Here is a 67,576-nt window from a genome sequence, read left to right as displayed (position 1 = left end):
CAGAATCTCTCCACAGCTCTCATTTCAAAAATGACACCATGAGATCTCACATATGAGGTACCTTACTGGAAAGGGTGTTGGAAAATATAAAATGTTATGCAATGTGGTAATGTGTCATAAGCTTGTTATTTTCAATATGCTTCTTTGCAGAGACTGAACTACATTTCTGAATTTTGGATTTGGTGTTTTTCAGCTAAGGAGTTAAACTCTGGCAAAGAATAAATGTTGATGATACATACCAGTGAAGGAAAATGTATGTAAATAAATGTCTCATGCCATAAAAGAGTAGTACTTGCAGTCAAGATTCCCACAGTAGAAATACATTTATTTGCTGGATGTGTGATGTTAATGAATAGAAACTATTGTCCTGCTTAAATGATTTATTTGCACTGAGTGTTAAGTATGTTGAAATGAGTGTGAGAATTGGTAAAAGTTATAAATTCAAATATTCAGCTTAGAGGATTGATGTTTTATACATAATACATCTTTCCAAGTGCCTATTAAGGAAATTATTTTGCTCAATTTCTTACTCTTTGTTATGTTAGATAAAATTATTTTTGGAATTACAATCTTTCAACTATGGAATGCCCATCTGGAAAATCTAATTTTGAAACATTTATTCTTTTTCATATGCTTTCAGTAGCTTTCATGGCCATATAAGATATATAGTTTTCTTTTTCTAATTTTCATTCTACTCTCTTACCCAAGTAAATATGTATTTTGCTTAAAATAAGTTCTGACAGTCAAGCATTGAATAAGAAATTAGGAAATTTGCACACTGTTCATGGGAAGAATAATGTTCAGCTGTATCTTGAACCAATCATCTAATCTTCCTATCGTTTTGGGGCTGATTCTCTTGATTTCTTGAAACTTATTCCTAAATCTCTGAGTAGTTAAAATGAATCATCATGAATTATTAGAAATTCTAAAAATGTAAGGCTAATCAATTTACTCTAATCTATTAAATCTATTAAATTAACATAATAGCAATTTACTATATATATATTGTATAGAGAAGAATCCATTCAGGTGGTTGTTACAAATTCAGTGTGTGTGAATGTATATGATATGCTAATAGCTAATTAAAACAAGGTATAAAATCGCTTTCAGTTTCTCACCTGAGTTAACACCAGGACTAGTAGTAGGAGAAGTTATGGTTATGTTAAGGGTTAGAAAACAAGCTCCCAGGAGGCCTATGAGCAGTCCATCCCCTGAATCTTGGATGAGGTAGCTCACTTTTCCTGAAAAAGTATAAAACTCCTAGGGTTGACTCACACTTAACACTACTAATTATTTTTAAGTTAGGGAAGAATAGGAGAACACCCATGAAAACAGAAGGATATTTTTCTTATGAAGAGCAATTAATCTGTATCTTAAATTAAGGTATTACGTAAGGGCTACTGTGCATAAATGCTGTACTGCCCCTCTTTTGGATCCTCTTCTGAAGGAGGTCTTTATGATTCGGCTCATGCCCCATCTTCTGCTGTCCCCGGCTTTTAAAGCTGAAGCCATATCGGAGTTCTGCAAACAACCTTGCTCTATTCCTTTGCATTCCAAGCCTTTGCCTCAGCTCTTGCCTCTGCATAGATTGAATACTCTTATTTTCCTCACGTGTACCCCAAAACACATACAGCCACACACACATATGTGCATGCACACTCCTACTTTAGATATCATACATCATGTCATTTCTTCAAGGGAAGTCATTCCTTTCTCTTCAGGCCATGGGCTCCTTCTTTGTCCTGAGATAGGAATCATAAGAAGCAGTTCATCTTGTGAGATTCTGAGGGGAGATGTATTTCAAGCAGAGGGAACAAACAGTAAGTGCAAAGGAACAGAAGTTGGATCAGGCAAAAATTATAAAGTGTTCTGGTTTGAGTGAGCAAGATAGGGTCAGAGAAGTAAATAAGGGACAGACATTGTAGGGCCTTGTAGGCCATCTTGATGAGTTTGAATTTTACTGATAAGCATCAGATTAGTACTTGTTACTGTGAAAAGTTCTCTGAATTTTGGATTCAGTTTAACTAAATGATAGGACCTCAATCATGACCGACCCTGTCAGAATGTGGCTAATATAACTGCTTGCTTCAATAAATATTGAATACCTATTTGTATAAATAATCATGAACGTTAGGGGCTTAAGGATACAAAGTTGAAAAGGACTTGATTCCTGTGATTGCTAATAAGAGTGGGATGAGATAATGTCATGTGGACCAGAAACCCAAGATTATGTAAATTCTACCTGAGATTAACTGCCCCTTACTGAAAAGATCTCACAGGAAATACATACTAAAAGAAAAAAACAAACAATAATGTCACCAAGTAGAGCATCATCTTCGGCCCCAGTATGGAATACAAATGAACCAGGCTACACTGGGGAATCATTTATTTCACATTCCTTTAGCCTAGAGCACTCATATCAAGCAGTTCTATTTATGAGAGCTCTTGAGTAACAGAGAGTGTCTGAGATGATGAAAGAGAAAAATAGGGACCCATCCCAGAACATACCTTACCACTTACTCTTAGGAGGAAAAACAGCCATGAGGGAGTTTGTCCAAATGGGATAAAGACAATGCCATGCCATCGTGAACCTTCAGCTGAGCCCAAGAAACTATCAGCAACATTCCTCCTGTTTGTGTATGTATCTGAGGTAGGAGCAGGGGAGGAAGAAGGAGGAGGGCATGAAAGGGTACTAACATGCACCTCTATTCTCCCCTCAAGCAATTTTTACTTAGGTGGAGTTGGTGAAATACAGGTGACATTAGTAATAGTGGTGCATCGTGTCCTAAGTAGTGGTAATAATAGTGAAGTACTGGCTGACGTTTATTGAGGGTGTGCTATTGCCAGGCATTGTTCTAGATGCTTTGTATTAACTCACAGTTTAGTCCTCACAATAGTCCCATGAAGGTGGGTGCTATCATAATTTTATAGATAAAAAAACTAAAGCACAGACAGACTAAGTGATTTGCTCAGGGTCATTTAGCAAGTGGCAGAGAACCTAAAATAAAAAATAAGAAGTGATGAAGGATTGTGGAAAGCGTTTGAGCTATACTTTCCTCAAGTTGAGGGCGTGAGGAAGTACAAGGGAGAGCGATGTTTGAGCGCAGGGAGCGTGCATGCCAGGAAGGTGCCTGGGCTGGCCAGATTGCTGCCTGATTGGCCCCCTTAGCAGGTCATGGGGAACCAGGAAGCCATGCAGTCAGAAACTGCTGGAATATTGTGAAAGTTTTGAATATGTGGCACAAAAATATCTCTTTATGCTTATGGCAAGCTACACTTTTAAATCGTGTTGAATTATAGGATAAAGTTATTATGCAGAAATGTTTTGTTTCCCTTGAAAGCTAGAAAACAAGGGATGGCTCTCCCTGCATCTGTAAATAGGCTGCTCTTTTTCTTTCTTTTTGTAGTTGTAAAGAATCATTCATGCCAGCGTAGTTAATGAGCTTCCGCAGCTGTTAAATGAAATTATATATTCTGTTCAACTAGGGCCTTCTAATGCTGCCATTGTCTCCTGGCCATCTTGGTGTCTTCTCTAGCACCAGGATACTTCTAAATCACAATGGCCTGAGTTGTTCTTAGTCCAGGAGATTCTGAGGCCTGGGTCAGATAAGCCTGCAGAAAGAGAGGCTATTTTAGCAAAGGTAGTCATAATAGGATGTTATTTTTCTATATCACAGCTGCCCTCTTCAATAAGGACTGTGAGGAATGCTAGAAGGGAACTATTCACAATTGTCTAAAAAAGATTTTTAAAGCAAAATTCTTATCCATCAAATTATACACAGACACTAACTTTCGGTCTTCCAAGTAGGGCACTTAACCAACTGCATAGATAGCTCTGGCTGAGGGATTTGACTGTGACTTGCTTCTTCTCTTCCTTCATGATGTTTCTTTGTTCCACACTTGTCAGAAGTGGAGCTTCCTGGTCAGGTCTTTTAGTATATGTTTGAAGATTTTCCAATCCCCCAGACTATTATTGCTCTAAATTTAGACTTTCACATCTAGTCTTCCTCAACTGTTTCTCTGAAATGCTCACTTTCCTCTTATGCACTCAAAAAATAATGTCACCTCCCCATGTGCCACCAGGAAGTCATTCCTCATTCTCATGCCACTGGGCTCCACTCTGGATCTCTGATATGCAGCCTGCTGACCTCTTCTGGACTGTGCTCAGTGGGGGTCTTCGCCCTGCTGTGGTAGTGGGACTGGTTGTTCCAGATTGCGGCTAACTGTACAAGTTTCTCACACTGTGTGGGATTTACAAAACTCCATTGCTTCTTCACAAATGCCCCTTTTTTCCAAACACCTAATTCTCTCTCCTTCTCCATTGAAAGATGTTTGGATTTCTTTCCACAATATATGGAATATATATATTTCTTTCCAAAATATATGGTATTATTGTACCATATATTTACCACTGGAAAAAATTATTTGCTAGCCAGTATTTGACCATCTACTGCATGAAAAACCTAGTCTATGGCTTCTGGGTTAGCATAAATAACTAGTTAAAAGTTAATCCTGGTGAAATATTAATTTAACCAATTAAATGATACCTAAGAGTTGAGCAAAGGAGAACCAGTGAATGAGCATAGGAAACAAAGATGCATATGAATAGATGCATGCAGACATATGGCAGCTACATATACTTTCCATTTCTTTGCCTTCCTGACTCTTATAAGGCCATTCCCTAGGTGGTCAGCCGTTTGTTATTTACTCATTTGCGCTGTTTGCATAATAGGTGCCATTAATCTCATTGCGTTAATCTGATCATCAATTATATCCATCTGCTCCTAACACCACAGCAATATGTACATTCTCTTATAAGCTCTTGTGCATGTCTTCACTTTTATTGAAGAGGAAATTTATTTCAATTAAAAGTGACGAAAATATTTTCGAAGAGGAAAAACATTGATTAATAAAAAGAGAAAGCCATGAGAGCTTTTCATGCCTTAGTCTCTATTTATATTACTAAGGAGATGTTAAAAATATAGTCTGGAGCCTAGCATATATTCTGTTACTGGAGCATAACTGCCACTTCTGAAATATTGCTTAATAACATGTTTTCAAATAATCTGATGCCATCTCTGCCAAATTAATCTCTGAACTAATGAGAGTCCTTTCTGGGCTTTACAGATCTGCCTAGAGATATGTAATAAAAGGTTTATACTCTAGGAATGCTACAGTGATAGTATTTATGTGCCTTGGCTAGAAATAGTCGCTCTCTTAACATGGTGGGTGTTTAAGATGAAGACTGTCCCTGGCATTGTACAGCACAGTAAGAACATTGGCCTGCTGACTAAACAAATATGATTGCCAAAGTGAATTATTAAATTCCAACTGTCCTCACTTGCTAGAGAATTTCACTCCTTTTTCTCCCACACAGCTTCCTACTTTTTATTAGATGAATAGTTTTCAGCTCTTGCAAATAATTGCTGTATTTTGCTAGTCATTACTGCAGCAGTTTCCCACTGTTTATATTTTGAAACTTGCACTTGGAAGAGTCCCGTTGAAGCAGAACAAATAAATATGTGTGTGCATCTGTGCAAATATTTATCTAAAATTTCATTATTAAAAGTCCCAGTGAACTTTCAGTCTAACCACTGTGCCTTCTATCACTTTTGAGACAGTCACATCATCAGGCTACTGTTACTTTACTAAACATGGGTGACTTCATTCCAGTGTTTCCTTTAGAGGACTATTTGGGAGACTCCCTTCCAATAGAGGAAGTGGGTTGATGAGGGCCAGTGTTCTCATTCCAGATCCTTCACATCTCTGAAAAGCTGCATCCTTTGTAGAAAATAGATCTGTATGTGTGCCAAAGTGTAACCCTGATGTTCATCAGGGGAGGGAGAGGAGGTCACATATTCCTTGTCTGTTTCAGCAGTAATCCTCCCATTTGGCAAGAGTTTGAGAGGAAGTATTTAACAATGGGATTTTATAAAATTCAATGTAGTAAAGAATGTTTTTATATTTGAATAGATCTAAGGAAGTTTTCTTTTTCTCCCCCCTGATAAGTGGAGGGTATTTAAGGGTAATGGTATCTGTGGATTTGTTGAGAGGATTTGGCTCTTTTATTGAACTTTGTGGAATAATTATTTTTCCATTTTATCATTTCCATGAAAGGTAATCCTCAGAATAAAAAGCTGTAGTCTCTTCATACTGATCTTAAATATTTTGCTTAAGGGGAATTAGTGAGGAAATAACAGTCTCTCAGGAAGGTTTAAAACTGTGATTTTATTCAGCAACCAGAGCTCTTTTAATGTCTCCCACCATGCTAGAAACTATGAAGTTATTTTCTTTTGCACACTCAAAAGTATTTTTAAAGTCTTAAACCCAAATAGCTTTATGTTAAAAATAAAAAGTTGCACAAAGTAGAGGAAACGATGCTCTTGTCATCATCCCCTGTTTGCTTCCAACCATGTGAGGACTTAAAAAGGCTGAAGGCACGTTTTCTAGGTCTAGGGTGCCTATCAGATAGGGTCAAATGGTTAGTTAGCAGTTACAGTCGAAAGAGGCCATCTGCTGAGGAATAAAGATAGACCTCTTTCCTCTAAGATGCACTAGGTTTATAATCTAGGATAAAAAAATTGGTGTAGGTCTTCATTAGCCAGTAACCCATGTCACCATAATACAGAGCAATAGTTACCCAAAAGTGTTTCAGTGTCTGCTACCAAAAAAAAAAAAAAAAAAGGAAGGCAAAATAATCACTAATGCACATTTTAATTTATTATACAGTCTATTTAGACTTTGTTAATATCTAGTCTTTAAAGTAATTTTAAGCAGATATATTTGGCACAAGATCATCAGAACATCACAAACCCTTCCTCTTATTAGGGACGTTAAGTTACTTGGTCCACATCCCTGTCAAATGGCAACTCCATCAATTGGTCATTCAGACAATATTTCATTATCTCCTGATCTCCTATTTTGCACATAAAAAATTCATCCATTCATTTGATAGGTGTTTACTGAGCCCTTCACAAAGAGATATGGCAAAGAACAATGCAGCTTCATTTCAAGGAGTTGGTGACTTAAAAGGAGATAAAAACATGAGAATTATTGATTGCATGAGAGAACCTGTGGTGGAAGTCGTGTTGAGAGTTTTAAGAGGAGGGGTGTACAGAGAAGGTCTATTTAACTTAGTGTGAGAATCAGGAAACAGTTCACAAAACTTTTTGAACATATTGAAGGACAAGCAGACCCTAGGTGAGTGGATGAGTTGAGCAGATACACCAGAAAGGTAAAGAGCACTTACAAAGGGTGGAGGTGTGGAGAGCAGAGCCTACTTAGGAAGAGCAACTGGTGGATCATGCTGCCCAAGTAAGTGTGAGAGGAAGACCGTGGACATAGCTGAGGAATATGACATTTAAAGATGAGCAGCAAAAGATGCCAGGAAAAGAGCCAGGAGAGGAGGAGGAAAATGAGGCCATAGGTATAGAGGGAGTAGAGAATTCAAGAAGGGAGAAGTCCAGAGTATCAACAGCTTCACAAAGATGAAAGAATGTTAGCCTTGAAGAGGAGAGGCGTCTTTCCTGTAAATAAGAAAAGATGAGTGGACATAGAACAGACTTGAGCTGGGACACAGTAATATACTTTATGACAGAATGAACCAGATGAAGTAAGGAGTGAGGTAAGTCACGCCTGAGAGGGATGAAAATAGGGAGGAGGAGCAGGTTTGAAGAAGCTGCTGTGAGCATAGAAAAGTTGACAGAGGAAGCTATTCTGTGCTTCACTGAGGGTCAGCTGAGATTAGAGGCCATAAATTTGGAGAGACATGTATCCACTTGTTGGTGTCACTTTTTCCAGACTTAAATTCAAAATCCAAATATAGGCACAAAGGATGGGAGAGTATTATGCATTGGAAATCCCACCTGAGAAGGAACTGTGCCACTGGTTTGGGGAACCATCACTGTCACTATAAGGGGAACATGATGTTGTATGCAACTTTGGGCTATTTTGATAAATTATATATTTGGCTTATCTAGAAGCAGCTGTTGTAACCCCCTGTCCTCCTGTCAGCACTCAAGAGTCTTTGGTTGTGCCATGACCTCAAAGTGCCAAGAGTCCACAGATCTGGCTTGGCTCAGTAGAGTTTGGAGTGGAATGTGACATTTCTGTGACTTCTCATATTTATTTCCCTCTCTTCTCAAGCATTACAGGCTGACCTGTATACTTCAGTGCTTCACCGTGTACAGTAGTATCTGATTTATTTGACCCTATTCAGGAATTAACTGATCTGCATAATTTCTAGATAAGTGAATTATCTCCCATTTAAAACTAAAACAATTATTTCCCATTTAAAACTAAAACTAAAGACAATTTCTAAGATGTATTAACATCGGTCTCTATAAAGAGAGTAATGGACCTTATTTATAGCAGTTTCTTGATGACTTTGGGCCATGGCTATAAATATCAATTAGTGGACCATGTATGCCTGTTGAGTGCATTCAAGCCTCTGGGTTTTGTTTGTTTGTTTGTTTTCAGTTTTGGTTTTGGGTGTTTAAGAGTTTTGAGAGGTCATTTCCTTGATAATTAGTCTGCCAAATCACATATCTTACATTGTTTTCTGACTGCTAATCTTCTGAGTAGCAAGGATTCCATGCCTGATACTTCTGTATCCCACATAGCACCTAGAACAATGCAAATGGAAGCTCCATAAATACTTGGATAATTTCTAAAGACAGCACAGTTCTCTTAATATCGACAAAATCACATTAGCTTTTTGGGGAGCAGTCATCAGTATTATCCAGGTTGGGCTTAACGTCGATTAAAACTCATTCTTTTTTTTGCATGAATTGCTCTTTTGCCCCAGTTGGTACTTGTTTGGCTCAATCCCTGAATTTAAATAGGTATTTACATTTATCCATAAGACAACCCAAGAGCAGCAGTTATGTCACCTTCACTGCATAAGAAATATCTTAGAAATGTTACCTAATTGTTAAGTTAGATTCAGCCTGTTGCACTAACCTGTCAAAGTCCTTTTGGATTCTGGTCCAACAGAATTTTATGTCTGATTGGGAAAGCCTTCATTCTCTAGTTTAACTAAAGATACTGATAAAGATTAAAATTGTTGCATACGAAATGTCCATAATCCTGGCTCTCAGGGCTCTCCTCCAGGTTGATCTCTTGCAGTCCTCAGTTCCTTTGGGGTACAGTTGTTGAGCAGTGAATCTTCCTGATTGTATTAGGATCCAGATTAAATTTCTCCATAAGTACATGAAAGACTTGGTCAAATACACTTTGCCCAACATATTTTCTCTGTCTGCCTGTTCAGTAATCCTATCAAAAATGGAAGAAATAAAAATCAACACCCCTATTGTACTAATAATACCTGCCTGCCTTCTCTCCCGGGTCCTTCTCAGAAAAGATAAAAGATAATTTTGGATCCCAAAGGATTTCAGACATTGGTGTATTCATTTAATAAACATATATTAAGCAGTTATTCTGAACTGGACTCTTGTGCTAAGAGTTTAGGATACAGCTGAACAAGTCAGACATTGTCTCTGCCCTCCCCAGAAATGTCCATTATTGCCTGGCTGCTCTCAAAGAAGCTGACGGGTGGGGCTTGAGTGTAAAGCAGCTGTTCTGAGTAGTAGACAGACCAAAGCTGGGAAGTAGCATGTGCAGAAGTGGAAGTTTTTCAAGTTACTGAAATTATAACATAAAATATGGTGCCAAGGTCTGGAGAGATTGGGAAACTGGCTGAACTATGAAACAAATAAACCCTAAGAAATTGAAATTTGGAGCAGCTTGTTTTCTAAAACATTTGGTGTTAATAGACTTCACTCTAGTAATTCAAGTGCATACTACGGATAACTTTCACACACACTGGTTAACATGCTATAAAAATGCCACTGTCATCTGAAGTAAATGTCTTTTGAACTTAGAACTGCCATGTAAGAATTTCGATTCTTTTGCCACAGAGGGAAAAAAGACCTAGCAGAACAATGAATCAATTTTTTACTACATTGCCTAAATCTAATGTTCTTCAGAGAGTTTTCAGAGAATTACTTTCGCAACATCCATCTCTCCCACTGTTTCTCCAAAGGCCTCGTATTAATCATTTCCTGAAAGTCCTTCTTTGTTTAGGTGTGTGCTACACCTGGGCTGACTCTTACACAGACTTCAAAGTTAATCATACCCCATGCTAGGACCTCAAAAGGATCATAGGTGGAGAAACATACGATAAACGGCCCAAGACCCCTTACCCTAGCTCCATTCCTTTTCCCATTTGCCAGTGCAACTTATTCCTGAGTCTAAGTTTAGTAGCCCCACTAGAAAAGACTGCATGAAAACAATGTTCATTCTTCCTTTGGAGCCCACTCCTTTCAGGAGCCTATGTGTCCAGCTTCCCTTCAACCCTTAAGAGATCCCATAGGCCAGGGTGTTTGTGCTCAAACCCAGAAGTTACATGTAAGACAGAAGGGAAAGAAATGTTTTCTTTTCCTCTTACTTTGTATATGTCCTGCTAGCCTCTACTTCCCTTTCATGAAAAATCCTTGTTTCTCTATATAGTAGCTTCTGGCACAAATGGATGTAACACTCAGATGTGGAAACTTACCTAAATGAAATTGGGCAAATATGTGACACCAGATATAAACACGACTCACTCCCTTGCTTCATTTAGTCTTGCTTCTTTTAGTTTCAGTAAGAAAGGCCTTACCTGACCCCCACCTCATTTAAATAGCACTCCCTTTCTACTGATCACTTAACCAGCTATACTTCCCTTGAAGCGTTTATCACATCCGTCAGATTATATGTTAATTTCTTAACTGACTTTGGCTCTTCACGGATACCCCGAGATCAGGGACTCACTGCTATATCCCTATAGTCTAGAAGAGTGCCTGGTACATAGTAAACCCTTAAAATTTTTAAAGGAAAAACGCCTATTAAATTTTGACAATTAAGGGGCGCCTGGGTGGCTCAGTCGGTTAGGTATCCTACTCTTGATCTCGGCTCAGGCCATGATCTCACAGTTTTGTGAGTCCAAACCCCACATTGGGCTCTGTGCTGACAACGTGGAGCCTGCCTGCTTTGGAGTCTCTCTCTCCTGTCTCTCTACCCCTCCCCAACTCGTGCTGTGCCCCCCCCCAAATAAATAAACATTAAAAAAAACCTTTTTTTAATTTTGACAATTAAGAACATTGAGGTTCATCTTAATAAGGGAGGTGCTGTTATCATTATCTGTTTTAAAACTTAGTATATTGAAGTTAAGAGCTTTTCCAAGGTCACACAAGTGGTAAATGGAACCAACATCCAAACTCAGACCTGCTGACTCTGTTTATTCATATGACCCTATAAAATGTCTCAAAATAGAGATAAGTTAATTTTATAAATATTTATTGACTTGTCTTTATAGGAAAACCATAGTAAGCATAAAGGGCAGTGCATTAAACTTTATTTATCACAAGCGACTGCTTATCATATGTCAATGTCTTATCAGAATGAATAAGGCCAGAATATCAATTATAATTAATCTGAAGTTTACACATCAAGCGCTCCAGTTTTTCTCCAGCAGCTCTTAACATGGAATATTTATGAAAAAGAAATGGCCAATTCAATTTCACTTTTCATTTCTTTTGTCTAATTCTAAGGTAACTAACTTTTCATTCTTTGACCTTTAATTCGTGTTGCGGTATTTTCCTCCCCTTGGATAGAGAGGTGAGAGAGTGGGGAAACACATCTTTCATGTTTATAAAGTACGCTGCTTCCAAACCCGCAGATGTCTCTTGCTTCCCTAGAGACACTCGGGCGCTGGTGGTTAAGCAACTAGATTTGGAACCACTCAGATTTTTTTTAGGCATCTGAACTTTTTCTTGCTTCCCTTGCAAACTCCCCAGTCTTTAGATGAGTTGGAAAGGTTATGTACAGTTCTCAAGTGAATTTTCAGATGATAGAGTTTCATTTTTTCTTCACAGATTTTCTTGGGGGGAGGAGACAGTAAACTGGGCCAAAAGTTTTGATTTCGCAAAGGTAACAAGATAACATATTCTTTTATCGTAAGACCTTTTTTTTACTGAATTACAACTGACATACAATATTGTGTTAATTTTAGGGATACAAGATAGTGCTCTATTTTTATGCATTATGAAATGATCATCATAACAGGTCTAGTTACTATTACCATGCAAAGTTATTACGATACTACTGGTTATATTCCCCGTGTTATACATTACATCCCATCACTTTCATAAGACTTTTTATCATAGTTTATTTTTTTCATCTGAAACATACTTTCAATTTTAATATAATGGAAAAAATGAAGATCTGTGATTAATCTATGTGTGTAAACACAATTAGACATAGAGATTAAGTACCATTGTAACAAAGTCACAAAATATTTTACTACTATTTGCTTTTAAAAATTAAGCACATTTTCTTCTTTGCTTGATTCTACTGGGTTCTGTTTTGTATCAAAAGAAGACATTCTGTCACGTCAATATACAATAGCAGCAAAAAACTGCACAAGGATACCACCCTCGGTGCTACTGAAAAGAAATCATTTTCAAAAGTTTTCTTAAAATATATGGAGTCACCTATTCAAGTTTCATTGAATATAATCAGCCACCTGAGAACTTTTTATATTTTTGCTACTATTTTAAAACCACAGTCAATTACTGTGTGGTGAGCAAACATCTTTTATTTGAATGACCTAAAAAGAGTATTACGTCATTTATCTAAATTTCATCATTGTGAGGCTAGGTGCTCTTATGTCCTTCTTTGTTTTCTTAAAAAATTGTTGAAACACTGAGGAAATATTAACCAAAATGTTCCCAAATAAAAATGATTATGATATTATTCATACCCAAATATTTTAGTTTTTGCCTATTAATTTATGGTGTCTCCCATTTTGTGCAGATGCAATCATGTGGTATATTGAAAGTAGATTATGCCTTTAAAAAATATTATACTTAAATATATTAATCACTTAAATGACTATATCATGTTTCTATACCACATTGTACCAAATTACTGTACTGTTAAAATTGTTTTCATTTTGATGAAAATATAGTTTCATCAACTCAAAATATATATCAAAATACAGATTTTTATTTCCATATAGTTTTTGATTCTATCACTTCAGTTTTTTCTATCACTTTATTTTTTATGGGAGACTAAATTAGGCAATTTCACCAAGTCCAAAACAGATTTTTTCACTACACATGAATATAACAGATTTGCTGGGGGCCACGCCTGTGCTGTGTATATGTTTAAATGTTGCTAATTTGGTAGTTGCAACATGCTAACTCCAAAAATTCATTTACTTGAATTTCTTAGTTACAAAAAATTCTAGTGATTTCTATTTTATTATTTGTACTTATTCTTTTGGTAGTTATGTACTGATATGTGGAAGCAGGCATTTCTTGACTTCATTATTGCATACTGAAACATTGATAGGCAAGGAATAATAAAGACATTGCATGATTCCCCAGAGAATTAACTTGATATTTTATATAGTACCCCATGAAGTTATAAGAGACTATAAAGTATCCAGATACATCTGATCCTCTTGTACTTTAATAGACATAAAGCTTTTAGAACCAGAGTATACTTCTGTTCTTTCATACTTCCTCTGCTTAGGATGTGCGTGTTTACGTAGATGCTGAGAGAAGTAAATCTGAGTTTAGATCTTAACTTTTGTGTGATTTTGAGCAAGTTTAAACCTCAGTTTCCTCATCTGTGTGGGTTTATTTACAACACTATGTTAATTTGCATTTGGCATGTGGCTTGGAATGTGAAAAGCACTCAGAAGTGTTAGCTATTACTATTAATGTCTAATCAAACATGATAACCCTAAACTGTTATGTGGCTTATTCAGATAATTCAGAGGAATTAACTTTTTAAAGTTTATTTATTTATTTTGAGAGAGGGAGGGAGAGGGAGGGGCAGAGAAAGAGGGAGGGGTGGGGAGAGAATCCCAAGCAGGCTCCACGATGCCAGCACAGAGCCCAACAAGGGGCTCTATCTCACAAACCACAGTATCATGACCTGAGCCAAGATCAAGAGTCAGACGCTTAATTGACTGAGCCACCCAGGCACCCCTGGAATTAATTTTAATAAATGTATTTTCTTTTTCTATTTGGGAAATTAATAACATTCAACATTAACAGTAATTGATGGCATTAGACCCTCAAACATGCTGTACTAGATGTGTTTCCTAAAGCAAATCTAAGTGATGAAGGCATGCTCTCATCATCATGAAGTGCATGTAATGCTTCTGCCTATCAACAGGGAGGATTGTGCACCAGGTAGTATACTGTAATAAACATAAGGGTTGCCCATTATGACTTTATAACCTAAAAGACAACACAGTGACAATAATAGAGACTGTTGCTCTTTCATAAGTTGATATAAATAAATTGTAACAGACTTCATTTAATAAGAGACAAACTGTAACAATGGGTAATAAGCTGAACAAATTAAAGTCTATGCAAAAGGAAATATAGGAGCCGTAGTGGACCACAGGACAAACAGTAATCAAGAACTCAGGCATCCTGCTGAATAGTAGGAGTGTGAGCTGTAAAGTCAGGCAGACCCAAATCTGAACTTCTCCATCACTTACAAGCTCTGTGACTCTGGATAACCTCACTGAATCTCAGAAGAAGGGGAAAAAAACTGTTCATTTAAGTGCACCATTTGTTGCCCAATAGACACATAGTAAATAATTCTTTGATTCTTATCTTCCTCCGTTATTCACAAAAGTAATGTGACATACATACCAACCATAATATATTTGAAAACTGGCCAATGACTCCTTCAACATCTTCATCTAGCAGTATATAAGAGAACTGGAGTTACTAAATTTGGAAGTCCATTTAAAAGAAATGAATGTTCTTCTTTTCTAATGTAAGCATTTCTAATATAAGCATATACATTTCCCTCTAAACATATCTTAACCGCTTCTCACAATTTTGATGTTATATTTTCATTTTCATTCAGTTCAAGATAATTTCTTATTCCCCTTGTAATTTCTCTAATGACTCATGGCTTATTTACACAAATATTGTTTAATGTCCAAATATTTGGGGATTTTATAAATATCTTTTTTTTATTTTTAGTAAGGGAACATATTCTGTATAAATGCATTCCTTTTCACTGTATTGGGATTTGTTTTATGGTTCAACACATAGTCTATTTTGATTAATGTTCTGTATGTACTTGAAAAGAATATGTGTTCTGCTGTTGTTTGGTGGAGTGCTCTATAAATATCAATCAAACTGGTTTGTTTCGTAGTTTTGTACAACTCTATCATCACTAATTTTCTGTCTATGTGTTCTACCTATTACTGAAAGAAGCATTATTTAAGTCATCAACTATAATAATAATTGTCTATTTTTTCTTTGAAGTCGGATAGTTTTTTGCTTCATGTATTTTTGAGTTCTATTATTAGATATACATATACTTATTGTTATAAATCCCTGCTGTATTGATTCTCTTATCAATATGAAATGTCTTTCACTCACATAATACTTCTTGAAGTCTATTTTATCTGTTCTTGTTGTAGCCAGTGAAACTTACTTATGCATACTGTATATCTTCCCAACCTTTTACTTTCAAGCTGTTTGTGTTTTTATATTTAAAGTGTATCTCTTACAGATAGCATATAGTTGAGTCTGGCTTTTTTATACAGCTTGACCCAATAATATGTACCTTTTGATTAGAGTATTTAGTACATTTACATTTAATGTAAATAGTGATATAGTTGAATTTGGGTCTGCCCCTTTGCTCTTTGTTTTCTATTTGTGTCATGTATTTATTGTTCCTTTCCTGCCTTCTTTCATGTTAAACAAATATTTTCTAGTATGTCGTTTTAATTATGTTGGCATTTATAGCCATATTTCTTTGGTTACAATAAAGATTATAATATGCTTCTTTATTACAATCAACTTAAAATTATTGAATTAACTTTGGAGATTATATACCTATGTAGGTATGTATGTATACATATATGTATATATATACGTATATATATATATACGTATATATATACATATATATATAACCTATAACTCTATAGTTTCATTTAGGTCCCCTCAATCCTTTGTGCTGTTGCCACATATATTACATATATATTTTTTAAAACCCAAAATACAGTGTTATACATTTTGCTTTAAGCAATCATGTGTCTTCAACAAATTAAGAGATGAGAATTATAAAAGTAATATTAAAATTCCTGGGTAGTTATTAAAATAAATTATGTATCTAAAATAAATCTTATAATTCATAATTATAATATTAATTTTGAGAATTTCCAATTGTTGTTTCTTATTACTTTAAAAAGTGTCCCAAATATCCAGTAAAGAACAAGAAAAGTACTAGGCAATCAACCAGACTCACGTGTTCTCTGATAAAATCTTAGTCAAACCATACATGATTATTATCATGGACTTCAGGTTTGCCTCCCAAAAGGCAAAACTGAAAATATGAAATATTTGACCTCCAAAGATCTATTTATTGTATTTTAGGTCATTTAACGTGCATTGTCATTAATTGTAATTTTCTAACAGTGAAGGCTTAAGGTGATCCATTTTAATTTAGTTTAATTTAATAACTATAGTTTAGTAACTATGAAAAATATAAACTACTGACATGGAAAGCCTTGTAAGATAGTACTTGTTTGTTTGTAATGTACATTTCTTTCCAACTGAGTAGAGAACCAACATTGCTTTAGGTTACAGTGACACCTGGTGGTACTGTTTTTTAGAATATTTTCTGAGTTCATCTGTTTTGTCTGGGGACTTTCTTTAAGTAATCATTTCATCAGCTAGGATGTGCCTTAAGAGGACTCTCTCTTCCTGGCCCTACATTCTTTTCTGTGGCAGGGATACTTGAGCCAGAAGCACTACTGACAAGAGCAGCCAGTATCCCTTACATTTCCCACCTTGGGCAAAAAAAGAATAAAAGAGATCTGTGACCTTGAACAGGAGAAAACTAAGGCAGAAAGAATAAAGACATTGTTACATGTTAAAATTGGAACTATTAAGACTAATAGCATGTTATGAAGTATTTATACAGATATATATTTATTGAGAGTGAACTTGGCATACCCCATGAGATACATCTGTATTATTTTATCATTTTATAGATGGAAAACCTGAGGCTCAGAGAGAGTTTTAGAGAGTACCCAAAGTCACAGAGTACCAATTTGGTTAAATCTGTAGAGAGGTGAGAACTCCACTTGAACCCTCTTTCTAATTTTGTGAGACAGAATCTTCATTTTAATTTAAAAATTAAATCTGTGTATATAGATATAATTTTATATAATGTGTATAATATATATTATTTAGATAGTGAGTACATTCTCTTTTTTAAAAAACCAGTTTATTGCCAATAAAGTTGAAATTTTTTTCGATAACCAGCCCTAGTTCCTTCTTCCTTTCCCCATAGGTCACTACTGCTGTCATTTTGGTGTGTAGCTTTCCAGAAACATGCCCCCCAACACACACATACACATCCTTTGTATTAAATGTAGGGATGGGTTGTGTGTTTGGTACATAAAAGAATTTGGCCAAAGAAACTTTATGCTGGTAAAACCTCTTCAGTGGAGAGATTAACCTCATCAAAATATGAAGTCGTGCCACTAAGTATTATAACATTTTGATACTCTACAGCACTGGCAGTTATTTCTAAAGTTACTTCAGATGTCTGTAGTAAATATTTAAGATTTAACTTAAATATTGGCAGGACCACCATTTGAGTTTTCTAATGAACGTTCCAGTGGAAACACTGCCAGAATAACTTCTCTTCTGTTACAGTATGACACTCCCATTACTATGGCTGGAGCCAAAATTAGAAGACTTTTAAACACAGGACCCACAATTATTTATTGCAGCTGAAGTTATCAGGATAACAAGTGGTTTCTGTGAGTAAAACTGTGCTCACAGAATATATGGGAAGAGGACTCCAAAAATTGCCTTTAAAAAATGTTTTTGAGCCCAGTTTTTCTACCACTTTCATTGAAAATTTGCATACTTAACAGGAAACTATACTGATAGGCAGTTAAAATTATTAATTCACCCACATTTTCTTATCTGGGTACAATAGCTTAAATGAAATAGTAAGTGTAAAGGGTAAAAAAGTTAAAGGAATTAAGAACCCAAAAATTTTTAAGGAAAGCATAATTGAATAGGTTACATCACACTGACAGGTCTCCTAACTCTCTTTGAATCTACTTATAGCATTCTACACAAAGATGACACAAACTATTGGCTATTCCCTCACAACTATAGAATTTATTAGATTTTAGATTTAAGCTATAGTGACAGCTTGAGACAGAAACACTTCAGGCACAGATTTAAGGGATAGGACTTTGGGGAGCAGGGAGAAGAGCTTTTTCTCCAGGATAAACATGAGAAGGTTAATTAAAGAAGGAATGGACTTTCTAGAGCAAATGATTTGAAAATAAAACCATGGAATTTTTGCATTGGATAAATCTCCAACTCATAAAATGTCTTAATTTTATGAAGATATTCTGCACCTATATCTATTTTAAAGTCAAAATATTATTAATTATCCATGTATTGTAACATGGTAAAAAAGTAGTCTACACTTGTAGTTTTCCTTTAGGATCTCTGATAAATGCAAACTAGAATAAGTTAGAGTAGAGTTACTATAAGTAAAAGAAGCTGAAAATAGAGTGCATATCACAACATTTTAATTATGATTGTCTGATAGTTGTTTCCTGGAAATTTCTGTATAGTCCATTATTCATTGAGAGTATGTTGGTCACATTGTGGGAGGTTTGGATTTAGTTTTCAACTGAAGGAGAAAGGTGATGGCTTCCTATTAAATTTTCATCTCAGAATGCGCAAAATGAAAGGAGAATGGAAGGTGAAATGGCAAGTATATGGCCCAGACTAGAGAAGAGAGCAGGTGGCAAAGTAGCTTGTGGAGATAGGCAGGTAGAATAAGATGCAAGCAGGCATCCTCACCAGGGAATTTGCAACAGCTTAAAATGCAACAATGATAGGATATCTGGAGCTTGACTAAGAATTAATAGGGCAATGATAGGGCAAGACATGAAGAGTTGAAAATCCTGAGTACACAAGATACATTAAGCATTGAAAGTAGTAATAATGATTTTTCTCCAGTCAGTCATCCATGGTACTATGGAACTCCTACATTTTGACCTAAAAAGTGAGATTTGGAGAAGGCTACTGTGTATCCTGAAAGCTGATGGGTACTATTGCAGATTTTATTTTAAATCAGATAATAGATTAAAAGATTTTTAATATAAAATGTACCAAATGTAATCAGATATAATATACACTTGAAATAAATTTATCTTTTCATTTAGCGCTCAAAGGGACCAAATTACTAGTTCATCAGAGATCGGTTCTGTGTGACTAAAATGACTGTTAAATCAGAAGCCCTACTTGAAAAGAGTAGATTTCTTGTTACGACAGGACCTTCTCTGACTTGTCTTTGAGTGGTTAAAATAATCATTTTATGTAGCTAAAATTGTTTTAATGACTGTATTTAGTTAGGGTGTGGTTCTTCCCAGTTAGAACATTGTAAACTCTTAAATGATTATTCAATAGTCAGAACCAACTATTAGGGTCATTTCCTTTCTTTCTTGTCCATTTATAAACTGTTTACATGCACTTCTCCTCCGCACTGTTTGTACCCTGATTTTTCTTCATTTGGAATCCATCACAAAAAAAATTAAATGAAACTTCCATCATGAAAAGTTAACTTTCCAAAAGGTTTTGCTGTCATTTAAGAAAAGATTGCTTGTGATGCAGTAATTTATCTTCTTAGGTATAAGTTCCTTGGAAAAAGTAATGGAGCCTAACCTTGAATTATTTGGGAGTTTAAAAATAAATTTTCAGGAACTGGTTAAGTACTCGTTATTTATTTAAAACCCAAATAATCATCTTCAAATTGTTAACAAATTGCCAGGTGGCACATGGCATCATACATTTACTCATTCATTCATTCAGCACACATTTACTGGGAACCTCCTATGGTGCCAAACAAACATGTTGTAAAAATATTTCAATTAAATGAAATGAAGTGAAATGAAACATAGTGTTTTATAGAGAGATAGGCAAGCAAATAATTGCAATAAAGCTCAAGTGCTGTGATGGAGGAATATTCAGAGTACCCTGATGGTCAAAAGGAGGAATAAACAGTTCCTCCCCAGGCAGGTGGAAAGGCACTGATATTAGGGCTGGCAGTGGCCAGAGGAGGCTTCAGAAGAGAGAAGACTGGATTTGGGGTTTGAAGACTGTGTGAGCATTCGCCACCTGGAGGGTAAGTGGAGGTGCAGAAGCAGGAGAAAAAAGAACAGGCTTATATGATTCAGTCCTTCAAAATGTCTTCATCCCTTCAGTTATAACAGAATCAAATATTCCTTAAATGTGAACTTATGAAATTCCCAGCCCGGATCCACTCAAGGTATCATTGGTATTCTTCTGAGCTCTTTCCTTTACCACCCCTCTTCATATCCATTCCCTCCTGTGAGAAAGGCCTTGTCACCCAAACCAGACTTGGGAATTACCCAGACTTCTCCATCTCCTCAAGCAGTCATTCACTGAATTCTGTTCTTTTTCTAATTTCCCATATTTATTTTCTGTGGGTCCTTACTACTACTTCCCTAATTTAAGACTCTCATCCTCTCCTCTATGCAATTAAACCTTATTTTCCTTATCTGCAGCCTTACGTTAAAGTACAGGCATGGTCATGCCACTTGCCTGCTTATAATCTTTCACTGGCCTCTATGGTCTGGAGATAATGCCCACATTTCTTAGCCTGGCATATAAGGACCCCCATCATTTCCCACTCTGATCTACCCCCTAGCCTCCCCTTAAAAAACCTTAATTCTTGAAGGTCTCAGCATACATCATCTTTGTCTTTCTCCAGCTTTGTAACTGTTTTTTCTGGTACGTTTAAAACTACACTATCCCCTTTCCTGCCCACCCCTTCCAAACCCATATTAGCACCATCTCAACCTAGCCAACCTTATTCAATCTTCAAGATTTGGCTTAGGTTTCAGCCAATTCAGTAGTGTCATTCTGACCCACCACAGCACTTGTCACTCTTATAACAATGGTTATGTGTCTGTATGGAATATTAGGCCATGTTTTTCTCCAGGGCAAGGATGATACCATTCATTTCCCATCACTCAGAATTTAAAACATGGTTGATAAATGACAGGCACTAACAAATGTTTGATAAATGAATGATGAACAATGTCCAGTAATAGTTTGAAATGAGGTGCCACTTTGGTTTACAATGTGATGTGGAAGGTTGTTTTGTGATATATAGTATTGATGGTTTTCTTTTTCACCAAGTGTTTAGTGCATCATAGATCAATATAACAAATGAGGTCCAAGCACCAGTTGAATAAATCATTTTTAGAAAAGAACTTTAGATATTGACTAACTCTGTTTATGTATATGCCTCTAATTACAGATTTACTTCCAAATAATTAGATTTTTTTTTAATTTCAGCATTTTGTTGTCAATTTACAATACACCATTTTATGCCTATAACTTGTGTCCTAGCATATTTACATTTTCCCATTTGATTGAACTTATGACTACGTAACCCGTAATTAAAATAACTTTCAGTAATTACACTGATGGATGGTCTTCTTGTCTGCAAGCACAGTTCAGCCATTGTTCTCAGTTACATGCAGGAGTGAGCCTGAACATAGTTGTATAGCTCAGAGAGTGAGAGGCTGGATTTCACATCTTCCCACATACAGAAAGGAAAGGGGCGCCATTTAAGGGATGGGTAAATCACTTGAGACCATTTTGGGAAATCATGGAATATTGAAAATCCAAAAATAACACAATCCATGAGTGTGCAAGGCCAAAACTGTAGACCCCAGGAAAATCCTAGGATGTGCAGAGCAAGAAGACAAAAATTCAGCAGGCAGCGAGAAAGTAGTGTCATGTGGCCTCCCACCCACCCTTCCAGCCCAGTCCTAAAAGAGCCATAATTTACTTCCAAGTATACTTTTCTGATCTTTTCCTGTAACACATTATGGTATCTTGAAATGATGCTGGGTTTCCTGAGGCTTGTGCTGCTGACCGCCAACCCCACCCTGAGCGACAGATACTGTAAACATCCTACACTCTCAGCTGTGGAAAGTAAGAAAGCTGGGAGAAGGCTGTTTACTCTCTCTGCCTTGGAAATCAACTAAAGAGAAACGGATTTGGAGTATTTTTATATGTGTCTTGTAATTAATCCTATCCAGTATTTATTTATGAGGTCAACTCCAGAAGGAAAAAAAGTAAATTGACTGAGTCATACTAACAAATATACAATAATTTGTACGACCAGTTCTCCTTGATCTGTCTAATGCTGTTGGGGGGAAAAAAAATTTACCAACTACCCAAGAGATGAAAGTTCTGGTAACTTGGACGAGGCTGAGGCTATATTTTGTGAGTTGTTGTAGCCTGGTCTGTGAAAGCAACAATACATTAAATGCCTGCACATTAAGCTGAACAATTCTCCATTAACCTGAATAGCATTTCTATGCTGAGCATAGCTTATTTTAAAGCAGGACTTCTGGTGTCCTGGGACTTGTTATCTTATCAAGGATCAGATACAACCTGGAGACCCAGGCTTAGGCGGTAATGATGAACAGTATGAATGAGGTCTGCTGTTTATTTTTTTTATTTTTTTAATATATCATTTATTGTCAAATTGGTTTCCATACAACACCCAGTACTCATCCCAACAGGTGCCCTCCTCAATGCCCATCACCCACTTTCCCCTCTCCCCCACCCCCCATCGACCCTCAGTTTGTTCTCAGTATTTAAAGAGTCTCTTATGGTTTGCCTCCTTCCCTCTCTGTAACTTTTTTTCCCCCTTCCTCTCCCCCCTGGTCTTCTGTTAAGTTTCTCAGGATCCACATATGAGTGAAAACATATGGTATCTGTCTTTCTCTGCCTGACTTATTTCACTTAGCATAACACTCTCCAGTTGCATCCCCGTTACTACAAATGACCAGAATTCATTCTTTCATTGCTAAGTAGTATTCCATCGTATGTATAAACAACATCTCTTTATCCATTCATCAGTTGATGGACATTTGGGCTCTTTCCATAATTTGGCTATTGTTGAAAGTGCTGTTATAAACATTGGGGTACAAGTGCCCCTATGCATCAGCACTCCTGTATCCTTTGGGTAAATTCCTAGCAGTGCTATTGCTGGGTCATAAGGTAGACCTATTTTTAATTTTTGGAGGAACCTCCACACTGTTTTTCAGAGTGGCTGCACCAGTTTTCATTCCCACCAACAGGGCAAGAAGGTTCCCATTTCTCCACATCCTCGCCAGCATCTACAGTCTCCTGATTTGTTCATTTTAGCCACTCTGACTGGCGTGAGGTGATACCTGAGTGTGGTTTTGATTTGTAGTTCCCTGATGAGGAGTGACGTTGTGCATGTTTTCATGTGTGAGCCCTGCTGTTTAAAGCCAGCATATAGTTACACATCTTGGGGAAAGGTAGGACTGGGGTGGGGGGAGAGATGCAAGGTAGGATGCAGGAGAATGTTAAGAAAAATTTACACAACTAACTCTTACGTCAAGCCTTAACCAGAAAAACCATAACTCTTCATTTTTTATTCTATGTAAATAATTTAAAGATTTACTGAATGTGACTTACCCTGAATCTGTTGTTTTTTGCTAATCCATATTAAATGGGTTTTCTTTTTATAGAGCATATTTAAATAATAAGGTATATTCTATTACAACAAGCACTTAAAAAGGTTAAAAAATTAACTCAATGTTTGTTTTGAATATAAAATGAACCTGGGCACAATTACTTAAATATATTGTCTTGATGTGTCAACAAATGCCAGTCATTTAAACTGAAAGACACTCGACTGCTTTAGAAGTATTATAGAAACTTTTGGGGCGCCTGGGTGGCGCAGTCGGTTAAGCGTCCGACTTCAGCCAGGTCACGATCTCGCGGTCCGTGAGTTCGAGCCCCGCGTCAGGCTCTGGGCTGATGGCTCGGAGCCTGGAGCCTGTTTCCGATTCTGTGTCTCCCTCTCTCTCTGCCCCTCCCCCGTTCATGCTCTGTCTCTCTCTGTCCCAAAAATAAATAAAAAATGTTGAAAAAAAAAATTAAAAAAAAAAAAAAGAAGTATTATAGAAACTTTTAATTTCACCTCCTTGCCGATTTGCAGAATCTAAGACAATAGGAGCAATTGTTTTATGTACATGTAACAAAAAAAAAATGTGTATAAATACAATTACCTTAGCATGTGATTTCGAGGAAGTATTTGAACAAGCTGGCCTTGCAGCTGAGGCAGACACTGTTGAAATGCTTGCTGAGCAACTCCAGCTTGGGTGAGTCATTAACCTTTTTAGACTTTGCCTGCAGGCTTGAGGAGGACCTCATTGGAACAATGCTCTACAGTCTTCTCAAAGAAATCATTATTGTGGATGTTGGAAATTTTACTTTATGCTAGGAGGTGCAGATCATATGGTTAAATGTAAAAGCCACTCAGAGTAGGAAAGGAATGACCTAGATACTTTTTCATAGCGTGTTAGTTATTCTGTTTAAATCAGAAGTGGAAACATTTAGATATTCCAGATGTAATTTGATTTTTTCTCTTAGTCATAAATGTACATTAGGGATATAGCAGTGAACAGAAACAACATCCCTACTCTCATGAACCTATAAATAAATATATAACATGTCAGGATACAAACATCTTCTTTATTTTATGTATCTAAAATATCCAATTTTATTCAATGGTATTATTGTCTTTTCCATTCTTTAAAAACTAAATGAATTTAAATATTCTGAAAATGTATGTCATTGTCTATGAAAAACCTCTAATTATAAATCTATTTAATGTTTTTAGCCTTTATATTTAGCATTATTCTTCCAAATATGTTCTCATTGTTACTAACTAGCCAGTTTTATGACATAGGTAAGTAGTATTAATAGACATGCTTGAGAGGTCATTGTTATTTATAGACATTTACTGAGAAGATATTGCTAAGCAGTTATGTAATACAAGGGTTAAATGTATGTGTGTTTTTACATATGTGTGTATGTATATATGTATAAACAGAGTAAGGTCCAAGTTAATAAAATTCACTTGTCCTGTATACAATGATAATTTGAATATATAAATATGTATATGCATGTATTCAAATATATACAATATATTATATATTCAAATTATGGTATATTGTATGTATGGTATATGTTCTATTTTATCAACTTAGACCTAACTTTGTCAAATATATAGTTCTCCAGATACTGATAAGTATGATTTATCTTTACACTGTATATGTATATTTATTATTTGCTAAGCAAATACTATAAATACTTTAAAAGAGTAAACTATTTTAAATGTAAACTTCCATTTATATTTGAAAAAACCTAAGCTTCAACTGACCATTCTTTGCAATCCTGTGTCATAAAAACTCAACAGAAATAAGTCTAATATATACTGTATTAGATTATGAATTCATAGTCTTCTTGTCCTCATTTGTTTAAATTAGTAAGTCTTTATAATATAAATATTTTTAGGCCAAGTGATGATCTATTTCTATAAAATTCTCTTGCTTAGATTTCTCTGGATCTAAATATAGTTCATTTCTCCATTTTAAACTGCTGAGAGCAAGTTATCAATCACAACAGTGGTTCTTGGGTGTTCTTTTTGTTAACTCTGTCATTGAAAAGTTATGTGGATAATATCCAAACTTCAATTTTATTCCTTAAATTAGCAACAAACAAAAATGAAATTTTAAAAATACCATTTATAGTAGCAACAAAAACTATCAAATACCCCCAAGGATAAATCTAACAAAAGACATGTAAGACCTCGACACTGGAAATTAAAAATTATTGAGAGAAATTAAAGAAGATTTGAATAAAATGGAATGATATACTATGGTCATGGAGAACAAGACTCAAATGGTAAAGTGGCTAGTTCTTTTGATCAAATACATTCAATATAGTCCCAAACAAAATCTGAGCGTGTGTGTGTGTGTGTGTGTGTGTGTGTGTGTGTGTGTGTGTTTGGAAATTGAGAAATTCTAAAACTTATAATTTAAATGGCAAAAGGATAGCCAAGGTAGTCCTGCAGAAAAGATGGAGAAATTACCCTACCACAAATCAAGATCTATCATAAAGTCATAGTAACTAAAGTAGTGTGCTATTTGTGTAGCAACAAATACAGACAATGGATGGACAAACAGCAGAGAGACACCATAATGAGAAAATGATATAGATTACATTAGGGAAAAGATGGTCTTTTTTAATAAGCATTATTGGGTTAATTTAATACCCTTATTGAAAAATATGAATTTTTAGCCTCTACCTCACACCATGCATAAAAATCAATTCCAGATGGATTGTAGATCTCAATATGAAAGATAAGACAATTAAGCTTCTAGGGGAAAAAACATCTTTATGACCTTGGAGTGGGCAAAATTCCTTTAAAAACTCACAAGACAACACTAGTGGAAAGAAAAAAATAATATCAAGAATTTCTATTCATCAAAAATCATCAAGAAAATGAAAAGATAGGGACACCTGGGTGCCTCAGTCAGTTAAGTATCCAACTTCGGCTCAGGTCAAGATCCCATGGTTCATGAGTTCGAGCCCCATGTCAGGCTCTATGCTGACAACTCAGAGCCTGGAGCCTGCTTCAGATTCTGTGTCTCTCTCTGTCCCTCCCCTGCTCCAGCTCTGTCTTTCTCTAAAATAAAAATAAACCTTAAAAAAATTTTTAAAGAAAAGAAAATGAAAATATAATGTATAGAGAATATATTTGCAACAAAAATACCAAACAACTTGTATCCACCCAGAATATATAAAGAATTCCTACAAATTAATATAGCAGACAACCTACCAGAAAAAATGGGCTAAGACTTGAACAAAAAGAGGATATGCAAATGAGAAATTAACATAAAAAGTTGCCCAGCCTCATTAGTTATCAAGTAAATGCACATTGAGATCACAGCTCAGTGCCAAGACACAACTACTAATATGGGTAAAATTAAAAAGAAAAAAGTGTTGGCAAGGATGTGGATAAACACTACAAATGGAAGCATTCGCTGGGACCCAACCACTTAGAAGACTGGTGGTATCTACTAAAGCTAGATATATCCATATTCTATGTCCCAGCTCTTGTCTTCTATCCCACAGAAATCTGTAGAATGCTCTCCAAAAGAAATGACCTAGGAATGCTCATAGCAGTATAATTTGTAATAGCCCAACTGGGAACTACACGGATACCCACTAACAGTAGGATTTATAAATTATACATTCATACAACCAAATACCACACAGCACTGAGAATGAACAATGTACAATTCACATGAAATTATCACTGAATTTCAAAACATAAAACTGAATGAAATAAGCCAGACACAGAAAAAGGGTATACTTTATGTTTCTATTTATATTAATTTCAAACACAGGCAAATCTGATCTATATATATGATGGTAGAAGGCCGAATATGGTTACCTTGCAGGGTGGGAAACCAGTGACTGTAGTTGGGCATGAAGGACAGGACTTCTGGGATGCTGGTAATATGTTGATTCTTGGTCTAAGTACTGGTTACACAAGTGTGTCACTTCATGAAATGTCTTCAAACTGAAATTTATCTTTGCAATATTCTGATTATGTATTATACTTTAATAAGTTTTTTAACTAAATTTTTAAAATTAAGGCTTTATCATCTGATCTTGAATTAGACAGGTAGAACTCTTAGTCAAGCAGTCACTAAGAGAAATTCTTCCTCCCAGAGAATCTTTCTCTCAAAACACAGTAACAGCATACATCTTGAGGAACATCCTCTGAAACTGGCACAAACTGTTCAACCATCCATAAGTTCACACAGCAAACTGACTTTTAAACAAACATCCTATTTTCTTTAAGATACTGTCCTATTTCACAAAACACCATTCTTCTCAAAAATCTCACTGTACTGGGCGCCAGGATGGCTCAGGTGGTTAAGCATCCAACTTCGGCTCAGGTCATGACTTCACCATCCGTGAGTTTGAACCCTACATCACACTCTGTGCTGACAGCTCAGAGCCTGGAGCCTGCTTTGGATTCTGTGTCCCCCTCTCTCTCTGCCCCTCCCCTGCTTGCTCTCTCTCTCTCTCTCTTTCTCAAAAATAAACAAACATTAAAAAAAATTTTTTTTAAATCTTACCATACCAACTCAGTCTAGTCACCAAATTACTGAAAGATCAGAGTGAAATGGCTAATGTTGAGAAGCATTCATTCCGCTCTTGCTATGTTGCTACACCACTTCAGATACATGTTTCAGGGAAGGACAAGGAATCAAAAAGTTAACTGACTTGCACACGGTTACACAGGTGTCAGCAGCCACTCAAGAACTGAAGGAGACATAGCCAGCTGGACTCTGCAATGCCTTAAAGAATTTCCACAGCCAAGTAATACAGGATTGGGTTAGAAACATAAGCCCTCTACCACTCAGAGTCAAAAATGTAAACAAGTAGTAAATTTAGCATTCTTACTTTTCGGGTTGAGAATGGTTATTGTGATTGAATTTGTGTCTTTTCTTTCAACAAAAGAATGTTTTGTGGTTGTTAAAATTGTCTTTTAAAATTTAGTTTTTAAGAAATGACTTCAACTTCAAAACCAGTTTAAGGATGCTTTTATATTCAGCCAAAACTAAAAAACCTTGACTCCTTCAGATATCAAGACACATGTACCAACAAGCTCCATTTAATGATTCTCATCTGGGAACAGTGCAGCCCCATAAGGGTGTTTGGAAATGGTTGTAGGCACTTTGGGTTGTCACAATAACTTGGAAATGACACATATAAGGCTTGGGATAGTCCCAAACAACAAAAAATAATAATGTTGGCTTCAGTAAAGTAGTTCCCTTTCCCCGAAAATAAATTCACAAATTCTTACAGATAATTTACTTTTGAATTTTATTTTTGAATGATACACTTTAGAACCTCCAGTTTAACACACCTCTGTAGTATACTACCTAGGAGCCTGCATGTCTGAAAGAGAGAAATATGATGATCTGGATGATCTTAAAAATAATCATAATTAAAGCATAAAAATTGCCTCCAGACTGACCAGAAAAATACCCTATGATCTTAGAGTGACTGCCAAACATTCTGTAATGTTGAGTTCATCAAAATATTTGTCACCAAAACACCAAGTATGGCCTTAACGTGCTTCTTTTTTGACTCAAAGAGAAAAATGCATCCTATTTTAACCTCCAAGTCTCAGGGTAAGTTATTTCTGCGGTTTGGTAATGCCCATTACTTGAGAATCTGCCAGCCTCCAGGACTTCACTGTGTAATTCAGTCACTTGGAAAGCTTTGAATTTCTAGATGCTTTCAACACCTAGGTTTAGTAAATCCAAAAAAAGGGGGGGGGGCAACATGTCTTTAAAACCACCTTTAAATTTTAAAATAAACTGGTTTTAGTGCTGCTAGCCTAGTCATGTGAGTTTGCTGAAGAGGCCAAGTCTCCACCTTACTTCCTGTGTGCTCTGATTACACATTGTTTGTACTGTGCAGTCACTGCAGTTATGCTGGGCCACTTCCATCTCATCCCACTCCACAAATACTCATTCGGCTCTAGCATAAGCTAGTGCAGCGATGGCACTGCACAACAGTGGGCAGCAATTAGATATTCCCACCTTCAAGAAACTTCTAGTTTTGTGGGGACTCACCTGCTGCACGTGCTGCAAAGTCTTATGCTTTAGTGAACCTTTTTTAGGTTCTACAGAATCCAATCCAGTGCACTCAGTAGATTCTGATTAGATTTTTATTGACTTTTCTTTTTGTATGCACAGCTATAATAAGACAGTGCTGCGCCAGTTCTGGTGATAATTATCATCATGATAACCACCAATCCTCAGTAAAGATTCTCTGTGTTCCAGAAGCCATGTTAGGGGACAAAAGTAAATACCTAGTGTCCTTATTATGCACCAGGCACTGTTTTAAACCTTTTGCTCATATTAACTGATTTAATTTTCACAATTAAATAATAGGCATGAATATTATTTTTCAAATGAGGAATCTGAAGTGAGAGAAATGAAGAAAAGTGCCCAAGTTGTGCTAACAACCCTTAGGACTGAGATTCCAACCTAAGCAGCATGGCGCCAGAGATCTGCTCCTGCACATTTCGTGATATGCACAAGTACCTTCTACTATGTTAAGTATTATTGTCTCATTTTTTCCCAGGGGAGGAAAATGAGGTTGAAGGAGTTAAGAAAATGTGGGGTTGTTGACAAATATTTCAGTTCTCCTCCTCTTCTGGCATATTAAGAAGCTTGCACTTCTCCATATCTTCTTAGTTTAGGCGTGACCTGCTTTGGTCAGTGAAATGTGAACATATTTGTATACAATTTGCTATGTTCCTTTCCCCATGTGTTAGTGAAACCCTTGTCAAAATGGAACTTTTGTCACCTGAATCCTTGAGTGACTATGCTCGACAGTGGCCCTCTGCTGGACGAGCATTGGACATACAAAGGAAATTTTTGTCCTGGCAAGCTCTTGAGATTCAGGTTGAGGATAGAGAAGGAGGTTGTTTGTAGCCATAATATAATTTATCCTAAACTTAATAGTTTACCTAATAACTTGCTCAAACTCCTATAGCCTGTTGGTGCCAGATATATGTCTCAAACCCAGGTCTCTCTGACCCAATAGGTCATTTTTTTTTCATTTATTATGTCTCTTGGTATTCCATGACCTGCAGAAAACTAAACTTAGTTTCTTGGTTTGCCTTTTAGTTTTGTAATAGTAATGAAAGCACTTAAGAAGTACAATCTTGATGTCTATGATTAATCCAAGATTAATAGTATGTGGAAGAAGAGTTCCTGTCATTCTCTGGTCCATGCATTTGGTCTGCAACTTAAAATATCATGAGCTCATGGCCTCTTTTCTACCTTCCTTAATTCTGAGATTCATACTATGCCAACAGACTGTTAACAATAATGTTAGCTAAAGAATGCTAATTTGTCCTGAGTGTTAGTTAATTTCTGACTGTCCTTATAGTATTCATGGTGTAAGTTGGTATATGATTTCACCTTTTTTAAGGTTAATTGTCCCTCAGACACTATGACTCTGTAAAGTCACTCCATCATCCATGTATACTTTGCTCTCTCTGTATATGCAATCACCAAATTTTCCAGGTTCTCATGTTTAAATTCAGTTGTGGGAATTTCCAAATCCACCAGCCAAGTACACTAAACAATTTAGCTGTGTAGCACTGACTACCATGACAATGAACATGAGAGATTCTGAAGTTCTTTCCTGAGGATCACCCTCCTGAAACCTAAGTAAACACAAGATCCTAGGACCCATTGTGTAAGTTTTTGAATGACTAACGGGGCAATAGGTGTTCCTACAAGATGAAAAAGACAAGGAAATTTCATCCCTTAAACTAGCAGAGTTACCTTTTTAAAGACTTGAGGTTTTCACTATTACTTGCCAAAAAATGACTGTTAGGTTGCTTTAACTTTGTAAGGTTACTTTATTCATTTAGTCCCCAAATCCCTAGCCCTTCATTCAATAGTTTTTTTTTTTTTTTTGGAAACATTTTAAGTTTATTTGTTTATAATCCTGCTTCATTACAGAAATGATCAGAGGCAATCACTATGTGTATGTTTAACCTTGGCAAATAGTTGTTAAATGATACTGAGCTAACTTGTAAAATGATCTAGATGATTGTGGTAGGTTGTATAGTTGTTTTCTAACTTTCTATTTTGAAATAAGTGTAGGTTTTTAGGAAGTTGCAAAAATACTATGGAGTGATCCGATGTACATCCAGTTTCCCCCCAATAGCTACATCCTTCAAAGTTATAGTACCCTATCAAAACTAGAAAACAATGTATGTGTGTAGTTCTGTACCACTTTATTAGATGTATAGATTCATGTAAGCACCACTGCAATTAAAATAGAGACTATTACATCATCACAAAGATCTCACTCTTTATTGTCTTACTCCCCCCCTCTTCTCTCCACCATCTCTAATTCCTGACAGTCACTAGTCTGCTCATTATAATTGTGTCATTTCAAAAACATTCTATAAAGTATTATTTTTTTAAACTGATGAACATTTTAAAAGTTATTTCTCGGGGCACCTGGGTGGCTCAGTTGGTTGAGTAGCTGAATTTTGATTTTGACTCAGGTCATGATCCCCCAGTCGTGGAATCAAGCCCCGTTTTGGGCTCTGCACTGAGCATGGAGCCTGCTTAAGATTGTCTCTGTCTTTCTCTCTCTCACTCTCTCCTCCACTTACACACTCTGTCTCTCCCTCTAAAATAAAAAGTAAGTACATAAATAAAAGTCATATCTCATTTGTTAATTAAAACACTCAAAATCTGGGATATCTCAAACATACCAAGATTTTTGTTCATATTAAACAATGATGATTAGTATACAAATTTGTTTTGGGATACCATTTTCAATCATTTTTTGTTTAATCTACATATGTGTTAAATTTTTAAGGTATCTTAAAGGATGAAGACTTTCTTGATGAACAGCATCAGCATTTTCTGTTGATAATAGCAACTGGCAAATAAAGACTATAATGACACTGCTGTGCAGTGTGACTCTTCCAGTAGGCCCTGGATTTGGTCTAAGACTTGCTTAATTATGGTGAGCTTTTTGATTGTTTCATTCTGGGAGTTGGGATTTGATATAAATACAGATGTGGCCAACTTTCATTTAAAAATCCTTGAACTTCCATGTAGAACAACATGGTCATTCACTGTATTAAGCTTATATGGGTGTGCATTATGTAGGAGAATTTTACAGAAGATAAATTCCTATAAGATATATTCATTGCTGAATAGACATTGTCCAAAGAAGACATGCAGATGGCTGATAGACACATGAAAAGATGCTCAACATCACTAATCATCAAGGAAATGTAAATTAAAGCCACAATGAGATCTTATCTTACACTTGTCAGAATGGCTAAAATCAAAAACACAAGAAATGACAAATATTGGTGAGGATGTGGAGAAAAAGGAACCTCTTCATGCACTGTTGGTGGGAATGCAAATTGATACAACCACTGTGGAAAACAGTATGGAGATTCCTCAAAGAATTAAAAACAGAATTACTATATGATTCAGTAATTCCACTACTGAGTATTTATACCTAAAGACAATGAAAACACTAATTCAAAAAGATGTCTGCACCCCTTTGTTTATCACAGCATTGTTTACAATAGCCAAGATATTTAAACAATCCAAGTGTTCATCCATAGATGAATGGATAAAAGAGATGTGAGATATACATACAATGGAATATTACTCAGTTACAAAAAGGGAATGAAATGTTGCCATTTGCAACAACATGGATGTTCCTAGAGAGTATAATATTAAGTGAAAGAAGTCAATCAGAAAAAGATAAATACCATATTATTTCACTCGTATATGGAATTTAAGAAACAAAACATACAAAAATACAAAAAAAACAAAACAAAACAGACTCTTAAATACATGGAACAAACTGGTGGTTGCCAGAGGGGAGGTAGGAGGGAGGAATGGGTGAGATAAATAAAGGGGACTAAGAGTACACTTACCTTGATGAGCACTCAGAAATGTATAGAATTATTGAATCATTATACTGTACACCTGAAGCTAATATAACACTGTATTTTAATTATACTTCAGCAAAATATATATTGATTGCTATCTTAATTAGAAATAATCTTTTTATGCTCATCTTATGTGATGATTCCTCCTTGTTCAGTCTATCAGGTCACAATCTATGTAAGGAGCACATAGGCAACCAGTTGTCCAATGGAATGTCATTCAGCATAACAAGGAGGAAAAAAACACTAAGGTAAAAGAAAAGTGCCAATACATGCTTATAAAGAGCTAATAGAAAGTGTGTGATGTTACCTACACTGGTGATACCAAAAGAAACAATGGTAACTATTATAAAAAATAACATGTGTAAATTTTATTCTTTGATTAACCATACTAGGGTAGGGGGTAGAAAGACAGGGAATGAAGACTTTCTGAAAAAAAGTCTACTGAAAGAAATTACTTGACCCATTTATCTGAAATCAAAACTAAGAATCCTAAGTTTTACAAGATCATCAAATGTTCAGCTACATTTTAGGGTAGGTGTGTATTACTGTTTAACAGATAAAGAAGATGGGTTATAGTCTACCCGTAACTTGTTACATACCTTAAAACATACCACTTTAAGAGTCATCAATTTAGAGGGAAGATTTGAATGGCATCAAGACTCTGTTTCAGTCCTGCCCTACACCACATCTTTAAGTTCACTAAGATAAAAATATTGTTGGACTTATGATTAGTTTTTTTAAAGAAAGCAAGAGGACAGAGTCTTACAGTACATGAATCAAGGCTCCAGTAAAATCTCAGTAACCCTAGTAAGCCAAAAGGATGGGCAAGGCTGGATATAATGAAAATGAGTTGATATAAATGTAGAAGTCCAGCATTGGGGATTAGACAGCTACCTGTACAAGGACCTCGTAGGGACCTGTGACTTGTCATCAGCAAATGTGGAAAAAGACTCGAGGCTTGTCCTAACCACTACCTTTGCAACTCACAGAGTGGCATGATGGTAAAACAAAACAAAACAAATCACTATATATACAATGACATTTTATTAATATATGATATGTCCAGAAGAGGAGAACACATTGTCCTATTTTATGTTGGTCAGACTTTCCAAGTAGTTTTGTGTCTATTTCTATAGAGATATAAGTAAAGTAGGACATGTCTAAAACAATGTGGCCATTTGGTAAAGGAGATTCAAAGAGGTTTTGTTGAAGAGTAGGATGCATTTCTGACTTCCAACAATAAAGCACCAGAATTAAGATAGGGGTTTAGATTTGAACCTTGATGACCTCAAGGCATAACCTTAACCAAAGTTAAAGACACACAGAAGTAGAATTCAACACACCACAAGAAAAAACTTTTTAGCCATTTTACAGAATCCAAATATTTGGAGGCAATGGGTTCATTATTGCTGGAGACACTCAAGAAGAAATTTCAGTAGCCACAATGGGTGTGTGTGTTATAGCAATGATCTAAGCAACAGAAATGTTACAATATCTTCAACCCTGAGAGTTTATTAAATGTGTATCAACAATTCCCAGGTGTACCACTTACCAATTTCTTGGCTATCACTTCTCTGGGCCTCAGTTTCCTCCTATTCAAAGGACAGAGAGGTGATAGTACTCACAGAGCTGTTAGAGAGATTAAATGAGGTTGAAGAACAATAGCAGTAACTTGATTCCAAATCTCCTCACGACATTCCCAAAATAACCTTACAATCAACAAGAAGAACAAATAAAACTACACAGGATCTATGACTTAAACATTGTTAGGGAACAGAAAACACTGCAACTTTCAAGTCACTTATGAGAAAAAAAAAGTCTGACAAAGCTCCCAATACCTGCAAACCATCTCAGTGAACCTGTATGCATAGAGAGGTGGGGTGAGGGGCCAATAGGGGGAAGTGAGACCTACAATAAATTATCAAACACACATTGGGATTTGGTGATTCGCAGCCCTGGCTACAGGGAAGGGGCTTGAAAATGTTCAAGGCTTAAAGTAGCACCCTCAGAGAGGCAGTGATTCTTGGGGAGGATTATAGAGAGAGAAAAGAGATTGTACTCCTTGGATAAGAGGTGATGGAGGGAAAGAAAAGGAGAAAATTGAAGGTCTTGCTGGGTAAGATTTGTTGATTGTATCAATGTCAATATTATGATTGTAATAATTGTGCTATAGGTTTCCAAGATGCTACCAGTAAGGAAAACTGCAGAAAGAATTAATGGGATCTCTTTGTATTATCTTTCACAATTTCATGTTACTCTTCAATTATCTCAAAATAAGTTTTATTTTAAAAACTTATTCTATTTTCATAAGGTAAAAAGTGGACAACATGAAACCATATTGTTTAGAAATTTATATTTAGGTGGTAAGACTAAAGAAAAGAAACTAATTGTTATAAGTGTCAGTAGAGTGGTTTCCTCTAAAATGGGAGAAAGAAGTTGTCACTGGAAAAAAGTTTGAGGTGGAGGTGTTTCCTAACTTCATGATTGTTACACTCTGCATATGCTTTAAAATACCCCATTAAGTTCTCCATTTATGTTTTTTAAAAAACTTACAAGAAAAGGTACAGACCACAGACCTCCAGGCCATATTTGTAAACCACACTGTTCTAGGACACAAAGAAAACTTTGATAGTTTCCATAACATGAAATACTAAAACTGATTTGACCACAATACATTAAAACTGGAAAATAAAACTAAACAAAAAATGAAAGACATCTCACTTGGAAATTAAAGATTTTTCATGAAGTAATTCTTGGGTGAAATGGGAATAAAACAAAATTAATGTATTTCTGAAAAAATAGCAATAATAAAAACACTATATACCAGAAATTATGGAATGCACTTAAAGCAATGTAAATAATTTGTAACCCTATATACCAAGATCAATAAAAATGAAAGAATAAAAATAATTAAATTCCCAACTCAAAACACTGAACAAGGAACAAAATAAGTAAATCAAATGAAATTAGAAGATGGGATTATTCGAGTTAAAATCAGAAATCAATGAAATAGAGAATGGAAAAACAGTAGGTCAAATTAATAAAAATCCTGGTTCATTAGAAAAATAAACAAAAATAGACAAACCACTAGCTAATTTAATCAAGAAAAGAAGGAGAAATCACAAATATACAAAATGAGTAATTATAAGTTGGGGATAATTATGATGCAAAAGAAAAAATTTTAAGTCATTTGCCCTTATGCAAATCAAGTCAAAAGCCTAGAGGAAATGGATAAATTTTTAAGCAAATATAGTGTACCAAAACTGATCCCAGTAAATGTAGAAAATTTGACCAGTTTTCACAAAACTGGGAACAAATTTCTAGCTACCCCACATGATAGCATCAAGCCCAGATGATCATACAGGAGAATTCTATCAAACCTTTAGAGACCAGACAATCCTAATGATACATAAATTGTCTCAGACAATAAGAAGTCAAGAATGACTTTTGACTTCTTTTTATGAAGCCACATATAACATGGGTATCTAAACCTGATAAACATAGTACAAAAACCTGTAGATCAATATAATTTATGAGACTGATATAAAAATTTTTAAATAAAGTACTACTGAACTGACTCTAACAACACATTAAAAAATACAACAGAATCAAATAAGGTTTATACTAAATGTAAAAATGCTTAATATTAGATGACAAATTAATTTACCATTGTAATGTCTATGGGTAAAAATGATATGAATTTCTTTATATGTGTTGAAGAATGACTTTAGCAAAATTAAGTATTCATTCCTCATAAAAACTATCAGGAAAATAGTAAGGAATGGCTATTTCCTTACTTAACAGGGAAACATTAGAGGGATTCCCACTGAGGTCAGTAATAAAGCTAGCAAGCCCACTATCTCCACTGGTATCTAGCATTGTCTGAAGGTAATAGTCAATACAATCAGATGGGAGAAAACAACCAGAGGTACAGAAGTAATAAATCTACCTCTGTTTGCAGATTACATGATAGTATACATGGAAAATCCTAGAGAATCAAAGATAAAATGAATTCAAACAATAAAATAATAAGGTAGCATGATATAAACCTAACAGGTAAAATCAGTAGTATTCATATGCACAAATAGTAACCAGCTAGAAAATATAATGAATGCACAAAACCATTTACAATGGCAACAAGAAATATAAAATAGGAACAAATTTCACAAGAAATGCTCAAAATCTGTATGAAAAAATCTGTTAAAATACTTCTGTAAGACACAGAAACAGGCTTAAAAGAATGGAAAGACATCTCTTTTTTGTATGTTTTATTTTATTTTTTGAGAGACAGAGCACAAGCTGGGGAAGGGCAGAAAAAGAAAGAGACACAGAATCAGAAGCAGGCTCCAGGCTCTGAGCTGTCAGCACAGAGCCCAATGCGGGGTTTGAACCCACGAACACAAGATCATGACCTGAGCAAAAGTCGTACACTCAACTGACTGAGCCACCCAGGAGCCTGACATCTCTTATTCTTTATTAGCAAATCTCAACATCATCAAGATGTCAATTCTAAGTTAATTTTCAAATGTAATCTGATCCCAATAAAAATTCCAATGGGCTTTTTTATAGAGCTAGATAAGTTGGCCTTAAAATTCATATGCAAAATAAACACACAGGGTCAGAGAGGTGTGGAGAGATGGAGCAAAGGAGAAGTGAGGTAGAGGGGTAGTGTGAAAGATTCAAAACATGAGAATGGTTGACTAGCCATTGCTGTCCTTGAAGACAGAGAAAGGGGGTTGTTGGCCAAGGAATGGAGGCAGAGCTTAGAAGCTGAGAACAACCACCAGCCTACAGCCAGCAAGGAGACGAAAACATCATTTGCACAACCACATGCAACTAAATTCTGTTAACAAAATGAAAGATCTTGAAAGCTAATTCATCCTCAGAGCCTCCAAAAAAGAAGCAGACTTAAGGACACCATGATTTCAACTTTATGAAATCAGAGCAGAGAGCCAGCCAAGAGAACCCAACATATCACCTATAGAAACATACAAAGATTGAAATGAACAAAACAACAAAGTCTTCCAGTGAACATGAATAAATGTGGTGTGTTCTGGATAAAAAAAGAATTGTTAAGTTACATGGAAGTTCATCTATTTTTAAAACGTGAGAATAGTCAAGAAAATTTTTAAAGAGTATATTGAGAGAGACTTGCTTTGCCAAGATATTGAAAAATTTTCAAAGCTACAATAATTAAAATGGATAGTACTGTCTCTGGAATAGACAAATACATCACTGAAACAGAAAAGAAAGCCTACATACAAAATTATGTCTATGATAAAGATCACTATAAATGAATAAAGAATAAATTATTCTTTAATTAGTACTAGAACAACTGGTTAACAGAAAAAGAGTTAGATCTTCACCTCATACTGTATAGCAAAATAAATTGTAGCTGGATTAAAAAGTTAAACATTTTTTAGGTCAAATAGGTGAATATTTAAATAATCTGAAGATGAGAGAAAATCTAAGCATTACAGGAATTTTCAAAATCCACAATACAAAGGGCTGATATAAATAAAGATAATTAAAACCTTATGCATCAAAATATGCCAAACCAAATATGGAAACACATAACAGTTGGGAGGAAATATCTGCAAAATTTATGACAGTGAGAGGATTAATAGACATAATATGTGAGACACTCTTAAATAATTAAACAAAGACTTTAATAGAAAAAATGGGAAAATATATCAAATGAAAATTCACAAAAGACATTAAACTGACTGATAAAATGCTTAAAAGTTTCAACAGCAAGAATAATCACAAAGTTTTCTAAAATGAAAGTTCTTTAGCATTGAGGGCAATCTCTTCTGATTGAAAAGTTAAGCCTTCATGAAATGGTCCATTGGCTTTTCATAGACACATAGAATTTAGTGTCTAATTTGGTGTGATACATTTTTTGAGCTGCATTCTCATTTTCTTTTACTTTTATTTTTTGAGTGCTTTTTTTTAAAGCCTTGGACTGTGTCAATAGAGTGTAAAATTCTGTTGATCAACTAAAATATGTGGTGTGAGTTTGAGATTACAAAATATCTTCCACAATTAATGAGAGAATCGTTCTCTTTTTGAAGGAACTGTATGGGGAATATAATTTTTTAAATGCTAATTTATGCCAGAAACAAAAGAAAATGTACTATGATGATAAACATAAATTCTATAGGATCCAAAATTTTTTTTTCTTAGACAGAGAAAGCTTGCGTGCATGCATTGGGGGAGGGGCAGAGGGAGAAAGAGAATCTTAAGTGGCTCCATGCCCAGCACTGAGCCTGACACAGGGTTCAATCTCACCACCATGAAATCATGACCTGATTTGAAATCAAGAGTTAAACACTTAACTGACTGGGCCACCCAGGCGCCCCTTTTCTCTGCCTTTTTTTAAAAATAGGATCTGAATTTTTAAGGCATAATAGATCTTCATGGAACACTGGGGTCAACAGATATGATTTCTTGAATCACAGATTCGAAGCAGGTGAAAATTGATCATAGTTTTACTTACTCTAATTTAAAGTAGCATGCTTTACCACGATAAAACAGGGCTGGTTTAATCTTCTCTGGTTTCTTTTAGGGGGCATGTCAGTATAGAAATAATCCCAAGGCAGAAACAGTGGGCTACAATTTTCTTGAGTTAGTTTTGGAACCATAAATACATACAATAGAGGATTCTACTAATTCAAAGAGTGATGAGATAAAAGATTGTTTTCAACTGTAAAGTCCAGAAGAAGAAGCTACCAGAACACGATGATGGCATGGTTTTCTTTCCCCCTTGGTGGGATGGATTTTTGATGAGAGATGAAAAGTAAGAAGAATGAGAAGATACTACGAACCAGGCAATAAAATTAACTTCTTTTCAAGGCTGTATTAAACTGAAATAATTTTCTTATATACTCAACTCATAAAGAGAAGGAATAAAATGGCTATCATTCTTCCATTTACAAAAGCATTTCCCATAATCCAAGTTAAGTATGATTCATTAATAATAATATAATGAAACTGACCTTTGTGTTGATTAAAATTTTAGTTTTATTAAAAAATAAAAATGAAAACACAAGGATGGCTAGGAAATTACTGAATAGGAAGATCTGTAGGGTGGCGGGTGGCAGTGGGGGTTGGGGGACAAGAGAAAGAACTGCAACCAGCTATAAAAATGTGCTACAGTTATTAAATGGTATGGTATTGGCACAAGAAGAAGCCATCAGACCGATCAAAAAGAATAAAACTCCCAGAAAGTGATCCAACTACATATACAAATCTAGTTTATGATAAAAGAGGTATCTCAAATCACTGGAGCAAAGATGCTCTGTTTAACATATAGCATAGGGATGACTGGATAGCCACTTGGAAGAAGGTAAAAGCAGATCCATTATTTTCATCACACCCAAGAATAAACTCCAAAGGGATCAGAGATATAAATATAAAAATAAAAGTATACAAGTACCAAAAGAAAACATAAGTGAATTCTTCTAAAGTGTGTGTATAAGGAAAGGCTTTCTAGCTATGATCTAAAGTCCCAGATACAGTAAAAGAGGACGTTAGTAAATTTGACTATTTACTAGTTAAAACTAATAAAATGTTTTGCATGGCAAAAACATTAACAAAGTCAAAGACATCTGACAAACTGGGAAAAAATATTCACAGCATGTCACAGATAAAGGGTTAAATGCCTAATTGATTAAGAATTTTTTTAATTGAGGAAAAAATCCAGTAGAAATCTATTTTCACCAGTCAGATTGACAAAATTCAAAAGCTTGACAATATACTCTGTTGATGAGGTGGTGGAAAAATAGGCACTGCCGTATATTGCTGATCAACATGAAAAATAGTGTGACCGCTAAGAAGGGGAATTTGATACCATCTAACCAACTCTATGCAACAAAACCAGTCCACAACACAGAATTCCCTCTATGAATATTTCCTGAACATCTACCTCCAACAATATGAAAAACACAAATGCACAAAGTTATTCACAGAGTATTATTTGTCATTGTCAAGCGTAGGAGATTGGTTGAATAAATGATGGTACGTACACACAATGGAGTACTATGCAACTATGAAACACAACACAATGGAGTACTATGCAACTGTGAAGTACAATGCTTGTGGGCAATAAGAGTGATTTGCGTCATCTCAGGGCAGTACCTACAGATGAAGCAAGAGCTTTTGCAGAAAAGAATGGTTTGTCATTCATTGAGACTTCTGCTCTAGACTCTACAAATGTAGAAGCTGCTTTTCAGACAATTCTGACAGAGATCTACCGCATTGTTTCCCAGAAGCAAATGTCAGACAGACGTGAAAATGACATGTCTCCAAGCAACAACGTGGTTCCTATTCATGTTCCACCAACCACTGAAAACAAGCCAAAGGTGCAGTGCTGTCAGAACATATAAGGCGTTTCTCTTCTCCCCTAGAAGGCTGTGTATAGTCCATTTCCCAGGTCTGAGATTTAAATATATTTGTAATTCTTGTGGTCACTTTGTGTTTTATTACTTCCTCATACTTATGAATTTTTTCATGTCTTAAGTACAATTAGGAGGAGATCTATGTGCTGGTATGGAATGATTTCCAGAAGATATTACTAGTGAAAAAAGAAAAATACATAAAAAAGTTATCTAGTGAGCTAATTTTTGTGTAAAAATAAGGGGGAAACTTTCAAATTCACACAATGGCTTATCATTACAAAAAGGAACACAAGAAGCACAAACCTGAAGACAATGTAATTGGTTGTCTACAAGGGGTTGCAGAAACTGTGTAGAAGGAATACAAGAAGCAGTGAAGCATCTCAGATTATACCCTTTTGTATTGTTTTTCAAAATCATATTAATATTCTACATATTCAAAAAATTAAATTAAGTCAAGAATACAAAGAAACTGTTAAAACTGAAAGCAAACTGAAACACACAAACCTACTTGTATTTCACATGAATACTATAGCCACACTTAAGGAAGGGAGACAGGTAGGGAGGGAGGGAGAGGAACACAGTATTTGACCATATACCCTTATCTTGGGGTACATGGAGAGTGAGACTACGAATAAATCCCAAACTCTTCTTAGTACGTTGTTTATTCTAATGTCATGGGAAAAGCAATTCTGAAACTATTTTAGATGTACTAAATAAAGGATCTAACAAATGAGTAAATGGCTTGATGTTGTTGGAAACTAGAATTCTCATTATGGAAGAAGGATATACAAATATGGAAGGCTGGAAGACAAGAAAGAACCCATTGGGAGTGTATTAGAACCGGAGGTATTGGTGTAAACTCATGATTTTAGGAAATATTTACATGAAGCTTATGTGCACATATATGTACATCCACATGTGTATATGTATGGGTGTCTGTATACTGGTATGCCGGCATATACATACATGTGCATATGCGTCCTGGTTCTCTTCACTGTAAAGGGCCAAAGAGCAAAGGCCAGAGTAGCAACAAGCAAACCTAGCACCCAGACTTCGGTCCCACTAAATGAAACCAAGGCTTCTAGGAGAAATGGCTGATTCTAGGACTGGAACAGGGTAGCTTAATTCCTAAAAAGATAGGCTGCCTCTGGCATCCAGCACTTGTTCTCCTCTTCAAATCCTATGAATCTGTACACATGTTCTTCTATCTACTGTTGACATGACTCTTAGTCAATCTTTCTTGACTGCCGTAAAGTTTATTGTGTTCCTCAGGTCTTTAAAGAACTTCCACCAATTCCAAATTGTCACTTATTTTTATCTTGTGTTCCTGCAAACATTCCTTTAAAGGCCATATAAAACTCATTTTTAATTTGCATCATGATAAGCTTCTCTTATTTGCAACTGGTTCCACCTTTCTACTTCCATAAGTTGTATGACATTATAAGTCTAAAAGGTTTGCCAAAACACAAATGTCAGAAAAATTGGGCACAACTAATTAAACAACACACATGGCAGAAGCCATGCGTTCAGTATAGCGTGTTAAAAATAAAAACAGACAACAAACCTCATTGGCTGAGAGGATTTGCAGTGTGGACATGCTATAAAACTCGATAAAACTCGGCCAAGACTACCTACCCTACAGGCTCACTGGCTGACAAATACAACTGTTCTCAGAACACAGGGGAAAATATGGCAGAGACCAACTGCATCATAATAAATCAGACCTTTATCATTTTCCAGGTGTCCACCTAACATTTTTGTTACCAGTAGCATTCATTTGGAGACTACAGCTTATGTCAGTATGTCCATGATAGGGTTCCCTCGCCCGGGAGCTAACCTACCTGAGGAAGGGCCACTAGGCAAAGGAGGCCCTCTCACCTAGAACTGCTGATGCAGAGACCGGCCTTCCATCTACCTTGAGATGGTCTGAGCTCTGATCCAGACCTGCTGACCTTTCAGAAGCAGGGGCAGAACAGTCACCAAACAGGCAGGCCATGCCTCTTCCCTTGGAGTAAGAATCCATGAGGGTGAGGAAGGGAATAGAAAGAATAGAAAACTATTCTTCCCAGGGCTTCAGAAAAGGTGGGAGTGCCTAACTGACAAACCCAAGAAGAACCTGTGTGTTATGGCAAATTTCTAGTTCTGTAGTTTGTTAAATGTGAGTTCACTATTCTTTTGCAGGCCCTGCTTGCTTCTGCTCCTCACTGCTAAGCCATTTCCCCTTTTTTTCGTATGTGCTTTTTACAGCTGCTTCTGCTGACTAATTTTGGCACACAGAAGAGGCTCAAACGACTGTGTTATAAGTTTAAGGCTCATCCAATATTAATCTTAGTTATATGCACCATATTGCCCCCAGTTTGATTGTTTGCTTAATTTGCTTTTCTCTGGATGAAAAGAGAAGGGAAACTCAAACATTACAGAGAGACAATAGATTTTCTTCTTTTCTCTCTCTATCCGTAAACTGGCTAATACAGTACTTTCAAGTGGATTATGGGAAGGATTAAAAGTGAAGGGTTAAAAGACAAATAGAAGTGGTTTCTATTGTCAGCCTCTGATATTCGATGAACAGACTGAAAGTTCAGTTGAGGTCTATGAAAATATTAGCAGATGCCAAAAGGCCAGCAGCCAGGATTTGTGTCTTTGTGCAAGAACTGAATAGTTACCAACAGCTAGAAAATTTTAATAACCATGGAAGGGATGGAATAGTCAGTCTTATGTAAAAGAGAGTGAGAAAGAGAGAAATTTTCTGCAGTGATTAGATTTATGAACTCCTAAAAGAATGTTCTCTACAGAATCTAAGCCCCTAAGCATGTAGATAACTGAAATATTAAGACTTGGAGATAACATTTCTTTATTTTTTTAATTATGCTGTTAGTAATAGCAGTTGAAATGAATCTGACCTAACTTGAGATCTTGTAGTGAAGGGAACTAGTATACATAATTATTAGTCAAAATTTAAGTTTGCAACAAGCTTCAAAAGTTGTATATTTAGGTTATTCAGAATATTAATCACACAACATCTTAACAAGATGGAGATTCTTTTCTCAGTGGTAAATTTAGTTAATTACATGAATAAAATCATGATTGGCCCTCCTTAATGATTTTGTGCTTCTGAACATTTAAATTGGAAACATATTTATTTGATTCATCTTTTTAAAAAAGATATTAGTCAACATAGTAAAAAATTTAGGCTACATAAATGTCAAAAGTTGAAAGTGTTCTCTATAAACAAGAATTTGCATTTTTAATATAAAACATAAGTGACAAAAACATGATTAAGACAAATATTTGGGATTTTACTTGCAGATCAAATTACAAAATGTGTAAATGTTTACTTACTGATAATTTCCTTTGTTATAATTAGAATCCATAGTTTTAATTTAGTTTTATCAGAATGAATTTATTGCTTTTATTTCTTTAAGGACAACTTTTCTATTAAATCAAGTATCTTAACTGATATTTGACTGTAGTGACAGAAAAGAAACAGGAGAGGGCACTTTAGCTCTCTAACAAAATAAAACCATTCCTAAGCCCTTTTATAAATCAGTAAAACGATGAGAGGATTTGAAATATCTGGCAAAGGTTAAACAAAAATGTGAAGCAAGTTCCTCTGCTTCCCATAGCTTAATAAAATATATCTCAGGTAAATGGCAGTTTCTTTCTTTAATCATTCCATAAATCCACTGGGTAACATGAAAAACAAGTGTTCTCAGATCTGCAAATATGTGAATCCATCATTTCAAGAACACTTCATTTAAAAAAATCTCACGCTTATTTGGAAATTGCCTGATCTATTGAGTGTATTATATTTAAATAAGTAAATTTTCATAATCCAGGATTTTTGAGAAGATTGAGTTCTCTAACTGTTAAGAAGTAGCGATATGAACACTGTATATGTCTTATATCTTGGTTTGATGCTTACTAATAATTAGCCTGTGCCATTAGTCATGTTTTTAGTCAGTTTCCTCAAAAATTATCTTTAGCAGCAGCAGCAGCACCTCAAGGAAAGGCTCTTGCTTTCAAGTAGCTTCCACTTTGTTGTGGTTGAAAAGGTAATATTAATATATGAAATAACAAACAATAGAGAAGATAACACACAATGAAATCTAAATGGTGTTATTCGGTGTGTAAATAATACCAGACAAGTTATTGTAATTCCCTGGGCCTCAGTTTTTACATTTTATGAGGTTCTGGACTTGATGAACTGACTAAAACATTGACTGACATCCATTCTTACTCTGTATATTATTCTATCAAATTTGATTATCTAGTGCCCAAGCCCTCAATACATTTACTGTGGTTCTTAACCATGAGATTATAAAGGCCCACTTGAAAATCTTACAGAAGATATGGAGCTTATCCCCCTGAAAAATGCTCTAATATATTTCTTACTCAAAATGAGTAAGATTCATTTCAAGAGGTTCAGGGGCCTTCAGAAATCAATCTACAGACTCCCTAGTGGGTTGTTTAGCCTAACAAATTCCTAACTGCAGCAAGAATCTCTGATAGAGGCACACATTATACAGTTCTTACATACATTGGGGGATATTCCTAGAAATTGCATATGGTGGTGTTGAGTCAAGAGGGGTGATGAGGTTGCAGAGCAAGGTATGCCACGACAAGCAATTTGGAACTTTATCCCATAAGTAACAAGAGGCATACTAGAATGTTTAAACACACAAGTGGAAGGTATGCATTTTAAATAGCAAAATTAGAGAATAAAATGTAAAATAAACAGAAGAAGAAAGACAGGAAGCAAGGAGATCGTTAGTTTGTAGCACAACAAACTGGGTGAGGCATAGTGAGAACCTGTTTAAAAATCTTTACAAAATTAGGGATTTAGTGATATTCCCTTTTCTAAGATAGGCCTACTTTGATTCTGTATAATAAAAAATGGGACAGAAGTTTTCAAACACCAAAGGACATTTTGAAACTGGACAAAGATTTGTTCTCCAGTTCCATTTATTTTCTACTCAGGACAAGTAGATACTAGCAGCCTTGTGGAATACCCTAGATGGAGTACTGCAAAAGTCCAAGCAGCCTAGGATCCACCAAGGAGGTATGGCATACTCCTCCTAAAAAGGCAGACCTGGAGGACTTTGCTTCCCATTCACATCAGGGGCAGTGGCAGGTGTTCTGTCCCTTTTCATTATATCCCTTAGGGCATAAGTGGCTGGCAGAAATCATGGGCTACTCATAATGTTATTTGAGGCTAGACCAATGAGGAACTATCTCTCCATTCTGTAGTAGCCAAAAACAATAAGCAATCAAAATTTCTAGATGGGGACATTTCTCAGACAACCATATTTTAATGAAAAAGTGTGTGTGTGTGTGTGTGTGTGTATGTGTGTAGATTGTCTTCTAAGAAATTTGCACACAGATCCTGATATTGCCATATATTGCCAAATCCCATTTGTTTTCTATAAGAAAAGGAAAATGTAGTTAATTAAATGTTGAGGATTGGATACAGAAATGTTCTCATTCTTATAAAGGGGAATTTGGCCAAAAGCCCCCAAGAGTCGGGGCAGAAACAAAACAGAGTCAGTGGCATTGGAGAAAATAGATTAGATTCAAACATCAGTGTATTGATTGTATTCAGAATTCAGTATTTAGTTAGATGTGGGAAGTGAAAGCAATGGTTCCAAAGTCTCTATAGAACAAAACCCACACACCTCATTCAAGGCACTTCACAGTCCAGCCCAACTCACTGTCCAGTCTCCTGCTCCCACTTAGTCTGCATTCAGTGACATCAGACTGCTAAACAAACCGCACACCTTGTTGTGTCTGTGAGTTTGTGCACATTGTTACCTTGGCCCAGAATGCCCTCTTCATGACTCTCTATCTGATGAAATCCTATCCCACAAATCTCAGCCCCAAAGCCACCTTCTGTGTTAAGCCCTTGTTAAGGTCCTCTGCCCACTTCCTGAAAAAAAAAATCACCCCTTTCTCTGGGCCACCTACACACCATCCATGTGTGCAATGATTTATGGGAGTATCTTTCACATCTTTCTTTTCCACTGCATTGTGAGCTCTTCAAAGAAGGAGCCTGGTCTAATTCCTTTTGTTTCCCAAGCTTCCAGCACGATGTCAGCACATGACACGGAGTTGATCAGTATTTCTTAAAGAAAGGGAGAGAGAAAAAGGAATTCCAGTTAAAAGGCTATTATAGTAATCCAGACAGCCTCTTATAAGCCTAATTATGAAAAATGGCATTGGGAATGGAAATTCATAATTATGAAACAAAAAATAGATTCAAGTAGCCAAGTGATTAAATGTAGAGAATGAGAGAGAAGAAGGATTCGAAGATGATTCTGACCAAGTTTCCTGGCCCAAGAGACGGAAAGAACAAAAAGAGATGATATTGAAAACATAGAGTAAGAAGGGGACAGAAAATGAATTACTGTTTCAGAACGTGATATGCAGAGGAACATCCATTTTAAGATGCTCAGCAGGTAGTTGTATATTCCAATTCAGAGCTGATGCTTTAAGAAAAGTTTGGGGCTTAAAGCACAGCTGTGGAGGTTATGGTATGGATGATATTGAAGAGGAGAGGACCAATGCCTGGATTTGGGGATTCCGCCTCTAAGAAAAGAGGAAAAGAATGAAGGCAGTGAAGAAATCTGCGAAAGGTCAAATGAAATAATCCAAGAAAACAGATGGTCACAGGAGCCAAGAAAAGAGCAATTTTAAAAGAGGGTGAGGCCAAAGGTACAGAGAGTGTTGAAGATGAGCCAGAGATGGACGGATGGAGCCTCTGTCACTGTAAAGGAGAGCAGCCTCACCAAACAGCAGAACAGAGCTGGAGCCAGTGAGGAAAGGGAGTAAAGACAGTGTGACCTGTTCTTGAAAATGTTCATAACAGGGATGAAGGATGTTTCCATACATTCTGTAAATTATTTCAGGTTGTGACCTACATTGTCTTTTAATTGAATGTTGCCTTTAATCAAGTTTCATTAAAGTGTCGACTGCCCATAGCTACTAAGATAATTTTTGCTTTTTTAATTTAAGAAGTTAGAAATAGAATCTATGTATAGGCCTGGAGTTGGGGTTGAGAAGCAGTCTGAGGATTCATTGATACTGTCTTTTAAAGTGTATCATTTAATTTTAAATAAGAATCAACTCAGTTTTGGTTTTTCCCTAAAGATGAACCCAGAAGACCTTTAGGACCTTAAATAGTCCCTTCCTCAAGGAAAAAAAGAAAGCAAGGAAAAGAAAAAGAAAAAAGAAAGAAAGTCTTCCATTAAATCCAGCTGAAATTGTGTATTATCAATTGATCTAGGGCTGGGCCCTGAAATAGGGTCAGGGTTTAACTGTGAGCCCTATACACTTGAAGTCATTATTTCTCACTTGGCTTTCTCCTCCTATCTCTCTAGATTGCAGGCTGTATTATTTAATGTAGCAAAGGGAGAATCAAAATGTCTGCCTTCCTCGCAGCTGAGTACTTTTTATTGTCTCTTTCCCTATTTATTACTGAGGAGATCTGTGGATTTCGGATCATAATCAGTGAGACTTGTGGCTGTCTTTATCCAGTACCATGCCTGTCCACTAGGTTAATGCCATCGATTTTAGAACTGAAAACCTGTGTGTTTTAATTTGGTTTTAGCCAATTATGTTTGAAATCTATTTTCTGAACTGGTTTTGGGAAATGTATTAAGATCTACTGAAAAAGCCAACTTGTCAGAGATCAAAAAATATTAACTAAATAATACAGGCAGGGTCATTTTACTCTGTCAGTGACTTTCTGGAAGTTATACTTGATGAATTTCTGCAAAGGAAGTATTCCCTTCCCTGGGGGAGAAACAGGAAGCCACGATGAAAGAATCTAAAAGGGACAAAGAAAACAGAGGGAAGAGATTTCTCCTTCTGGGAATAGCAGATGAGGCAATTGCTGATGAAAAGCAATTTTAAGAAAAGCCGTGTTTACAGGAGTATATGTATTTAGATATAACTGAATTGTGCATTTTGTTCACATACATATCAATGTCTCCCTGCTAGAACGTATGCTACAAAAGGGCAGGGATTTTTTTTTTTTATTTTGTTCACTTATATGTCCTGAGCACCTAGTACAGGGTCTGGCATGGCATAGTAATTTTTTTTGATTTATCAAAAACCCCCAAGCCCTGGGAGCATTTCACTTTCCTACCACAGAGGAGCTCTCTTTGGCATTCCTCAGCCTGTCCCTGACTCCTTACCCTCCTCTCCCATCCAGCCCACTTCTAGTGCAGCTCACTCCCCTGGAGAACACAGCCCACAGGAGAGTAGCCCCTCTCTGCTCTATAGTTTAGGGAAGAGAATCCTCCATGTGTCTTTTGTAAAAGTGAAAGAAAGAGGCCCATAGGCCACATAGCTGGTGGGGGGGACAGAGATAAAAAAAACAAAAACAAACTGGACACCAAGCTTTGGACTTAATCCAAACAGAGACACTGGATATTAGCACGACTTCTGTCAGACTTTGGTAAGTATTGCGGGCTCTATACCTAAACCACAATTTTTTTTTTACTTATTTATTTTTTAACCTACATCCAAGTTAGCATTTCATACTATGATTTCAGGAGTAGATTCCAGTGATTCATCCCCTACGTATTACACCCAGTGCTCATCCCAACAAGTTCCCTCCCTCTAATGCCCCTTACCGATTTAGCCTATCACCCCATCAACAATCCCTCCAGCAATCCTTCTGTTTGTTCTCTGTATTTAAGTCTCTTTTGTCCCTCTCCCTGTTTTTATATTATTTTTGCTTCCTTTCCCTTATGTTCATCTGTTTTGTATATTAAATTCCTCATATGAGTGAAGTCATATGACGTTTGTCTTTCTCTGACTAATTTCACTTAGCATAATACCCTCTAGTCCAACCACATAGTTGCAAATGGAAAGATTTCATTGTTTTTGATTTCTGAGTAATACTCCATTGTATACATATACCACATCTTCTTTATCCATTCATCTGTCGATGGACATCTGGGCTCTTTCCATACTTTGGCTATTGTTGATAGTGCTGCTATAAACATGGGGGTGCATGTGCCCCTTTGAAACAGCACACCTTAAACAACAATTTTTAATTATGTGCCCTTTCCTGTTAAACAGGAATCTTGTTGTTTTGAGTGCCCCAGGACAAAAGGTAAAGGTTTTGGTAAAAAGCTGATGTATTTAACCTCTGTGGACAATGTTCACACCTCCCCAGCCCCTTACTGAACAATAAGAGTGGCTACAGTATTGTACGGAGGCAAGAAACTAAGACACAATTTTACTATATTCTATTACCTGTGCCTGTATACACTTTGGCTGGTAGAGTCACACTGGCCAAAGAGTAGCAGCTTTCAAAATGTAATGAAGTGGGAGAAAAAAGAACTTGTGTTTTCTGTACCTACAAAGACCCTCTTATCCCCGTGTAGTGGCCACGAAGACCACTGCTCAGATACCCTTTCCAGAGTCCCTAAACAGGGAACATTTGCCGGGCAGCCTCAAGGGGCCACATCTCTGAATCTGCCACAGCATTCATGCCTGGAACAATGTTCCTCCCACCCTCAGCTTCTCCCAGGCAGAGCTGGGGCAGGCAGAGTCACTAGCTGCAGGCCATCCTGCCTTATGGGGAACTCTTCTAATGTGCAGCCTTTGCTCAAGGACTTTCAGTTGGCCTTCGGGAGACTTTTTAGAATAGCACTGTGGTCTGAGACTCTTCCTATCGAATCCTTCTGCTTTTCACAGGTGTCAGATCAGCTTCCAGGCTGAGAGGGTCACCTACCAGCTACTGCTCCCTCCTTTTTTATCCCTTGCTGGCATTTCCTCCCAGTGTATCTTTTGCACATCTAATCCTGCCTTGACACTAGCTTTTTGGAGGACTTGAACTAATACACCTCCAAGACCCAATAGATCCTGCTAATTCACAAAATTCTTGAGTATTAATATTACAGAAAGATACTAGGGGGGAAGATGTGATCTCTTAAAAGCCTTATGAGGGGGAGGGGGCGGTTCCTTGGTGGCTTAGTCGGTTAAACATTGGACTCTTGGTTTCAGCTCAGGTCATGATCTTGCAATTTGTGATTTCAAGCCCTACATCAGGCTCTGTGCTGAGTGTGTAGCTTGCTTGGGATTCGGTCCCTCTCTCTCTCTTCCCCTCCCCTGCTCGCTCTCTATCTAAAAAAATAATAAATAAATAAATAAACATTTAAAAAAATCCTTATTGGGGATAATGTACACCTGAATGTAGGTGGCAAATGCCATCTCTGATCATGTCAGTGAAGGAGGCTCTTGACCTCTGCTTCATAGGTGACTTTAGGAGTTCTTAAACCCTTTAAATTTGTGTGTATGATGTTGAGGGGGTGCGCAATTCTCCCTGAAGAAGATCTGCAGCTTTCCTCACATTGCTCTACAAAATTCTCACCAGTGGCAACTGTCAGTTAAGTCAATCATTCAAAAGTCGTATTAACATGAAATCTGTATTACAGTGTAACTTATTTAATGCAACAACAATAATCATGCCTCTATTTTCTAGCCTTAAACTAAATGTCATCTTTAAAGCCCTGCAAACTAAGACTCTAGTACAAAGGTAATCAGTACTGTGCTCTTCTAATACCGAACTTGAAAAGAAGCCATGCTCTAATTTAGGTAGTTATTGGCATAAAAGAAATAAGTAATTGAAAAATCGATAGGTTGGTTTGTCCTATTAGAGGAGGGAAAATCAGTAGCAGATGCTTCAACTCTTAGCCCAGACAATGCTTGTAGTTAATCCGCTGGAAGATAGTGAAAAAAGGACCTCTAGCAGCTGTTCTCAAGGAGAAGGTTTATGTCAGCACCATTCACATCAACTATACGCAGAACATTTGTGTCAGCAGCATAAATGCTGACATGTCAGCAGCTCTGTTTTATACCCCACCCCCAAAATGTGTATAGTTTAATTAGACCAAAGACAGGGAATGGTTTGTTGATAGCTCAACCTGGAAGTAATGACTTCCTCAGAGAGATATTCCTGCCCCACCCTGGGGAATCATCTAATATGTGTCACTGAAAAACCAGCCCCTCATGGCTGTTCTCTGCAGGAAACTATTCTCATAAAGTAATCACTTTACCCCTGAATCCAGTGGAATGCTTACTATAAATCAGGATAAATAATTTGTCTGGACACTCCCAGAACTCCATGCTCTGCTACTACCAACCTCAGCCAGGCACTCTGAACTTATCCCGGTGCAGGCCTATCTTATCTCTAGGCTCATTTTAAATATGACAAAGACAGCTTCTGCAGGGAGAACTAGCAGGTGAACAGAACAGCCCTACCATCCACTGGTAGGCTGGGATAAGCAAGTCCTTAAAGGGGAGAACAAGTTCCCCTGAAGGAAGGGTAGACCCATGAGCAGCAAAAGGCTTCAGAAGGGGGGGATACAGATCACTCTCCCTCTGCCCTTAAATGTTCTTTGGATGTATTTGGCCCTTGCCTTGGCAGAAAAGTTCTCACTCAGTACTCTTGATTTCTCAATTCCTGGTAGTATTGAATGATAATTTTAGGAAGCAACTAAAGTTCATTCTTGGAAAACCAGGATCAGAGATTTTGTGGGGGCAGGGAAGGGCAATGGATGTATAGGTTGCAATCTTTTTAGTCACCGAGGGGAAGAGGAGAATTAAATCCAGTAAGTTTTAGAAAATATTGAACCCTTTGAACCCCTCTCCATGAAGAGCCAGGTAGTGGGAATAAACATCAGAGAAGAATTAAAAACCATGCTCAGACTTTTGAAGAGAAACCAGAGATTTTCCTATGATGATGACAATCTGATAGTAACTTCTGACAAAACAGATTTATTACCTCCAGCTGAATTCCTTCCTGACCTCTAGCTGAGTTCATTACTTATATTTCTTCCTCTACTGGAACCTTTTCTTTTTTTTAAAAAAGTAGTCATCTACATTGTGAATTAAACATCTGTTTTGAAATACACACACCCACTTTTAAAGCATTATTCTTCATTGTAGAGATTTAATGGGGTAGTCAGCAAGTCTAATATAGTCATCATGATTTAGACCAAGTGTGGGCTCTTGTCTGGGTATCGTATATTTACTAAAAAATCTTTACACCAGGATCCTGACAGAGACCCAGAAAGGGTTTTGAATTCTCAGCTTGGGGCTGTCAGTGTCCTCAACCAGTAGCCCTTAATGCTCCCCAGAATGCCCATCGGCATAACACCATTGGTTCTAAATTGTCTTTTTTTAAAAAGGAAAAGCATAAAAATCTTTGCTTTCAGTTTGACCAATGTCTGTTGCACATTTTAAAATATACTCTCATAGACATAATTCTGGAAAGGCCAGAGTTGTGGACATGAAGATCAGAGTAAAATGTATTAGGTGTCATATGTTACTTTGTTAACACAGAGTAATAATTTTACTTGCACTGAATCTTTTTGAAGGATCACAAATTGGTTTACTGCTGTCACTACAGAATCGCTCTTCAATCTTTCTGAGAAATTATAAAGGATACACAAAACATGTACACAAAAGATGAAAGAAGGGAAATGTTTTCCTTATCTAATAAAAAGGAAAAGGGAGTGTCACAGGAAATTATAGACTGCTAAACTTATATGAATACCAGAGCAAAGATCAAATGAGTCATTATATATTGCATAAGATATATAGCAAGGAACATAACTTTTTGAAGAGCATCATCCTAACAAAAATTGTGTGGGGTGTTTTGGGGTGGTTTTTTTTTGGCTTTTTTGAAGAAATGATATGAACAAAGCAGTTTTAACACCTGTAAGGTTTCTAAGTCCACTGTGTTGAAAGAAATATAGTGCCATAGACTATGAGTAAGAAGACATGGATCTAGGGGTGCCTGGGTGGCTCAGTCGGTTAAGTGTCCGACTTTAGCTCAAGTCATGATCTCACGGTCTGTGGGTTCAAGCCCCATGTTGGGCTCTGTGCTGATAGCTCAGAGCCTGGAGCCTGTTTCAGATTTTGTGTCTCCCTCTCTCTCTGCCCCTCCCCCGCTTGTGCTCTCTCCCTCCCTCCCTCTTTCTCTCTGTCAAAAATAAATAAACATTAAAAAAATTAAAAAAAAAAAAAAAGACATGGATCTAGCCTTGTCTCTTCCATGGAGTCTCCATGGAACTCCGAGTAAATCACTCATCCTTTATTTCTTGGATTCTCCTCCAGTAAAATCAGGTAACAATTCCTACTGGTCAATGTCTCCTGGACTAGAACTGTTAAGAAGCTTAGAAGTGGGGTCCAAAATCCCAGGCATATTCATGTCTTAAATACATGATACCTAGGGTGACTGCTTGCTTCAGAGAATACCCACCTGCTGGAATTAGCCCCTTTAATGCAGAAAGTTTGGGATAGAAATTAATCATACCAGGACTACATCCTATTCTTTTTGTCTACAGCTAAATAATGAAGGCACAGACATTTGATTCAAACTGAACTGATCAAATTTTCTCAGAACACAAATGGAGAGCTAGAAAGGCAAAAAAAAAAAAAGGGGGAATGGTCAATCTAGAGGGTCATAAGGCATTTTGTAAATTGTGAAATAATAGAATAGATTATAGGACAGTAAGCTTGGCCTCATGCGTTGGAGTAGAATTACTCTTGATGGCTTGCACAGCATTTCTTTTGTGGAATTGTATGAGACTGGGCCAGGATGGTGCTGACGCACTGATCTGAGAACCCTACATATCACATTGGTCCCTAAAAGTGGTCAAAAAGCATTACTAGTAGGAAGAATAAAGTTTGTTTTGTGAGGCTTTTGTTTCATATGTACATTTATATAACTTATATAGATTCATAATATACATAACTAATATTTGTATAATAGCTAGAGATGTTTCTATAAATACTATGTTTATATTATACATTTATATTTATATATACTGATATATAATAAATTTCTTCTTATTGTAAATCAGTAAAAACATATTGCCCTTTGTGGGGCGCCTGGGTGTCTCAGTTCATTAAGCATCTGACTCTTGATTTCAGCGTAGGTTATGATCTCACAGTTCGTGGGTTCCAGCCTGCATCTGGCTGACAGCATGGACCCTGCTTGGGATTCTCTCTCTCTCTCACTGTCTCTCTCTCTGCCTCTCCCTTGCATGCACATGTGCTTTCTCTCTCTCTCTCTCTCTCTATATATATATATATATATATATAGGCAGAGCCAGAAACTCTTAAGTTCCAAATGGAACAAGTTGTAAATGGAGACAAGACACACAAACTTCAGCTCACAATTGCATCTCTTAAACAAGGCCAAACAAATGATCACCTCAGGGCCCATTCAGACATCTGAGTCTGATCATTAATGCAAAAATCCAAAAGTATGACCTTCACATTTCATTACCTCTACCCCATATTCCATTTTGCACTGGCTTTTAAAATTCTGTCATGTTATTGATCAATAATTGAATTACAACATTATAATCTAATAATTTAAACTAGATCTTTTAAATCCATATGGAAAATAAACTTCAAGATAAGTAAAAAATCAAAATTTCAAACAATTTTACATTTGCATGACTCCTAGAAATATCAAGTATATTTTTAAATCTTCCTTAATCCATTCAGTCAATCGTGTTGCGCGTCAACATGTTAGCCCTGTCAGTGCCTGGCCAAGCCTGAAAGAATCAAACTCTATGACTCAGGGCTAAAAGGATAGTTTTTAATGCTTGAAAAGCTGTCAACTACCTCATGATTTCTTCTAGTTTACGGGTGCTCATTATAGTAGTATTCATCGCTCTTAAAAATCCATCCATGACTTACTGTCAAATATACTTCCTTCAATTAAAAGGTATCCTCCCTGATAATGTTTCCAAAAGTATACTCCCTTTTTCTTTAAAAAGTGTGGAGTTATTAACAACTATGAGAAAATAGACTTGATCATCACATTCTTTGACAAATAGCATCACTCTGCCTACTCTTTTCTTTGAGACCCCCACAACCTTTTTATGTTCATGCTGTCTGTGTGTGTTTATGACATCCATCACCATGAGCCATACCTGCTAGGGTAAAGATACAGCACCATAGGGAGAGACATTGCTGGCCAAATCCCTTGTAGATTATGTCAGAGTGAATGATGATGCTGGAAGCATGTAGAAGAACAGCAGAAACTGTGAGAGCCTGGGATACTTTATCTAGATCAGAATTTGTGCAAAGCTGCAGTGCTGAGTATTTCTGGAACATTTTTCATATTCAACCGAAGCCAAAATTTTATCTTTAAAGCCAAATCATTCCACATCCCAAGTTACTGAACTAACGGTATTTTTCAGTATTTGTTATCCAGTCTGATGGGTACACAATAATTCAATACTTCTAGGAGAGCATCACAGTATTATACGGAAATGATATAAAAAATGGGAAGATACAATATTGGCTTATGACTGCCAATAGCTTTTTTTCAGAGAGGGGAGCTGTTGTGTTCTCTGTTACATTTATTCCAATTTTTTTTTAGCATAGCTTCAAGGCCCTTAATAATTTCTTATCTTCCATTATTGCTTGGTTAATGTGGCTCTTTAAAACATACTGAACATCACATCCATTCACAACCATTTTCAGTTTGCAATCACCTTAATATGCCATGATCCAGGTATATATGAACAAGTAGGCATGCATGGAGGAGAGCCATTTGGCTATGGTGGAACATTTATAACCACTTCAAAGTTAGGCTTTTGCATTATTCTCCAGATGATATTACACATACAGCCACATAAATACACTGACAGGATATTCATCAAATGTTTATCGTACGATTTTTAATATGTCCCATCTAGGCCTCAACTGCTTGGATGGCTTTTTAAAATAAATCCTGTGATTTCTTTTGAACAGCACTTTTTATGTGTGTTAATGGTTTTAATTGATTAAAGGTAAACATTTAAAATTACCACAATTTGCATAAATTTGTTTTGGCATTTCTTCAGTTTGAATAATCTGATACTCTCAGTAGTTAGACATGGCCACAAGCTCTGCGTGGTTCTTTCACACATCACTGCCTCGGAACTTGCCGTGTCCTTTCTCCCCTTTGCTATTCTTAAAGAAGCAGTTCCAAGCAGAAATAGTGATTCCCTCCTCTCTGCTCTCTTGGTACACATGTTCATTAGGTCCATCACATTCTACGTTATATGTTTTTACAGGTGCATGTCTGTCCTCTGTGCACAGTGAAGATTCAAAGGCAGAGATATTATTACCTTTCTTAAACGCAAATCACCACAGCAACAGATGTTCTTCCTTCCCCTCCTAACAAGGCCAGCTGGTCCAGAGGGCCCACTAAACACCGGCTGGTTGGCATCTCTCAGAATGTCTGCATACCTCAGTTGTCCCTTTGGAGTTGTATGCTAATCAAGAGTCACTTGCATTTATTGCCACAACTGTATGCCACTTTTATTTATTTTGATTAATTATTTTAATTTCTTTTTATTTATTATAAGTATGCAATTTCATTAGATATTAAACAAAAAAATGAGTACAGCAAAAATGAAAGTTTTCTTTTTGTGAAATGTGTCTTGAAAGTTTTTGGAAAAATGGAGAACAATTACACACACACACACACACAATTATCAAATAAATTATGGCAAATACCATATACACAACTGGGGGGGATCTTAAACATTTAGGAAGATTATACATTCAGCTTGATTGCACATATCTTCAAGTCTTTGCTCCATTTTAAAAAAATCACAGTTGAAAAGCTGCCTGAAGATCTGTTTTTTTTTTTTCAAGAAGAGCAAGATAGAGCTCCAAACAATATTCCCAGAGTTAAATTAAAAAAAAAAAAAAAAAAAAAGTTTTGGCTTTACATCAAAAGATTGGCAAACTAATTTGTTAAAATAAAATGTTTAAGAAATATCCTTTTAAAGCTTTCCCTTCTTTAATCTACTTTTAAACAGGAACTAACTGGGGTGCCTGGGTGGCTCAGTTGTTTGAGTGTCTGGCTTTAGCTCAGGTCATGATCTCACAGTTCGTGAGTTCTAGCTTTGCGTCAGGCTCAGTACTGATAGCTCAGAGCCTGAGCCTAGTTTGGATTCTGTGTCTCCCCCTCTCTCTGCCCCTCCCCTGCTCACGCTCTGTCTTTCTGTCAAATATAAACAAACATGTAAAATAAATAAATAAACAGGAACTAACAAATCCATGATAAAAGACCTTTTCCTGAACTCTGCCCTGCCCCTCACCTTTGCAATGAATATTGGGTAAAAAACTGGAGCCAGACAAACTGAAGAAGAAGGTATTTCCTCTCTGATGGTAAAACTGAATTGTGAACTGAGGTGCTACCTGTGGCCATGAATCACTGCATAGAGGAAGCTGGAACAAATCAAGGATGACAGAAGGAGACAGAAAGCCTTTGATTTGGGTGTCTGAGTACTTCTTAGGACAGGCAGGCATCCACTTTCCATTTTAGGAAAAGCAACACTAAAACATCTTTTCTTTTTGCTTAAGTTCATGCAAGTTGGGTTTCAGTCACATGTGGACAAAAAGAGTCTGATAATACAAAAAATAAAAGACACCACTACTTTATATGTGGTCATTGTTGTGGAAGTTGTTAGTTGACTCAACAAATATTATTATGGACATCTCCTCTGTGCTAGACTGTGAGGATAGGAATAAACAAGACCGGAGGCCAGGCTCTCATAGAACTCACAGGCTAGTGCCCTAATGGCTGGAATGAATTGCAGATATATTTTATGCTTATACCACACTAACATTTACATCATAGTATAGTTGGATTCATTATGCATTAATGGTTAATAGATCCAACATGGACATTAAAGAAAGGATATTTTTAAGGGAGTAGCCATAACCCTGTTGAACACCAGTGAGTATAACTATGCCCAATCATATCCCCATGCCATTGTCAAATTTAGAATATGGTGTTGGAAGAACTCTGACTTCCTATAAGTAGGGCAATTTCTTATGTTAGCATGATTTAAATATACAAAGAGCCCTCATTTGGCTTAGTTACTGTTATATGAGAGTGCTGGCAAAATTTTAGAGCGGGAACAGGCCTACTTGCAAGGAAAATAAAGCACAGAGGAATTAAGCAATTCACTCATGGTCAGCCAAACTGTGAGTACAGCAGATCTCAGCCAGGTGTCGAGAGACTTGGTAGGTCACAATCAGTTGGAAGTGTGTCATAGTACTTTGTTACTACTAATAAAATAGTGACATGTGGATAGTGGGAGAGAAGGGTGTCAGTCTGTTCCCTGGCAGTGATCCAGGAACTGCACACACCCAGGAACCCTCCTGGGGAGATCAATATTTTGCAGATCAATAATATGAGTGTTTTCTGTCACTGGGGACAAAAAAAAAAAAAAAAGCTGAAAATCATGTGAGCTGGTAGAAAATTCAGGACTAGAATCCTGAGTTTTTTCAGAGGGTTCTGTTTTTAAATCAACTTACATCAAGAAAGGAGAAAATTTAACATGTTGTTATTAATGGCCTGAGGGAAATAAATAAGCCTCCATCAAACAAAGCTCAGTCTGTGATATCTGTAGACCCCTTTCTTCCTCTGTTCCTCAAAGAGTAATTGCACTGATCTGGAGGGAATTTTATTTTTATCCTTTCTAACTTAACTTCTGCTGTTGTAGAGGAGGTTAATATCTTGCCTAAGCCTGAGCTTCGTAAAGTGGTATTAGTACCCGCCAACTAATGTCTTATTCAAATACCTAAGATGAAACAAAACATCATTGACTTGGGCCTGCTCCTGTAAACCTCAATTTTCAAAAGCTTTCAGTGTCAATTACCTCTCACAACAAAGCAGTTCACAAGCCCCTTGATAATGCTCAGAATGTCATCTCATCGATCGCAGATCTGTTTACACTACACAGTAAAATCCAATTCCTTGTAGTTACCACTGAGAGTGAGGCTGCCTTAATCATGGAATTCCTAAAGAAAATGAGCATCTTAGAAGTAAACCTGAACTTATTAAAACCAGCTTCCAATCAAAATTTCCAGTAGCAATGGGGCTTCCTAATTAATTTCCTTCAATACAAGCTACTCAGCAGTTTCGGGGATATATTTTCCAGACTATGGTGAGATCTCTCCCCATTAGAGAAAAAAAAATGGAATAGAATGCAATTCATACAATATTAATAACTTGCTCTACTTCACAGCTTAGTAATAAAGTTATTTATGTTGCCAGAGGCGTTTCATGACATTAGCAGTGGAAAGATAGCTGTCGACAGGCCAGTCAACCCTGTGCCATTTACAAATGGCAGAACAGCAGCCCCTCCCTGCAAAGCTGCATAGCAGGGCTGTGGCCAAAGGAAATAACCCTGGGACGAAATCTTTGTACTATACACAGAAGAAGAGAGAGAGTGTCTAAATCAATTGCTGTCCCATCTTTTGGAACAAATGAATAGTAAAAAATTATAATTTAGATGAACATAGCCTTGACAAAGATCATTTGGTTGCCACACCACAAATCTCTTTCATGGATCAAACAGATTCTTCCAAGATTTAAATTGCACATTACACCTAGTTCCTCTTACATTAACACCAGTTATGCCCTCAACCATGCTACCGCCAGATAGATAGATGCACATTTCAATCTTTGATTATGCACTCTTTTATATTCTATTATTTTATTTTATATTATTTATTTTGTATTACATTTCCTATATTCAATTCTAAGCACTCAAAAAGCAATCATCACATCTTATCCAGTGCCTCTCTATCTCCCATAGCACCCGACACAGTAGTAAATTAAAGATCTATGCTGAAGAAGTATTTGTAAATAAAGAATATGATGCCAGAGTGTTGTCTGATAAATGGTTATAATATAGTCATTTTCCATGATTAGATCTAGGATGTACGAACAGAAGAAAGTGATGGCATAAAAAATTCAAAATAGATAATTGGAAAGTCATTTATATTTTACTTTGAAATGCATTAAGGCTGGCCACAATTTTATAGAATAGCCCACTCATAGACTGGCCAACGAATGGTGAGTGGTGTGCCATGGTAAGAGAAAAGATGGACTGGGCATGAGAAACATTTGCCCTACTTTGTCTACCCAACACACATCCCCTTATTTTCTTATAGCATCCTAATATCCTCCTAGGTAATTATCTCCTTTATTATGTGCAATCCTGTTGGGAAACTGAATCCAGGCATCACTGGAGGCTCCTTCAAGTAATTTCCTTGTGAAAATTGCCTGGTGTAGCTAAGGGATGGTATATCACTTACACTCAGCCAGTCAGACCCTCTTTTCAAGGGCCTTGAATTTCAAGCCATGTTATACAAAGGCAGAAAAGAAAGAGAACGTTCCAGGGATGGCACATACATGGCTGTCCTTCAGAACCTGTTTATGAGACCTTCTGTACATACTTAGGTCCCATCCCAAACAGGGTTCTTGTGATCTATCCATAGTTTCTAAGGAATTCACTTTTATTAAGCACTTAATAGGATTATTTTCCAACACACTCTAAAAACGATGTTAGGCCAATGCTCCCCTGAGAAATGTAGAAAGAGCAAACCAGGACACGGGCACAGTGTACACAAGGGTAGAGTCTGAGTTAGAATACCATGAGTTAGAATAGAGAGGCCAGAGAAGAGACAGAAAGTGAGTGGAGGCTGTTATTATTCATTAGTCAAAGGTAAGAGAGAGTAAAGCTGGTTGGCTCACAGAGTAAGAAAAAGGACAGGAATCATAGGAAGAAGCAGATATTCCATGAAGGTACATGACTCTGAAACATCTGGGCTGGCCTCACTTCCAGTCCCCAACATATTTTCCAGGAGAAGAGACAGAAAGTGAGTGGAGGCTGTTATTATTCATTAGTCAAAGGTAAGAGAGAGTAAAGCTGGTTGGCTCACAGAGTAAGAAAAAGGACAGGAATCATAGGAAGAAGCAGATATTCCGTGAAGGTACATGACTCTGAAACATCTGGGCTGGCCTCACTTCCAGTCCCCAACATATTTTCCAGGAGAGTCCATGTATATTTCTGAGGAATTTCTTCACTTTAATAAGACCCTCTGGATGAGTTTCAAAAACGAAGTACAGAGGTGAACATGTGAGCTCTAGGGTCTGATTTCCTACGTGAAAGCCCAGTTCCAGCCCTTATTATTTAAATTTTCCTTCTCTGTAAATTAAGGCATAAAACGACTACCTCATGGGTTTTGATGAAGTTTCAGTAAGATAATCCAAGCATAATGCTCAGCCCTACTGCCCTTCAGATATATCAGACACAAATCTTAGATACCTCTTCAAACTCTCCCTACCTCCCACCTCCCAGACAGCCCACATTGCTGAGAGTGCAAGGTCCCTCTGCTGAACACCCCAGGCGTCTCTGCCAAACTTCCTGAGCAGTCACTGAAGGTGCCTCACGATGCAAACTGTAAGTGGGAAGGAATCAGACACCCCCAGGAGTACACTGATCAATGGGAAAGGGATGAGAGGGAGTCAGGCAGATAACCCCCTCCTTTCCACATTCTTGGGCTGCTCTAAAGCACAGTTTCTCCATAAGACCTGTCTGGAGAAGTCCCTAGAAGACCTGCTGTGTCTCGTCACAGCTCCCACGAAGCAGAAGCTAAGGTGGTAATGCGTCACACCCCATGATTCATCTTTCTTTGCAGTTTCCCTTCTTCCCCTCTGGTTTCCCTGGCTTTGCCTTTCCTGAAACAACTTCAGGTTTTAAAATTCTGACTTGCTTCAGTCTTTACTTTCTAGAAAAGCCAGTCTAAGATAACTATTATTCATGTTAGTGTTATTCCTCGAACTAGCTTGACTGAGTGTCCATTACTTGAAACCACAGGATCCAGAATAAAACAGTGAGGCAGAGTACATATTATGTTCCACTGGACACTAAGAGATAGGTGAACTGCTCTACACCTCAAAGCTGAGACCTAAAGACTTTTTTTTTTGAAATTTGAAGTTAATTCTGAAGAATAATACTAAACTAAATAATTCTTAAAACAGTTCACAAATAATGTACAAAGAGATTTTTCTGTAAAAGTATAAATTTTTCATATACATATATATATATATATATATATATATATATATATATATACACACACACACACACACATACATCTGAGTGAAAATCTTAGGGAAATAATTATTTAATTAGAGAAATAAAACATTTATTCCTTCTTTTTTCTCTCCTTGAGGAAATTTTCTTAGACTGCTTACCTGTTTCTTCCCCACACATTGATGTTCAAAGTCTTATTCTTTTGAAAGAAAACATTTGAAGGATGACGGTTTATATGGAAGATGAAGTTATGAAACATACTTCATAATACTTTAATATTATAATAGTTGATGGGAAAGATAATTCATAAAAATTATATGCTGCAGGGGTGCCTGGGTAGCTTAGTTGGTTAGGCGTTCAACTCTTGATTTCAGCGCAGGTCACCATCTCAGAGTTTGTGAGTTCAAGTCCCACCACGCTGACAGTGCAGAGCCTGCTTGGGATTCTCTCTTTCTGCCCCTCCCCACTCGCATTCTTTCTCTCTCTCAAAATAAATGAATAAATGTTAAAAAAAATAAAATAAAATTATATGTCTCATATCTGTTTTAAAATATGAGAATTCATCTTAAATCTGAAAAAAAATGTTGACAATGATAGTTGTTGGCTGGTAACTAAAAGGTAATCTTAGAGTGGTGACTAGGGTATGAACTCTGAATTCAGGCAGAATGGGCTCAAATCCCTGCTCACTACTTTCTAATTGAATGTTCAGAGCCAAATTACCCCATAGCCCTGAGGTTTGATTTTCCTGTCTGTTGTAATAGATATAGGAACAATATAAGATAGATATAGGTGAGATACAGAAAGATATAGGATAGATATAAGGATCATATAGGATAGATGGAATAATAGAACCATCTCAAAGGCCCATTGCAAGAAATAAATAAGATCTTTCTCATTCTGGTAGATATTACATTACTCACCTAACTGCTCATTCTTGACTTCGCTGTTTCATAACTTTCCCTCGTCTCCTCCATCCTGTGCATCACAAATCCTATCAGCTCTCCCTCAAATGTATCCTGCATCCTTTCTCTTGTCACCTACCTCCACTAATAAAATCAAAGCCACCATCATCTCCTACCTGAAGTATACAAATAATCTCCTAATTGTCCCATTCTTCTCCCCATATAATCCATTATCTACACCACAACCAAGTGATCTTTTATAGCACAATTTGCATCATGTCACTCCCCACTTAAACTCTCCCAAGGCTTTCCATTGCACTTAGAGTAAGAACGATGCTAATTACCATCACCTACAAGTTCTCGTGACCTTCCTCTTGCCTACGTTTCTATCTCCTCTGCTAATCCTCATCCCCAATTCACATCATTGAACTCTAGCACATACACAGTTCTTTCTGTTCTTCAAATACATCAAGTCCAATCCTGCCCCAGGATCTTGGTGCCTGTTCTTCCCTCTGGTGGAGTGTTCTTTCTCCAGGTCTCTACATGGCTCATTCCTTTTTACCATTTGGGTTCTTTTTAAATGCTACCTTCTCAGACTTAACCACCCTTTCCTTAGTAGACCTCACACTACCACTCTTTATTCCTCTTTGCTCTATCATTCCCTCAGATGACTTAATTGCTATACATGTGGTCCAGGAACCAAATTCCCTGGCTAAGACTTTACACGAGAATGAGGCTAGTGGGAAATCTGCATTAGTTCTCTAAGTAACTGAAATAACTCTTCAACTCAAGCCTGAGTGATCTGAAGAAGCCCAGGAAAGTCCCCGAAGGAAAAAGAGAAAGCTAGTCATCTGGCAGGAAACAATAAGCCTCCCCCACCAGACACCATCCATGCCATCCTCAGCCGGCCACCTGCTGTAATTCCAACATGGTCCAGATCCTGCCAAAGTAATTAACTGACATCAAAGAAGTGGACTCAAAACTAAAACAAAGGGATTTTAAAAGTTAAACTGCAAGTTAACAAGTGCATAGCTGCTGACACTAAGTAAACTGCTTTGAAACTGGTGTTGAATTGGCATTGGGTTCATAATGGGACTTGATTATTTCCACATGGTATTTAACAGGCACATAAAATCCCACTAATACGAAAGAAATGTATTTTAAATATTGGTTGACAGGGAGAAGAATACTTTAAATTACTAAAAAATGCAAAAAGGAATTTTATGGCAACTGAAGTATATTATTGATTAAAAACTTCAAATAAGACAGAATAGCTTAAATGACTACTTGGTATTAATATATATCCAGCTAGTTGATTAGGATGGAGCCTTTTCTTTTTTGTATAGAAACTATTTTAGACTTTTATATTTTTTTTAATTTTTTTTTAACGTTTATTCATTTTTGAGACAGAGAGAGACAGAGCATGAACAGGGGAGGAGCAGAGAGAGAGGGAGACACAGAATCTGAAACAGGCTCCAGGCTCTGAGCTGTCAGCACAGAGCCCGACGTGGGGCTCGAACTCACAGACTGTGAGATCATGACCTGAGCCGAAGTCGGACGCCCAACCGACCGAGCCACCCAGGCGCCCCTATTTTAGACTTTTAAATAAGCTTGAATTACGTTCGAAACCTTGTAGCAAAACATTTACCAGAGATTTCCAAGACTCCTTGATCTAGATGTCATTTGGTGTCTAACATCTGAAGCCTCCTGCCTTTGCACTGTGGCTGGCCCATCCTGCTCTGTCCCCGTTTGGAGTCGCTGACATAAGCACGAACAACTAACAAGTACTCCGCATAGTGGGATTATTAACATTTTATATTCTGGAATCAGACTCTTGGGGTTCAGATCCTGGCTCAGCCCCTTAATGAATGTATGACATTGAGCAAATTACTTAATCTTCTGCGACTTTGTTTTGTCCTATGTGAAATACTACCTACTTCAAAGGTTGAGAACCAAAAATGAACAAAACAACAAGAAAAAAAAGAAAACCCCACCAACAGGGTCATCTAACTAAAAAAAACCCAACAAAACAAAACAAAAAACAAAACAAAACAAAAACTTCATCTACATTTTGCAATGATACACAATATTCTGCACACCCCAAGCCTCCTTCCAGACCACTGCCTCAAGCAATTTGTACAACTTCTCCCCTCTGTCTAATCAGCTCTGCTTGAACAGTGCCTGGCACAAAGCAAACAATAAATGTTGAGCAACATTAGTTGCTCATCTAGATTCCTTAAAAGCAAACTCATTTCCACAAACCACACAGGGGCCCCAAGACACACCAGGACTAGCATCCAGTCCAAGCCCTCAGGTACAGATGAGCAACAGCAGTCAGGCTATAAAGACATACTGTCTTGATAATTGTGTGCCTCTTGGCTTGGACCACATAGTTACAGCCACTAGAAATAAAGATAACTTCACTTATTGATTCCACTGTATGAACACACTGCACTTGTCATGTATAGTATGATCCCATTTAATAATTGCTTTCATCTTGGCATTACTGTGGGAGAAACAAAAATGTCAGACAATGCCTGATGTTGATTGTCTTTAAGAAATGATCATTTCGTTTCCCAAGTTCCTAAACTAATGATACTTTTTGGTTCTTTGTATCAGGATTTGATAGATACAAAATGATTCATTATTCAGTTCTGTTCCTACTCAATATTTTTATGAGGGAACTACAGTCTTATAAAAAAAAAAAAAAGCCAGTATGTAAAGTGTGCCAATATTTAAACCCATTTTGGGGGGTTTCACTTTTTATCGAAGTATGAGAACCATACCTAAAAGTGTGCACATAATAACTACACTGCTT

The 67,576-nt window shown here is 36.6% G+C and overlaps 1 long non-coding RNA gene across 1 annotated transcript; it reads left to right on the top strand.

Moving 5' to 3' along the window:
- Positions 1 to 24,110: 24,110 nt before the first annotated feature.
- LOC131514425 (uncharacterized) lies at positions 24,111 to 40,385 on the top strand. The gene is made up of 2 exons (XR_009263068.1): positions 24,111 to 32,582; positions 33,687 to 40,385. It is a non-coding gene; the product is annotated as an uncharacterized LOC131514425 (long non-coding RNA).
- Positions 40,386 to 67,576: the final 27,191 nt, after the last annotated feature.

The sequence above is a fragment of the Neofelis nebulosa genome, chromosome 6 (assembly GCF_028018385.1).
Source record: "Neofelis nebulosa isolate mNeoNeb1 chromosome 6, mNeoNeb1.pri, whole genome shotgun sequence".
NCBI lineage: Eukaryota > Metazoa > Chordata > Mammalia > Carnivora > Felidae > Neofelis > Neofelis nebulosa.
Note: the sequence above shows the minus strand (reverse complement) of the source record. Positions and strands in the feature narration are given on the sequence as shown.